Consider the following 72,089-nt stretch of genomic DNA (forward strand, 5'->3'; position numbering starts at 1 on the left):
TCAGACCCCTCTGTACCTTAGGTTGCACAAAAAAAAAAAAAGAGAAAAAAAAAATCATTAAAAAATGTATTTAACCCTTTCACGCATAGTGGTCACTACAGTGTACAGCTATTAAAAAAGCATTTTCTTGAATTTGCACGGGTTTTTATGGCAAAGTTGCACATCAAATCTCTTCATTGGACCCTGGTGCATCATCCTATAAATTGCAACCAAGTGGCAAGCCTTTGTGTTTCGATTTTTTTTCCCCCTCCAAACCAAGATGGCCAAGGGTCAGTCAGACATGCCAAGTTGCTCCAGAATATCCACCCATTCCTTCTATCCTAGGAGACTCTTGTAGGTAAAAAAAATATTGCAGCATAAAGCAATATCTAATGAGTCATATCACAGTAAAATTTTCCAAGTTTTGATTTTAGATTGAGAGAAACTCTGATTAATCACATGTCCACTGTAGTGGACGTCATGCATGCAATGGCTATATTTCAGCTACAATTCATAGTTATAATGTGAATATTGTTTTTGAAATTTAAAACTTAAAAACGTAATATGCATTGACTTTTTCTACTGTAAATAAATGTATTTGTATTATTAGAATGTAATTTTCATTGACATCGAAAAAAGTCATGTGATTACATAATGTATGACACTTGTAATGCATTACTTTACTTGTTAGATCAAAAAGTAATCTGATTTTATAATGCATGTTATTGTAATGCGTTTTTTTACTAATAACATCAAAAAGTAATCTGATTACGTAATGCATGTTACTTGTAATGCGTTTCTTTACTCGTTAGATCAAAAAGTAATCTGATTAGGTAATGCACATTACTTGTAGTTAATTACTTGTTAGATCAAAAAGTAATCTGATTAGGTAATGCATGTTACTTGTAATGCGTTACCCCCAACACTGATCATTTCAGATGAGATTGAAAAAACGTATCGCTAGGTTTTCTCAGAGGAGGGCTATGATAGAAATGTGCATGTCCATCTTGAACATAATCATAATTATCAGCTAATAAGGGTAAATCTCCATACTCTGGTGCACTGGAGGGAGCATCTGAGTGGTTTCCACAGTTGTACCTTGACAGGCTGTAGAAAATTCTGATGGAATCACGTCCTCATGTTCTGATATCATAGATACGCGAAGTGCAACTTGTATGAAGTTGTATGAAGCCATTGCAATATTTTGCATTTATATTTTTTGTATATATTTTATAGTTTTCACATTATTTGATATAATTGCATTGATTAGTTTGTTAAATTCACATACTTTATCTGTTTGCTTATTGTCTTGTATTTAATACGGTATATCTTCAGTTGAAACCAACCGCATGCTGTCCACTCAAGTGGACATCTGAAGATCTCTTTGAAAAATTTGTAAAAAAAATAAAATAAAAATTAATTCTTGTTTTTCATGCCCTAAGAACAATAAAAACACATAGGAAAAAAATCCTGACTGAGGTTATCATAATTCATGCATGAAAGGGTTAATAACCCAGAACTCCCAAACACAGAAAATGTAAAAAGAAATCAATAATTTAGAGCTTAGTTTTATGTAAAAAATGTTTGGTTTTTGTGCCATAAAAGCATGCAAAGTGCATGCATATTTAATTAGATATTAGATAATGCCTCATTTACATTAAGAAGTAACATTGTTTTCTTTATTTTATCTTTAATTTGGTTGTTCACGAAGCTTCAACTCTTATTTTTTCTTTCTTTCTTTGTTTTTGAAACTATTTTCAGAATGACAATTTCCAATATATTTTTCATGCATTATCAGCTGAAAAACACATTCATTGCTCATTGAGCCATATTTTTTGGTTTAAATTTTAAATAATTAATTTGCAATATTTGCTGGACAAAATACTTTGGAGAACCACAATACAAAAAAACAACAACAACAAAAAAATTCCCTAATATATATAATCTTATATATGTATATATGTATATATAACACATACATAAATATAAAATACAATATCTCTTCTAACAGGGAGTCCTGGTCAAGATGGACATCATTACAAAAAAAAATTTAAAAACACATTCAGAAAAATCCAAGAATACAGAGAAAAAAACAACGACCTTGAATTAACAAATATGTAATATATAGCAGATGGATACATGCACATGACATTGCGTTAAACAATATGATAATATCAGGAAGAGGATCTGGAAGGGTTGGATTTCAGAAATATATAATTAAATAATCTTAATGCAATGCATCTTGAGCAGGAAGAGTGGAAAGATGATCCTCTTCATATGCTGCTCTTTCCAGAGATGACCATTTCTGTCCGTTACATTATAAGATATAGCATTGTGGCTGGTGTTTTTGCCCACAGACTCATCTGAGAATGTAAATAGTAACATGAACAATGTCTAAAAGAATCGTTTGAGCTTTGTGCGACAACAGTAAAAGTAGATATATTAGTCTTGGAAAGCTTTCATTATTCTCCCCTACAGCACATCACTGAAGGGGATATTTCGTCCAAATTGTTGCACATTGAAAAATAAATACGACCTCACGTTGTGTCAATCATGTTTACACACTGCCTCCGAAACTTTAGTCCGTCATAAAATAAATTAGGATTTTCTGCGTTTTCACATCTGTTGCATGCATTCTAATAGGAAAGGATGGGGAATACAAAAAAACTGAAAAACGCATGCAAAGATTTCAGACTCGGTGTGCAAAGACCTTAACACGTCTGTCAAAGAGCTCTGCACATCACATGTCTTTAAATGAAGGGGAAAATATATCTGGCTACTTGTCTATTTTGAGATGAGCATTATTTTACACACTTACTGTGTCAATAGCAACAGCTACCAATAGATCAAGCACACTCTCTCTTTTCAGATAAGCCTACTTTTTTAAGGACATTTTAAGCAATAATGCATTAGAATAAATGAAACAATATTTCTTTGTTCAACACATTTGCTATTGATCTGTAATTAAACACATATATTGGCCACCCTGCTCTCTAGATATCGAAATCACCATCAGTCACAAGAAAAACTATATTCAACTATTTCAATTCACCAAAATAACATTGTTGGTGTTTTAATTTTGAAATGAAATATATACACTATTTAAAAGACTGGGGTCAGTAAGATCATTTAATGTTTTTAAAAAGTCTCTTTTGCTCATCGAGGCTGCATTTACTTGATTAAATTACAATATAAACAGTAAAAAAAGTGAAAGATTATTACAATTTAAAACATATGTTTTCTGTGTGAATCTCTGTTAAAATGTAATGTATTTCTGTGATGCTCCGCTGTATTTTCAGCATCATTCCTCCAGTCTTCAGTGTCACATGATCTTCAGAAATCAGAATAATATGATGATTTACTGCTCAAGAAACATTTCTGATTGTTATCAATGTTGAACACAGTTGTGCTGCTCAATATTTTTGTGGAAACTGATACATTTTATTTTTCAGGATTCACAGATGAACAGAAAGCTCAAAAGAACAGCATCTATTTGAAATAGAAATCTTTTGATCAACTGAATGCATCCTTGGTTAATTAAAATATAAAATCCTTTCAAAGATCCTACTGACCCCAAACTTTTGAACAGTAACATTTTGAAGTAAAAAGTACTGATTTATGAGTTACAAACCAAGTTTTGAATCTTAATTAAAAACATATTATCTTGTAGTAATCTAATGAACCTGCCACTGTATATTATGAATATTGCTGCTCTAACAAATTGCTTTTGTTCCTCTTTTGTAAGTCATTTTGAATAAAAGTGTCTTGATGAATTCTAAAGTGTAAAAGTGAATCCTCTCTGCAACAATGGTTGAACAAAAAAAAATAACAGTCTAAAAAATAACTGCATTTGTCTAAATATTCAACACAGAGGCTGATGAATTTTAGTTCGATCACTCACACACACACACACACACACACTCTCGAGGATTTGAGATCACTTTCTCCTCCTGGTCTTACGGACGCCACCTCGCTTCTTATAGCCTGGCCTGAATTCCCAGAATGCCATGGGGTAAGTCACCAGGCTTCACACACGACGGGTCTCTGTGATCAGCGCAGCGCCTTCATCTGTCAATTTCTCACCTTGGGCTGATTATGAGGCACCCAGTAACGAGCAGAGGGGCTGTTAACTATCTAGAGTGAGAGATCGACCGCCGTTAATGACTTTCAGCAGGAAACCAACTGCACCGAGCACCAGATCAAGCAGAGCGACCCACACGTCTCAGACCTTCATTTGTAATCCATCAATGCAGTTTGCAACATGTCGACAAATGTGTCGCTGAAACATTTCTGATCATATTATCATAAAACTATAGTTTCCTGTAGAATAATGTGTGCTAATGAATCTTGAGCATTACTGTAATACACTATGCTACTGTTCAAAACTTTTTTTGAAAGAGTGCAATTCTTTTATTTCATCAAGGTTGCATTAAATTGCTCAAAAGTAAAGACATTTTTGGTAGCACTTTATTTTACAGTCCTGTTCCCCCTGTACATTCTATGTACTTATTATAGTAATTACAATAACTATGTAATAACTAGGTACTAACCCTGAACCTACCCCTAAACCTAACCCTACCCCATGTAGTTACCTTGTATTACCAGAACAGATAAATACACTGTAAGTACACTATAAGCACACGTACTGTAAAATAAAGTGCAACCACATTTTTAAAGTTGCAAAAGATTTCAAATAAATGCTGTTCTTTTTAACCTTAATATTCATCAAAGAATCCTGGAAAAAAATCAAATGCATCACAGTTTCCACAAAAATATTCACCATAATAGAATTATTTCTGTAGATCATGTGACACTGAAGACTGGAGTAATGGTGCTGAAAATACAGCTGTGTATCACGAGAATAAATTAGAGTTTAACAGATATTCACATGGGTTCTACAAGTAATTTCATGTTAACCTTGCAGCAATGCAGCTGATTAGGAAAATAATACATGTTAATCAAATGTAATTGCTGTACCATCTCTAAACACAATGCCAGGAGACCATTAGATGCTCACTGTTATATTCTACACTGTGTGTGTGTGTTTAGAGATCACTGAACCCTCAAGCTTTCCATTTGCATTTCAGCTCTAATTGCCTTTTTCCAGATTTGTTTATGTAATTAGGCAATTACTAGGAATTGTTACTGAGAAATTAACCTCATGCTGCATTTTTATTCTATAAGTAGGATATACAGAAAGACACTAAATAATCTAGTGGTCGACCGATATATCGGCCGATAATTGACATTTTTCAAATATACGCATCGGGCGATACGTTTTTCTGCTTGGCCGATGTGTTCGAGGTGGGACTTTTATTTTGATGGTGCTGAAAGCAGCAACACCTGACCACACACAGTGCTCACACAGTCTCTCTTGTTCGTCGTTGTTGTTAACATATTTGTCTAATACGGATAGAAGTCTAACTAATAATCCGATAGAACGGTTTATCATTTATAATTTTAACAATTATAAGAATTGCTTTTATATTAGGCCTATTTAATACTTTCTCATTTGCCGACAGAATTAAGCAAATATGGATTTATATAATTTAAACAAATCTTTGAATGACTAATGAACCTTTAATTTCCCAAACCTTGCAAACTCAGTGGAATCCGGCTGTGAGATCTTGTGAAGTGTGTATTCAGCATGATCTCGTGTTCTCTGCGTGACGGTCAGTCTGTGTGAATTGAATGCTTTGGACTATTAAATCATGATTTCAAATTATGCTGCACTTTATGCATTCGCACACTGTCATATTCATGTCATTTTCTCCATGTGCTGTATGCAAAATGAGTGTTACTCTGGCTTTATTTGAAAAATATGATTCCCAATGCACACAAACTTCCCAGAATACTGAGGTGCCCTGTTGATTACAGTGTTTACTTTCTTTTTAATTATATTTGTATTAAATATTTATATAACTATATTTATATAATATAACTTTCCAAGATATCGGCAGTCAAAAAACACATATCGGTCGACCACTAATATAATCTTTCCCTGTGCTCACCAAACATAGCGATATGATTTTAAATATTGAAAATTAAAGGAATAGTTCACCTGTTTGGACTCTCATTCTGACGGCACCCATTTACTGCAGAGCATCCATTGATGAGGCACTGATGCAATGCTACATTTCTCCAAATCTGATGAAGAAACAAACTCATCCTAATCTTGGATGGCCTGAGGGTGAGCACATTTTCAGCAAATGTTCATTTTTGAGTGAACTGTTCCTTTAAATCAAAGTGGGATTGTTTGAAGGACAATCCAGCTAGAAAGAAGAAACTAGGCCAAGCGTGTTCTGACCCGACAACATCACACCTTACTGAACTAATTAACTGGACCATCACAACTGATTTAACCAGTGAAGGTCAAGACAGCTTTATGATCCTCTATAAAGCATCCAGCACACCGAGATGGACACTTGAGACACTGCAGAAAAAACATTGTACAGTCGTCAGGGCAACTGAAAAAAAAACAATACTGGCTGTTTTATAAGAAACATCCTATGACCTTTTTCATCTTCGGTGTCATTTCTCCAAGAGATTAATACAGCACGAGAAGAAACCTCTCTTTATCTATGCAGTCATCATTCCTGAATAATAAGCCCCACTAAGAGCAGGATAAATGGGTCATTCCATTAAAAACAGGTGCTTTGTCCATTTTACAAAGTGATTTTTGCATGTTCTTGCATTTCTCTATGTGCTGCTTTACAACAGTCTGTATTTTTTAATGCTCTACAAAATTAAAGATGACTTGGCTTGAAGTGCATTAGTGTTATTTTAGTATCACTGACATGCTTTTATAGTTTTTATTAGATTTTGAATAATTATTTTTTTCATTATTGTTTATGTCTATACAGTTTTTATTTCAGTTTTAGTTATTTTAGCAAATCAAGTCAAATTAAATTAAAATCAGTTTAAAGGAGTTTTAAATATATTTTATTCTATGTGTATTTTTATTTTAAGTACAGAAAGGTTTATTTATTTTGGTCATAGTTACTATAATAACCCCAAAATGCATTGTTTTATTTTTAATATACAGAAAGCAAGCTGTCTGATTTACACACTTAATGATGAACAATGAGACATACACAAAATGACATGTATATATTTTAAAAGCACACACTTTTAAAATTAATGGACACTATATTTAATTTGCAACATTGCAAAATAATAATAATAAACATTATTTTCTCTGTAGATTCTGTAAAATGATTGTTAGCAGTTGTCTTAAAAATAGATGAAATAATCATATTGGTTTATTAATTAAAAAAAATAACACCTTGAACAAGGGTCTCAGGATCTGATAAAGACATTATATCATGACGTACCTCTCTCTGTGCAACGGAAACATTGTTCTTACTGGACAGATGAGGGTCTTTTTCTGCCATTAGAAATGAGAAAAAGAAAATAATTAAACATAAACCTACCTAAACAGATATAATTTAAATAGTGAGAAAATTAATGACATATTTGGGTCAAGTTAGTGGACTCATTCCAATAATGCAAATGATTATTACACTTAAATATGAATTGCTTTTATTTAATTAAATGTATTTATGCATGCATTCTTATTTAATTAAATAAAGATACATACAAATAATTAAGAAATACGAAGAAATGTAGTATGTCCATGAGTCTGATTTTCTACATCGAGATTTAAATGTTAAAAGCGAGTTTAAATGCAAAGTGTGTGTTTCTGGTCACCATGCAGTTCAATCACCTTTTAGCTTTCTCGCAGGTCACTTTTTGTGTTTAAGTTGAAAAAAACTTCATGTGTATTGATATTTCACACAATTAAAGAACGTTGTCTAGATGTATCATAGCATGTTATACTGTGTCAAATCCACAAATATATGATGACTATCACCACTGTTTCTAAGGTAGTACTGTTCTAAATAAGTCAATATTTGCTTTGAGATATATAAACGGTTCATAACATGTGAAGTCTCTAACGCAGTTGCAGTAACTAAGCGCTCTGGTAAGTTCATCTGGCTTCAGTTTCGCTCAGTTAAGTTCCTATAAATGCGACTCTTACCCCATGTCGTTGTAAACACACAGGATGTCAAACTCTTGTTCCTGTTCTGGAGCAACTGTTCGCAGCCTGTAGGGTGTAATCCGCGTCTGGACTCTTTCTATGCGGCATATATGTGCATGGCAGCACGAGAATGCAACAGCCGCAGAAACTGAACGTGATGACCGAGAGCGCGCGTCAGTTCCTCTTTTCCTCGCGTTGGTCTTTGGTTTTAGTTCAGCAAGCACGCGGACTCGCGGGAAAGGCCCGCTGGCCGGCACGCTCCGCGTTCTATTGCTTCCCGCAGCGACTTTGATGACGAGCCGCGATTGTTACTTTGTATCCAGTTTGGCTTTGATGTCCCGCGCCTCCCGCCGCTCTGTGCTCGAGCGCTGCCGCGTATTATTTTAAGAGACTCGCGTTCCGCCGCCCAGCGGACAGAAGCGGAACTGCAGCATCATTGCGGCGCCTCTCGCCCTCTAGTGATTAGAGCGAGAAGATCCGTTCATCATTGCAGACATTTGTGCTGATGTAACCCTAATGAGACACCACAAACCTTCCTCGCCTACAAAATGCAGTAAAACAAGTTTTTTGGACATATTATGATGTATATATTATTTTGGTCACATATGTTTAAAGATGTGGCCACTGTTAAAAATGTGAATGCATGCATGTAAAAATTAATACAGACTGTTATATTCATGAAAAAGTAGCTTAAAAAATATCGGCACTGTTAGAAACACACACGCACATTTTTTTTCTAACAATGGCCAATTAACTTTTTCATGACTTCAATATTGCGGATTTTACATTTTCACATGCATATATTTATTAAGTGTGTGTGTGTGTGTGTGTGTATATATATATATATATATAATTATAACTATATTTATATAATTTATACCGTCTATGGTAATTACGATAATAGAAACAAAGCTGTTACGATAATAGAAACAAAGCATTTTAAAAAAAAAAAAATTCTTGATAAAGGTTATTTGTAGTGAAGGGACAGGCATGAATCCAAATATATGCACAATATATATATATATATATATATATATATATATATATATATATATATGTGTGTGTGAGTAGACCTTTCATTAGGTGTAACAGCAAGTAACATGTATTAAGAGTGTGTCAGTCAAATTCATTTTCGACGTCCAATAATTAAGTCTGACCTGAGAAAAAAAGCAGTAGGTTTAATGTGTGATTGATGAAAACGCCACATCAGACCTGCTCTATCACTACAGAGGATGACACATTACAGCAGGGAGTTTCTGCAATTAATACAAATGAATGTTACGTACTGTAATTATGGGATTTAACATTCCTTTATTAATTAAGGCTAGTACAACTAGTACACATCATTCTGGTACACATCAAGTCTAATATCTGAACGAATTTTGCATTGAGCAAAACCTTTTCTAATTTTCACTTCAACTAAATTGAGACCACAGAAATCAGTTTGTGAAAAAGTAAAGCAGTAAACCAGAAGTGAACTGTAATCTAGGACACAGCAGGTTAAATATGCAATGAATAAATATGCAGAATTGCGAGATAAAAAGTTGCAGTTTTATTTATATATTTTTTTATTCTGTGGCGGAAACTGGCATGCATATTCAATATTTAAGCTTCATAATAGATCATTCAAAAGACAATGAAGAACTGCATCTGGTGAAAGAAATCAACATTTATTCATAACGTTACAAGAAGTACATATTGTGGGGGTGAAAACTTTTTCCACAAAACAAAATCCTGAATTATACTTCATATCCTGATGTTTATCCAATGTTCCTCTTCACTGCAAGTTAAAGCATTTAAATGTATTGTAGATTTCAGTGAAATCTGAAGCAACCTTCGCAGCAGACCCTCAGAATATCCCAGTCTCTTCACACTCGATAATAACCAGAACGCATGGCTGTGGATCACCTTGGCCTTGTTGTGGATGTTAGGATCTCATTGTCATTGGCAACAATTTGGCTGAAGTCATATCAAATCCGAGCACTGACATTAACAAATGAAGTATGAAATGTGAAAACTAAACCTTTTCAAGGATTTTCAGAGAATGAGTTAATTCTAAAATCAGAGGTTAACATGGAAAAGTCTGAATATATCAGTCGCATCAACATTTTTTGTGACCTTGGTTATGAACGAATCATGATTGTCTTGTGAGCAAAGAAAAAAAAAAAGAGAACTTAAAATGAATCTGTGCTCAATGGTATAAAATGCGAGCGGTGGTACTTGGGTAATATTAAAGTCTAAAGGGTTGCAAGTGTGGAGTAACATCAAGGTACAAACACTTTAAAGTAAAAGTACAAAGTTGAGACGACTGGATCGGTCGGAAAAGATGTTAAAAGCTGCCGTAAAACTCTGAATGGGTCCGTCGAAACCAAATAAACTTGAGCAATTTCCATACTGAGAACTTCACGTCAGATTGCATACAAATAAAAATACGAGCTACTAAGAAGAGGGGGAAAAAGCAACTAGAATGGGGGAAATGCAAAACTACAATCTACCACAACACAAATAATAATGGAGGAGGAAACACACACACACATCTGTTGGGAGCGTAAAAACGCCCGCTCTCTCTGACATCATAATGCAAGAGTGCAAGACGAGCCTCTTACAGTCAGACACTAAAACAGTGAGAATCTCACCTGTCTGTGCAGCATTCTCCTTCTGCTTTCTCTGAGACGCAACAATACGACTGCGTCCTGATTGGACAGCATAGCAGTGGGAGGGGTCTACTGTGATTGACACATTTGTCTCGTACCAAATAGAAAAGATTCAGATAATCGAGTTTCATCTGATTGGACAGATTAGCAGTGGGAGGAGTTTGCTGTGATTGACATATTACATCGAACAGACCCAGATGAACAAGTTTCACCAGATTTTCGATGACGTTCACGACACACAGATCCGGGTGATCTGGATTGATTTTTAATCCACATTTAAATCAAGCAAAGCTAAATAGAGCGGTTCTACTTGACTGCTTTTATTCTAGTCGAACAAAAACCATTTTAAAACAGAGGGAAATAGGAAAGGATAGATCCCTTCGGCAGGGGACAAAAAGGTATTTAAAAGGAAAAAAAAAGAAACATCCCAAAGCCATTTCTAACCCAAATCACCTAGCGGAGAGCAGACGAGATGTGACAGGCCCTCCGTTTGTTACGCACCTCTACCCTCCCGGACTTCAGGCGGAAAACTTTCCTCAAAGTTGAATCGTCCTTCAGAGTGTCCTAGCACCTTGGTTGGAGACGAGAGGTGCTCCGAAGCGAATGAAACAAACCGTGAAAACTCTTCCCACAAGCGTCCGTTCTCTCAAAGATGTGCGGTGGTAGAACCTGAATGTCAGATGTCAACTTTGAGGGGCACTCTTTATTTTCCTGGAAATCAGCTGCTTGGAAAGCGTTTGTAATTACTTTAAATATGTCACCCCCTCTCTCAGCTCATGGAGACGACAGAGCAAGCGTGGTTTCTGCAGGTAGTTTTAAGAGAACTTCATCTTGGCTCCGTCTCTGTTGGCAGGGCAAGGCCTGAGGCTGACGTCGGCAGCCAGGCTCGAGAGAGAGAGAGAGAGAGAGGAGGCCGGGAAGGGTCCCTTGCGCTCCAGGAGCCTCCTCCACGCTGCGGAGTTGCAGATCGAAGATCTCGTGTTTGGTCTCCTCCTAACACTGCGTCTCCCCTCTCCTCCCCGTCCTCAACGAATGGTGGATGTAGTCCGCCACTCACACGATCTCATTCGTCCTGTCCAGCTTTACTCCCTCCTGTGATTGGTTTGATTCTCTCCTGTTGCTCTCACACCATGGTGCTTCAGTTGTAACAGTGGTAAACGGGCATCCATGTTTGTTCTTTTTTATATATTTACCCATATTTAAAATGCTGATGAACTAAGCACAGCACAGGCCTAGCTCCTGTTCCAACAACCTGTGGACACAGACGGAGAAACACAACAGCGTTAGCAATGGGGGACTTACACACATGAGGTGGTTCTCCATTCATAAATAGCTAGAAAAAAGCTAAATAAACAACCCTCTACATTGCGAGTAAATCATTCGTCCCTGTTTTGATTTCAGCAAATCAGTTCGAGCGAATGCACAAAACCTGATTAATATTCATGAATCCAGCAGCTCATTAATCCTCAGTAATCCTTAAAGTGTTTTTTAGTTCTCATTAGAATTCTTATCAATATTATCCTTTCAGTATTTTAGTTCGTTTTTTCCCAATAGTTTTTTTTTGTCCGAAAAATTGAATGACAGAAAAAACAACCACCTCTCAAGTTAAAATGATCAGTTAAAATGACTAATATGTATTCAAACATGGTTATCAAGTTTACTTCTAATTACTTAAGTTATATTAAATAATACTTGAGTATTATAAAGCTTGCCTGACAGATGTTAAAAGTGTATTTAAAAACTGCGGCATTTTACAAATATTATTATATATAATAAATATATATAATTTTATATAAAAATATATAATTTATATAGTAAATATATATAATATATATATATCAATCAGTCTGGTGAGTAAACTAAAATATTTACTAGCCAATGGCGATTCAATTGCCAAGGTGTCCGTAGAGGGTTGATAAGAAGAAAAACATACACACAAAGATGCTATTGTAAACTAATTAGCTACTGTTTTTAAATTGAACAAAAAAGCATCGGGTTTTAAAACTGGGCTTCACTGATGTCATTTTTTAGATTATAAAATTGGTGTTTTCTATTTAATTTAGGTTTTAGTAACTTTTTTGTGTTTTTCTTTAATTCGTATTAGTTTTAATTTATTATATTTATATAGTTTCTTTAATTTTTATATTTTGTTTTTAATTTTAGTTAGTTTAATAATTTTTATTATTTTTCTTTCATTTCTATAACCGTTATAAATTATTTTTTATGTAATAATTAATGTTATTTTAATCATTTTACTTATTTGTATTTTTTATGTCTATGTAGTATTTATTCAATTAGTTTTAGTTTTAATAATTCATGTGTGTATACAAAGGTTTTCTTCAGCATCATTCCTCCAGTCTTCAGTGTCACATGATCTTCAGAAATCAGAATAATATTCTGATTGTCTGGTCAAGAAACATTTTTGTGGAAACTGTGATGCATTAATTTTTCAGGATTCACAGATGAACAGAAAGTTCAAAAGAACAGCATTTATTTGAAATAGAATCTTTGTAACATTACAAATGTCTTAACTGTTACTTTTGATCTATTTAATGAGTAAAGGTTACATTGTTTCAAAAAGCCCACGACTCCAAACATTTGAACGGGAGTGCATGTGTGGTCTTTTAAGATGTGTGTGTGTGTCGTCTTACACTCTAGTACTGTGAGAGTCCCGTCACTCCTCCGTGTTGATATGCCCGTTCTCCTTGGTAGGTGGAATCCTGGGAAAGCGCCACGTCCATCTGGGATTTGAACTCATCACCCAGGTAGCTATCCTGTTTCACACAAAAGACCAAACACTGAATTTAAAACTTCAGGATTACCAAAACAAGGTAACTTCAACACAGACTCGAGAGGCTTATAGCATCCCACTCAAATGTGGCCATGTGCACCTGTGAGAGCTCGGGCTGGGACAGTCCAGGCTGGCTCATCTGTGACGGCTGGCTCATGGTGATGTAGCCCTGGGTCAGTGGACCCTGAGAGAAGGGCTGGGACACTAGATCCTGACTGGCCTGGCTGTTCGGCATGTTGGCCTGACCGCTGCCGTGATTACCGGTGCCACGGTTCCTCTGACGACCTCCACGACCCCCGGCCTTTCCTTTAGGAGCACCACGACCTGTAAACAGAGAGAGAGAACCGATTAATATTGTATTCCTGATTCCCGCCTCACCTTCACTGCAGCTTCTCTTTAAAATGTAGCTAAACTCATTAAAGGAGTCAAATAGAGTTCACTTCTAATCAGGGTTGGGGAAAGTAACTTTTGAAAGTGATGCATTACAATATTGCGTTATTCCCTGAAAAAAAAGCAACTAATTACGTTACTTAGTTACTTTTCATGGAACATAATGAGTTACGTTACTTTTGTGTTACTTCTTAAATATGAGCAGGGCTTGATCGTTAATATAAGAAGTTTTAATTATCGCAAATGTAAACGCCCTTTCACACCAAAACGTGTAATGAATAAACCTCAGGCTGAAGGAAAAGTAAATTCACGTCTGTACAGTAGAACACAGGAGAAGAAGGTTCAACACTCTTCAGCAATAAAAACAAAAACAATGAAGCACAATTGTTAGTTTATCTAAAGTCATTTTTGCTAAGTATGGTTGAACTGGATCATTAAAGGCCAGCAGCAAAGACATTAGTTAATTAAATGGGATTAGATAGATCTGTTTTATTTAACATATTTAATTATTGCTGGTTTGCATCATATACCGAGTTTGCATTTCAATGTTTTGTTCAATACTAAATCTGTTTTGTTTAATGCACATTCACATTAAGTCTAAAACTACATGTTCACACAGCACACGATAACCCCTCTGTACTTCTGATTTCTCCCAATATGGGAACAGGAGACTTAAAGTAATTAGCGTTACTTTTTTGAAAAAGTAACTCAGATATTTTCTTGTAAATTAAAAAGTAATGCATTACTTTACTAGTTACTTGAAAAAAGTAATCTGATTACGTAACTTGCGTTACTAGCTGCTACCCCCAACGCTGCTTCTAATGTTAGTCAAAGTGTCTTAATGGAGTGTTTTGGGCTTTTCTCTCACCGGCTGCAGGTCCGTTCACCTGGCCCAGGTACCCAGGCGGAGGCATGGGAGGCATCATCAGATTGAACGGGATGGGGATGTTCATGGAGCCCATGGGGTTCGGCCCCGTCCCGATCATACCGACCTGGTCATGAGTCTGGAAGTACATATTAGATGGACGCCCTGCAAAGACAAACAAGGAGTGACAAATTACATTACAATATTTTTCACAAATAAGCATTATTAAAGCAGGTTCATCATGAAATAACAGTGTTATATTATCATCGATACATTATTATAATTTTTGTTTCTATTTTGAATTGTGTTTTAGATTTTTCATATTTATTTTAGAATTTGTATATAAATTACAATTACATCATTTTTTTTTCTTTTATAGTATATTTTTTTAATATTATTTTGTGTTTTCGTTATTTCGTTTTCGTTATTCGTTATTATTTTTGCTTAAAATATTTTAGTTAAATTTGTTTTGTAAAAGTTTATTTCAATTATATTATATATTATTATATTATATTTCAATTTATGGTTTTAGTTTTAGTTAAAGATGACAGAATAACACTGGATTCATCTGGTTGATGCTTAAACTAACCAATTAAATTAATTTATACATTGAGCAATAGGAAAAATAAGAAACTAAATTAGAACTAATTAACTACAACTGCAGTGAGACATGAGCAAAGGTTATGTGATCATTTTCTCACCAGTGCTGCTGCGATCATACACAGATCCAGGAATCATGGCCTCTCTCGCGTCATACATGGCGGTACTCATGAAACGGGCTCCCTGAAACACACATTTACACTATTTTTGTTATATTGGTGGTGAATGTAATGTTACAGATGCATAAGAAAGCACTAATACAGAAGCACAAATAATGCATATTGTAATTGCTTATTTTTAAATGCAATTATAATTAGGCAGCTTTGCATGCATGTACAGCCATGCATGTGAATCAGCATGAAAAAGAGCCAGAAGAAGCCCTGACTGTGACTGTGTGTGTGTTACTCACAGGGTTGATGGTGTTGACCAGCTTGCGTGGTTTGCTGAACTGCATGAGGCTCTCTCTCAGGTTGTTGAGCGGTCCTTCCACCAGAACCTTCTGCTCCTTGTAGTAGTTGAGCAGGTGGTTCCACAGAGGCTGCTTGGACAGAGCCTTAGGGTTGCCCACAATGATCACACCATATCTGCACACACACACACACACACACACACACACACACACACATTTGAGCACATAACTTGAGCAATCAACCTTCATTTGTAATTTATACACAAATTTTCCTTAAAGGAAAACATATTATAAATCAGCTTTTTTTCCCAAAAATGCATAAAATATACATAAATATAAAACATACGCAATATACATTAAAAAAAATAAAATAGAACGAAATTTTTCTGGATTCCAGTTGAATATTTTAATACATGTTAATAATCAAAAAGCATGTCTAATCTATCAAATTCAGAATTAATTTAAATAATGGATTGTGCTTTATTTATTCAGAAATCCGGTGTTTACTTTTTCTGGATTCTGTGTTTTATGATTGAATGCAAATTTATTATCAAAAACCGTAGCAATCAAATTTACTTTTTAAAATATAATCAAATTTTAAAATTGCCATTTTATTTTTTGACATCGCACATCAGAGGTTTACGGTTTAAATTTAAACATTTTTTAAAAATGTTTTAATAAAATAAATTGTTTTTATCATTACTTTGAGAACATATACTCTACAAAATTAAGTAATTTAACTGTCGTAATTTCTTCAAATAAAACCAAAACTTTTTTTTTTGGTGGGTTATAGTGAAGAGCTTTGAGTTTCTGTGTGTATGTGATGACAGTTTTCTCTCAGAGCAGCTCTAGAGATGAAGTTTTTTCTCATGACCTCATATAGTGAGACGACTGAAAACAGCACTAATGTTTCACACACACTTGAATGTGCAGTAGACGAAACTAAAGCACGCAAAACACAGACATCATGTTAAACAGCAGTCTCTTTCTGGTTTAATATAAACAAACACTACCCTGCAATTTCATTATGTTGAGTCAAATTTTGAGACATTACAGGGTAATAAATTCCATTTTATGACTGGATTCTGTGATTTTCCTTCTAATGCATCTTTGTAGTGGAAACAGACTCTTGAATGATTCTGAATGGAAATTCCCTCCATTCTCTAAGAGTCTGCTATTGTTACCTGGCTCTGGTTAGCGCCACATTGAGTCGACGTGGGTCGTTCAGGAAGCCGATGCCCTGGTGCTCATTAGCTCTGACACAAGACAGGATGATGAAGTCCTTCTCTCTGCCCTGGAACGCATCCACGCTGGCGATCTCCACCTCCTGTAGACACACACAGGCATCAATACATTACTCTGACACGCTGCAGTGTGATACTGGATGTCAAACAGCCATTAAAAAGAGCCACTTCTACAGGAATAATGATCTTACAGCAAAATGCGATTTTCTTGACACCCTAAATTGCCACAATGGTTTAGAGTAAACGTATGTAACAGATCAGTCTGTTTGGACTCTGTACCTGGTATAGTTTGGTGTGCAGAGAGCCGCTGAACTGCATGTACTGCACCAGATAAGAGCGCTGGCCCTCGTAGGGTGTAATGATGCCGATCTGGTTGGGTTTGGCTCCAGCCTTCAGCAGACGGGTGGTGATCTTCTCCACATTAGACGCCTCAGTCCTGAACACAGAGATGATTGTATCAGACCGGCCCTTTGAATGAGCTTCATCTAATGCTGGTAAGGTGCATTTATTAATAAGCTTATGGATTTTCAAAGGTCTATGTTACGCAGACTTTTGACTATTGGCATAAAATCAGTTCTGCACAAAACAGCCAGCCTATCACAATGAGCCTTGCTGTTCTGAGAAAGCATTTTGTGTGCAATATGCATCTGATATTTGTGTTAAGAGTGGGATATCATGTTTAGATCTACCTGTTGAGATAGGAGGTGCCAGAGCTCGCGATCTCCTCTTGGCCCTGGGTCACGTAGAAAAACATGGGCTTATCGGGCTGAGGCCACTGAAAGTCAAAGCCTTTCTTGATGCGATCAGCTGGAGAACAACAGAACATCACCAGCGTGACACACAGAATATAGTCTCTATATAAAAAAAACAACTCTATCTAAACTGAACTTAAAGGCATAGTACACCCAAAAATAAAATTTACCCCATGATTTTCTCACCTTCAAGCCATTCTAGGTGTATTTGACTTTCTTTTTTCAGACAAATACCTATGGGATGTCCTGGATCTTCCAAATTTTATAATGGCAGTGAATGGGTGTTGAGATTTTGAACCAAAATAAACTGCATCCATTAATCATAAAGAGAGCTCCACATGGCTCTCGAGGGTTAATAAAGGTCTTCTGAAGCGAAGCGATGCATTGGTATAAGAAAATATCTATATTTACAACTTCATATAGTGTGATCTCTAGCTTTTTCGAACTGTTGTATGTGCGTTCACAAGAGAGTGGATCCCCATTCACCTTCATTATAAAGCCTGGAGGAGCCAGGACATTTTTTAAAGTAACTCTGATTGTGTTCGTCTGAAAGAAGAAAGTCATATAGATCTAGGATGGCTTGAAGAGGAGTAAATAATGGGGTAACTTTTATTTTTGAGTGAACTGTCCCTTTAAAGGAGTCATGAACTGAGAAATTTAAATTCCCTTGATCTTTTGACATATAAGAGCTCATTGTACTTTAATCATCCTGTAACCTGTAAATCATCCTGTAGGTTGTGGATTGTGCGCTCTAGAACACAATAGTGTGGCAAATCTACGCAGAAACCAAACAATAAAGATGCTCTGAAGAAAACAAGATGCTGTTTAGTCTCTACATCGTCTTCCTTCTGATCCCAACATTAAGAAAAAGTGGCTGAACTTTTAATGAAGATCAAGACCACATCACTAAGAACTCGGTCCTTTGTTTACTTAATTTCACCGCAGATTCATTTATAAAGAGGAACAATTAGACACCAAAAATATACTGCAACTAAAAGGTGATGCTGTGCTGAATATATCAGACCTGACAGTAATGTCGCGCCACACAAGCGTGAGGAACTGTTTTTATTAAGTGTTCACTATAACTGAGTATTTATGCGTTTTAACCTAAATCACAGCTCATCTGTGAAGGATGTAGGTGTCAAACACACAACTGTTAGCCAATCACAGCAGTGGATGTTTACTTCTGAGTCGACAATCAACCACACTATTCAAAACAGGACAGAAAATACCCTATTACTTCTGAATTATGATGTTTTTAATAACATTATAAGTAGACGTCAGAGAACAGCACAACATAATAAAAAAGTCAGTTCATGAGCCCTTTAATTCAATATCAACACAAGTGAATTTTATACAAACACTGAATATCTTGAGATGCCGTACCAGCGGTGACTCCGTTCTGCAGAGAGCCCTCGTAGAAGATGTTTGAAGGGAAAGCGCTGAGGGCCGGGTGCATGCGGTACTGCACCTGCAGACGGATGGGTCTGATGCCCAGGACCACCAGCCTCTCAAACAGAGACTGAGACAGACCTGCTTTAGCTGCTTTCTTGCACATGACCACAGGACCCAGCTGACAGTGGTCACCCACCAGAATCAGCTGTCAGACGACAGTACACTTACTAAACAGAACATTTACAGTCACACAGATTTAAAGTACTGTATTTTCTGGAATATAAGTCACTTTTTTTATCATATGAAATGTAAAGCGACTTGTATTCTTAAATACTCCAAAGCAACTTTTCGAACTGAAATTAACAACATTTATGTTCTTCCTTTCGCTCACTTTTAATCTCTATAATCACGTCATTTAAAGTGTTAAAGCAGAAAACACTGTAGTTGATATATTTTTACTAAAAATATCAGAAATCATTAGGGATCATTGTTTTTGAACTTAGTAAATATGTGTCATAAATATATGTGAATACAAGGATTGCATTAAATGCAGTGTTTTTAATATTTATATATATATATATATTTTTTTTTTTTACATTTTCTGTTTTCAATTTAATTGAGGTTAAAATTCTACTAATTTTGTTTTTATTATGTTAATATTTTTTAAATGTGAAAGATTCTTTGTGAAGTGAATGAAACTAAAACACATTTGAAGAATTTTGCATTATTTCTGAATGTAATCATAAAATGCGACTTTTTTCTCTCAACACTGCAATTTTGATCAGATGTGACTTATATTCAGGTACAACTTATCTAGAAATCATAGCATATTTAAATCATGTAATGTCTGTGTGCTAACATACACAATGTGCAAAATGTTTACAGATTAATAAACATCAGATAAAGGTGAGCGTGTCCTGTCACATACCTGTTTGGCCCCGAGCACCACTGGCACCATGCACTCGGGCTCCGTGGCCTGTGTGCTCTCATCGATGAGGATGGAGCGAAACTGCATCTTAGCCAGGCGAGGGTCACCCGCACCCACACATGTGCAGCAGATCACATCTGCATTCTGAGAGACAGAGAATATTAGAACTTTTTCCAATAGGGCTGTCAAAAACAATATAATTTCGAATATTCGTCAAATTTAAAATAAAAATCCACATTCAAATGCAAAAACATTGCATTTGAATTTTAGGTGTGCATTAAGGAGTCTGCTTATAAGCCCCGGGTAAACTTTATTTAACTAATAACAATTTCATTTAACTATGCATGCATACATGACGCTGTTTTGTTTATAGTTGTTTAAGCAACTTAATTAACTATAATTGGTTTATTAAGATTATTTTAAATCCTTTTTTTTTTCACAGTCATGTTTTCTTATGCTTTGAATAAACGTGCATTAGTAATGTTTAGCTTGAGGCGCCCTCTTGTGGCCTCAGGAGAGAAGCCAAAAGCTTTTCTTCATCCTAACTGAAATGATGCATTTTAAATTCGAATATAATTAGAATTTTGATATTTAAGTACAAAATTCGAATGTAGTTTTTCAGCTATTTTGACAGCCCTAATTTCCAGTGCCAAAGAAAACAGCTTAAGCATTATTGTGCTCCACCGCCTGCAGCATTTATATAAATAAACACACTGAAAACTCAACTTCAGACTCTAGAAAATCTTAATTTCGCTGTGTAATATTCCAGCATTTAGTGTCTATGGTGTACCATGAGCAGCTCTCTCTCAGCGGTTCGTTTGAGAGCTCGGTAGCGTTTCTCATCAGAAGACGACAGCTCGCCAGTTTCGTCCTTCAGCTGCTGCAGTTTCTGCAACTCTGGCATGCTGCAAAAAAGACAGACAGACATAAGTCCTCATAAGATCTCTGCCACACTGCAAAGCATTAATATCTCAACCCTAAATCTGACTGATAATAATGGTGATGCCAGCCTTAACAAAGCATTCATTCACAAACACAATGATCAAATAGTGCATTTTTAAGTAACGCATTAAGAACAGAAAAGTCTGCACCTGTCCATGTTGCGGATCTGATTGTGCAGAGCCAGGAAAGACACTGGGGAATCGATGGCCTCACGACTCTTAGCGCACAGACGAACCACCTTCAGCCCGGTCTGATGGATCTTCTCTGTCAGCTGATCCACTGCGATGTTACTCGGAGCACAAACCAGAACCGGACTAAACCATGAGATAGACACAAAAACAAATACTCAGTTATTATTTGGCCCTATTTTCCCCAAATTACATTTTTTTTGGTTTACAATTTTCTAGATTCTATTTTTTCCCCTTCTAATTTCTGAACGTAAAATGGATTCTGGATCCATTTTAATGCTAAAATTTAATTTTACAAATCAAAAGTCATAGGTAATTATTGAAATAATGAAATCTATAAAATTTTACAGCAATTTATATATATATATATATATATATAGTAAAAAAAAAAAAAAAAAAAAAACATTTTGGCTTTATGAAATAAGTATATCTTTCCCCAAGTTCAGTTTTATTTGAACAACATACAATTTTTACAATAATAGAAAAATGTGTGCTTGTTTTTATTTATGATTTAATTCATATCTATTATCAAAACAATCGGTTAACAAACGAAGGCATAAAACAAATCTTATAAAATTTAATCAAAGTAAAATTAAACATGGAGGACAGACTGCGACAATCCTCAAAAAATAAATGATTAAATGTATTATTATTACTCTTTGAGAAGTATTCAACTGTACAATAATAATATGCGTCACAATTTCTTCAACCTAATTTTTACCATAAACATCACTTCATATTTAAATAGTAATCTTTTCCGAGATTTTACAGAAAATTTTAATTTGAAGGGGACAGTTCTACTTTCGTTTTTTATTTATTATTTATTCAATTAGAATTTACCAAATTCCCAGACATTTTGCATGATTTTAAAACTGGATTGAGATTCCAATCTGCGTTTTCCATATTGTGGAAATCTTAGGACCCTAATATTACAAGATAACTATAAGATATTTATAAAATAACATGAGATAAAATATTCAATATAGTGGCCTGTTAACTAAATGAATGAACTTGAAATAGTATAATGCATTGTAGAATCAGGGAACGTGTCTCACCCGTTGCCCTGTCTGGCCAGATGGTAGACTATGGTGGCAGAAGTGACAGTCTTTCCGGTTCCCGGAGGCCCCTGGATCAGACTCAGGGGTCGCTGCAGCACCGTCTTCACAGCATAAACCTACATCATGCCAAAACAAGATGAGTTTCAGAAACCTGAAGACAAAGGGCTGAATCAGAGGAGGGGACAGTTCTGTACCTGCGAGTGGTTGAGGTCTGGCAAGCCCTGCGCAGTGAAGCGTTTGGGCAGCTGGCATTTAATGATAACGTCCTCCACCTCGTGACCCAGCAGTTTATGGTAGATGTAGCCGGACACCGAGGTCTCGTCCACCGCAAACGTCTTCAAGGCGCTCTGCATTCTACATAAGACAAACAAAAGCAGGTCCACAGATCATTAGACTATTTCAAGTAACAGTTAAACTGAAAATTAGAATTGCAACACAGAGATTCTTTTTATATACATTCACAAATAATCAGGACTGAAAAAAGAAAAAAAAAACCTGCAAAAGACAAATAGAAGAAGTCTGTGAGACTCATGCATGATATACTTTGGGAAGTCATATGACAGCTTTATGTGAAATTCTTGTTTATTATGCATGATTATGATGATATTTTTGGATTCGGAAAGCTCCATAGACTGTAATGGCATGGTTAATTGCGTAATTATTATAGTTAACTAAACTAAAAAAAAATAAATACATTTTTTATTTATCTCTTTATTTTTGGGTGAATTATACTGTATAAATGTAGCAAAGTAAATGGAAACAGTTTAAAGGACTAGTAAAAGATATAGCAGGACTAACCGGTCAAAAGATGTTGACTTCCAGACAAAGTCCACCTGGAAGTTATGTGGCACCTCCACAGGAGCACCAGCACTGCTGCGCAGCTCGATGGCGATTTCATCTCCATAATCTGCGAGGGTCTCGGTTAAGGAATCAACCATAGATACTTAGATACTAGAACATCAAAACAGCACTATGAGAATTCACTACTGTCTTTCTGCCGATATAAAGAGTGCTTCAAAACTCATGGTCACGATGCAAGCGTGTTGTATGAGTTTTGCTATGCAGAGGTTGCAATTATGTTGCTAAGGTGCTCTGGGTGTTTGCTTATCAAATCACAAATCCTAAGTATGAGCAATGCATGCCTAAGCACATTATCAATTGTGTGACAACAGCGAGTTTGATCTTTAGTGAAAGGATACTGTCCGGGACTTTGATGACGTGTCCGATCCCTTTCCACAGCGGAGCCAGGTCTCCTTTATAGCGCAGACAGATCTCGTCTCCTTGCATCAAACGCATGTCTGATAAACAACACCCACACGGAGAAAACACAGTCAGAGAGACCACATCCTGTGGATTTATGCTTGAATTACTCTAATTGAGCTATATATCCATCACATACACAGTACAGCACCACAAACACACATGAGTGCATACACACACTCAGGTCCGTGCACACATCGATGAGGGATGCATGGGACACGGTGTTAGGGATGGGATGGATATGAACCACTTGTAGACACAGAAGATGTTGAAAGTAATTATTACCACCTGAATCCGTCTTGGGCAGAGTGAAATAAGCTATCCGCTTTTTATTCAGTCCCAAATCCCACCTCACTGTTATATTGTCTTGAGTCTGAAGCAAAAAGACAGGAGACAAGCAAGCAGAATAAATGTCAAAGGTTTTAACATTCGCAGTAGGACACATTAAATTAAAAAGAATCTCAGGCACAAGAAAGTATCAGGACAAATATGTGAACGCCCATCTAATTAAATCGAATTTAAAATTAAACTAAAACAATGTGGATGCACAATTAATGGAAATAAAACATGAAATCACAATATAATTTATAAACACCCTTTTAGACACACAGATATGAAATTTCATCCCATATGAAAACTATATCACAGTTCAATTTGAAATCACAATATTTGATAAATTAATTGCACTTAAAATATTTTGTCATGAAGCCATATTTATAAAGAATTTTAAAATAAAACAAATTTTTTTTTTTTTGCTTGCATATTCCAGAAATAAAACTCCTATCCAGAGATATTTAGCAATAATGTTTCTAGACAGACCTATAAACGGTAATGTAAAGTGATAATATTTGCTTCTGTACTAACTATAAGTCATTGTGATTTTACCTTTATTATTATGAAATCATGTTTAATAGCCAAATTCCTGGCGAAAATTTGAGGCTGTTACAATAAAAAAACAGAAATCTGGTCTAAGAGTGACCACTCAATACCATGAAGCATTGTGAATAATTGAATCAGTTTTCTTAAACCTTTGTGTATATTTGAATAGTTTGTTATAAACCTTTAATACATCACATCATATACTTGGCAGTTGTTCTATATTGCAACACTATTATAGATTTCACAGTAGCTCATTTCCTCATAACAGACGTTACACCAGATGCAAGCTAGTTTGAATCAAATGTTGAATGCTGAGATTTATGCCAGAGCTGGTTGGTCTGGTTCATGGCTGAACTATTTACTGATTTTGCCTATGAAGAAACTGAATGGGAAAAGTACTTTGTTTTTAAAAAGTGGGCGGCCACTGTTGCACTCCATAGTTCAAGCAGCAGGTTAACCAAAAAATAAATAATTACTAAAACAGCATAATGTCTTCCGCAGCATAATTTTTCACTAGTTTAACCATGGAAATTGCTGAAAGGCAGAAAGGCTTTCATACTTGGGACTCTTTGAGTTTCTTGTCATAGTCAGCCTCTAGTTTGACCAGTGGCCCAAAGATGTTCTGGTACTGATAGGCATCTTCGTAGCGTAGAAGAACGTGCTGAGGTTCCTCATCCACTCCAGGTTTCTCCAAATCTTCCAGGGTCGCTGTTGGGTTTTCCTGCATGACAGAATGTAGAGTCATGCAGACAACAATAGGATGCTCAAAACTGCGTTCATATGCATAAGAAAGTTCACGATACCTTCCAGAGTTCCTCGAGTTTATTGATCTGCTGTGCCGTGATCTGACGTGCCCTCAGCTGCTCCTGCTCGGACGGGATCTTCACCAGCCAGGACAGGAAGCAGCGGTCCTGGATGAGGGGCTGCCACTGAGAACTGTCCCAATTAATGTCCTTCAGACTGCTCTGACTGGCACACGGCTGCCTGAACACACACACACACACACACCCATGAGACAAAGGGAGAGCACACGCTTGATGAGCAAGGGTTGACAGCTTCTGATTAACCAGAGCAAAAAAATATTGTTGTGCCTTCTGTGCTTCAAGTGGTGTGATTAAATTTACACAAAACATTTAAAATAAAATATTACAAAAACAATCATTCTCCTGGAAAATTTGCATTTATATCATGTCACTAGAAGGAGATTAATATATACAATAATTACTTTTAATGACTTGAAATTTAATAGAATTTAAAATAATGGAATTTAATTAGGCCTCAAGTTCTCTCCCTGGATGTACATAGTTGCTATTTCTACCTTTCTTTTTATTTTAAGATATATATATATATATATATATATATATATATATATATATATATATATATATTTATATAATTTAAAAAACATTTTTTGGTAAAATGTAAAAAAAACATTATGCAACTGTTCTTGTTTATACTGTAAAATATGCTTTATTGCATGACTGCATTGAGTACTATATGTAAACTGAATTATGGTATGTTTGTACACTCATGAATGCTCAAATTAAACAAAATAAAATTCATCCAGTCAATATGAGGGACAATCTCTATAGAAAAAAAGAGAAAAGAATTGAATGCATTGTTTTTATTAAGGCCTAAAAAAAAAAATTGTTTGGTTCCGGTTTCCGACCGACCCTGTCAATTTATGTGCGACCCAAATTTATTTTATGAGACTGGGGAAGAACGGTCTTTCACACATCGTTAATTAAATTACAGTTTCCTTTAAATGCTGTTTTACACTTAAGTAATCCGTTAAAAACCATTAAGTATTGCATCAAACCCCTTTAACTGTCAATTCCTAAAGTGAGCTATAACTTAAGGTTTGGAAATCGTAACATTAAGAGAAACACGGGGGGGAGTAAACAATATATCGCGGAACAGAGAGGGCACTGACAACATGCTGACAGACAGGACATTAACATTACCAGCTTACTTTTAATATGAAACAAAGTCTCATTTGGTTATTTCACCTTTCAAATGTGGTCATTTTTTAAAGAAATGTAAACAATAAATACCGTTTTGTGGCTCTTGAATGTGTCGAACAGATCGCTGTAAGTTAGATCATCAGTTAAAACTAACTGATCGTCTCTTGCTTCTAGTTAATTTATGGCATCAAAATCAAATAAACCACATAAATGAACATAACAAAGAATGTTGTTTGACTACAAAAAGATGTCTGTACACTCCGTTTTTCAAGTTCAAATCCTCCATGTTAATCTACTATGAGATCGCCTGTCAAACTCCCGCGAAGGCTTTTTGTGTGTGTGTGTGCGTTTTGCGTGTCTATGGCAACAACAGACTTTAAACGGGAATACAGAATCACTGTCGTAAAAGTACCGGTACACACATTTAAAATCAGCGCGCGCGTGTGTGTGTAAAACTGCCACTGGAGAAAAAAATAATAATAAATCCCTACCGACCAATGACCTCAACTGACAACCAACCGGAACCAAACTTTTTTTTTTTTTAGGCCTAATGCATTTATTAATACATAATATTTATCGAAATTATATAAGGAAAATAAAATATTTATAAAAACATTCATTTATAAACATGCTATTATAAACATATTAAAAGCAATTATTCTAGCGCACGAGGCACGTCAAGTACAAACCTGGTTTCTTCTTACCCTTATGCCCAGTCTCATTATGTAAAAATCTAAATACGGGTAACATTAGGGACTTTCCCATTTCACATTTTCAGTAAGCCTGTACCATCACACATGCAATAATTCAATATTAAGTTTAAAAGCATACAAGCCATAAAGGGGAAATCTATCTGGTACAAAAAGCTATTTTTATCGTTATTATTTAAACCAATGACTAATGCCTAAAAGACATCGATTTAGATTTGGGTCATCCTAATCAAAACAACCTTTTCCATAATTACTGAATTTGAGTCGGTGAATCGGAATGAAATAAACGGTTTGCAAATGAGATGATGAATTGTACCTGCAGAGGAGCACCACAACAGAGTCTGCTTTAGCCGGGATGAAGCCGAGCAGAAAGACATTACGGCAGCCGCAGTTATAGCACTCCAGAACCGTCTCTCCCAGCGGCCCGTCCTTATGCAGCGTCACCTCCTTACATTTGGCCCTCACCAAGTGGTTCACAATATGACTGAGAAAACAAACGTGACCAAAACCATCAGCTTTTGCGCCTTAACAACACAGTAGCTTGAATTTAACAGCACAAACTTGGTGGACTCACCTGCCAGAGGTGTTTCCACGGCCGTTGCAGAACCATTTCTTGCTGGTGTTGCAATAGACCACACATGCTGGATCATGGATGCCACAGTAGCTGCAAACATACAAAACAAAAACCAGCCCACAGAATAATTACTGAAGCATTCTTATAGTCACACTGATTCTGCTTATACTTATATACAGTACATTTACCACTTAAAAGTTCAGAGTTGGTATGATTAATTAAAGCTTCCTTGTCTCTTCTACTCACCAAGGCTGAATTTATTTGATTACAAATACAGTAAATACAGTAATATTGTGAAATATTATTACAATTTCAAATAACTGCTTTTCATGTTAATACATTTTTATATGCAATTTATTTCTGCGATCAAAGCTGTATTTTCAGCATCATTCCTCCAGTCTTCAGTGTCACGTGATCTTCAGAAATCTTTCTAATATACTGATTTCCTGCGCAAGAAACATTTCTGATTATTATCAATGTTGAGCTGTTGAGCTGCTTCATAGCTTTTTTTTTTTAGGATTCTTTCATGAACACAAAATTCAAAACATTTGATTATAACCAGAAATAAAAATGTAAACATAATATTTCAGTATATTTCTTCTATAAAATTATTTGAAAAGCCTGTAATGTCAATTACAGTCCTTTTGATCAATTTAATGCACCCTCACTGAATAAAAACAAATTTCTTTAAAATAAAAACTCAAACATTTGACAGGTAGTGTATGTACATACAAAATATCTACATTTTCATATATATTAAAATGTTTTCATTTCAATGCATAATTTCCATATTAATTAGAACCTAAAATCTGGCTAATAAATATCTAGTTCAAAAACAAAAGACCTACATCAAGCATAATGTACAATCAGAGGAGTGATGCATAATCTTTTGTATAAATAAGTTGCCTGGGGAAAATCTCAATTAGACAACACAGTGTAATTAAACAGAATTGTGTAAGTGACCAATCAGATGCAAGTATTTCAGAGAACTGTGCATTACTCTATAGCTCTCACAGCTGCAGACACATGATTATGGTGCATGCGATCAGGGCAGGTGTGTCATCAGTACCTGCAGGCGTGCACTGGCAAGTCTTTAGTGTAGTAAGTATCTTCCTCATCCTCCTCAAAGTTCAGCTCGGCCAGAAGTTGGCTAGTCTTCACCACTGCGTCCTCTCCGTTGGGCAGAATACCATCAGGCCCGTTCACCTGAATGCAAAACATTTAACCTTTAAGGCTACCATTTCTACAAACAAATATCAAATTGTACACATTTGAAAGCTGCAGCTCATGCACAAAAACCAGATAAAGCATTATTAAAACAAACAATTTAATCAAATAATTTCCATTTAAAACACACCTGTAAATAATAGATACCATACAAAAGTAACCTCTCTAATCAAACATGCTCTTATAAAACAGGTGCAGTTCATAAAAGTCCTTCTGAAACAGAGATGTGAGATAAACTACTGCAATAAACAATATACCATGTGTTTCAAACATCACATAAGATGTTATTTTAACACCAAAATAGGGCTGCAACTAACGATTATTTTGATAATCGATTAATCTGTCGATTATTTTTACGATTAATCGATTAATCGGTTCATGTACTTATATTTTAGTTTTTTCCATTTTTCCCCAAGTAAATTATTAATAAATGGTCTTTATCCTTCAGCATAGATTTTTAAGAGATTTTAACCTTTTTGTAATATCCTCATCAAAAATATACCTGGAGTTGTTTTATTGTGTTAGTAATCCTTTGTCGAACTCTTCTGGAATCAAAACACTGACCCATACTCTAGCAAATTTCACAAGGAGATTTCAAATAATGTTTTCACCATGGCAGTCCTTAGAGCTACTAAAGTAGTTTAACATCCCGAACAAAGCTTATTAAGGAATCTTTCAGAACATATTTTCACGAAGAATAAGGATAAAACAGAATAAAATTGCAGTGCATTGTATTTTTTATTTACTGGGAAACAGCTTTATAGCTTTTGCTGTGAAATTGTAAACAATCCTTCGAAAAAAGTGCCAATGGCATGAAACCTGAATGGAACTCACAATTTAAAGTAAAATCCATCAGAAGGTTGTCCAGAAAAAAAAATTGGACACACACAAAAAAAACCTGCTGTGTGAAAAAGAGCAGTGAATACTTAGAAAAAAAAGTGCATTTCAAATATCTTTAAACATTTACCTCTCTCATTCAGTCATAATTAGGCTGCACGACTGAATTTTGAACTGGTAAACGACAAACTTATCACAGAACGTGTTTGTAAAGCTTTAAATGTTAACTGTTAAAAAGCAATGTTATCAGCTTTTACGACTAAACATTTGCAAACAACATTGTACTGGAGAATCTGCACAAAGGAAAGTCTTAGGGGCCGTTCACAAATCGCGCCTAAAAACACGTGGAAAACGCTAGGCGCACAGCTTTCTCCTTCTTTCCAAAGCGCTCGGGCAGAAGCGCCCCTGAGGCATCTGCCTTTGCTAAGCAACCATGACGTGCTCTCTCCTTGAAGACGCGGAAATTTCAGCAAAGGATAAATGGATTTGCAGCTCAAAAAACCGCTTGCAGTAGCTCTGCTACTAAATTTATTTCAAAATGGAAATCCATATACAACTATGATCAGCTGTTCCTTTCATCTTGACTGAGCTTTTAACGTTAAGGGAAAGGATGAAGCTGATTGGTTAGTTCTTGTCACATGACCCGCGGTGCGCTTGCTGCATTCTGAAAAGTTGAAATGTTTTTAACTCGATGCGGTGCGGTGTTGGAAATAGCGAACTTGAGCACGCAAAAGACGCGATATGTGAACGTCCCCTTAAACAGTTCAGTAGTGCAGAGTTTACAGGTTACTCTGATGACTAAATTAGTTGACAACTATTTTAATAATCGATTTTAATCGATTAAATCGATTCGTTGTTTCAGCTCTACACCAAAATAGTTCATAAACATCTACAGTGCATCACATCATTATTATAACATCAATATACAGTGCTGTTCAAATGTTTGGGATCAGTAAGATTTTTTAATGTTTTTTAAAGAAGTCTATTCTGCTCATCAAGGGTGCATTTATTTGATCAGAAAAAAGAAAAACATTAATATTGTGAAATATTATTGCAGTATATATTTTAAATAAAGGCTGTTTTCTTTTTCATCAAAGAATCCTGTAAAACATATCAAATGTTCCAAAAAAAATTAAGAGGCAAAACATCAGCATATTACAATGATTTCTGAAGATCATGTGACTGAAGACTTGAGGAATGTTGCTGAAAATACAGATTTGCACCATATAAATAAATTACATTTTAAAGGTATATTAAAATAGAAAAGCATTATTTTAACGTCCAATAATATTTCACAATATTCATCTTTTTTTCTGTATTTCTGATAAAAAAAATGCAGCCTTGATCAGCAGAAAAGACTTCTTTTAAAAAAAGAAAAAAAAAGAAAAAAAAAAGAAAATCTGACAGATTCCAAACTATTGAACAGCAGTGTAAATGTGAGATAAACTACTGCAATAAACAAAACACCGTGTGTGTCGAAGATCAAATAATAATGCACGTTATCATAACACCAAAACAGTAAATAAACCTCTGCATCACATCATTATTATAACATCAACACAGTAAACAAACACACACCTGTCAGCTGTAGCTAACTCAAGCAATCTGTAAAGAACACCCCATCTCTGAGAATAAGCTGCTGTTAAATATTTTAAGTAAATTAGTTTAACACCAACGTAGTCCCTCAAAGAGTACACAAACACACACCTGAGATCTGCAGCTAATTAAGTTAACCAACCGAAACAACGACCTGACGTAACAGATTTCATCACTACAATCAACAACATAAGAGCTAATAGTTTTGGTTTAATTAGCAAATTACAAATTAAAGCACTACTGAAATTCACTCAATACACACACACACACACTCTCTCTCTCTCTCAGGCGGCCTGCTCTCTCGTTGCTAACGCTACCGCGCGGCTAACGCCTGCTAGCTCGCCATATTTGGACTCAAACGCGCACCGTTCCTCCTGAAAGAACGCTTTATTCTGTGTTTTGTACGTTTATACCTGGTTGTCGAGTTGGCTCTGGGTCTGGCCTTGAGTTTGGGTCTGGCTGGGCAGCGTAAAGTCGGTAAACTCGAACTCGGAGCCCTGCGTGTCGGCCCCGAGCAGCTCCGCTTCCTCCGTGTCCAGGAAGGTGAGCGTCTGCGAGCTCGGCCCGTACGCCTCCACACTCATCTCTTCTATAGCTTTACTGGCTGCCTTTTCGCAGAAAACACAAATAATCCCTCAGTGATGCGAGCGACCAAGGAGCGTCGGGCGACGTTTGTTTTGATTCGAAGTGAAGCGAAGGAAACGGCGCGCGCGCGCGACGAGCTCGTGCAGAAATGAAATCGAGCGATTCCGGAGAAGATTCGACTCCCACTCGAGTGACGTCACGGAAGAGCGCAACCGACGTAGAGCGCACGGCAGCCCTGACGTCTACACACATTCGCTGTTTTGCAGGAAAAGAGCTGTTTTGTTTTGTAAACAAATTGCTATCATGAAAATACAGACCATAATAGAGCTTCTATTGATGATAAATTCTTTAAAATAAAGGTTTAGCTTTTCTGAAATATTATATGCATTTTATGAAAAATATTTTGCCCACTTTGACCGACTTTGGTTTAGCAAAAGTCCAAACAAAGACAATATAATATACTATGTGTAGTGTAATGTGGTAAAGTGACAAGATCCGCTCCATCTAAAACTGTTGTATAATTTTAAAACATAAAACTATTCACTAGTGATTTAATACTTTCTGTGTAATAAAAAGAAGTGTAAATTATTATAATTAGAAATTATTATATATTGGCAAATGGAAATCATTATACATTTGATTATGAATTCTAAATTATTATATTTGTATTACATACACTGCCGTTGAAAAGTTTGGGATCAGTAAGATTTATTTTATTTTATTTTTTTATTAATTTCTTTGAACTGCAGTGTAAATAAATGTATAATATAAATTAATATTATAAATGTGAGATTTTGGAATAAAAAACAACTACTAAAAATAAGGCAGAATTTTTTTATGGAGAACTATAGTTTGTAAAAACAGTGTCAACAGTGGGAATAATAATGAATACATAATAAATCACCACTGTAATAGATGTCAGAACATTTAATACAATAAAATGGGTCAATGGAAACAAAGTAATGCTTTGTGTTTAAGGCAAGATTTAAAAAAAGTTTCTCAGCATAATCAGTTTGGTCCACTGGGTTTGTGATTGATAAGATCCCAGTAAAAATCTCAGAAAAACAAGCGAAAAAAGTCATAAGCAATTCAAATTACATTTTATAATATCAAATAATGGACTGAGAAATTATGGTGTAATATAATACGATATGATATATGATATGCAGCATTTTGCAAAGAGTATGAAAGAAATGTCATGATAAAATCATGAATATCGTCCACTGAGAGAAGACAAACATCTTCTTACAATCAGCTCATGATTTCACATTTCATTGAATTCATGTAAATAAAAACCACACAGTTAATGTCTTAACAGTGCTGATAGAATGTAACCTTACATTACTCAAAAGGCATCAGGTTCATGTGTCTTTGTGTTTTCCCTGTACATAATCGGCTCGAAATGAGGAAAAACATTTTGATTCGATGCTCGTATCCTAAAGTCTGTGTTCACATTGGCATTTTAATGACCAGACCGACATGGTTATTATCTCTTTTATCACGCTCCAGAAGGCAGACCATAGCTTTTATTTTGTCATAATTTTAGGTCTCCTCTATAAAAGCACCCTTTGCATCTGCTCTTCACTCTGTGATTAAAGAAACTTTCTGTTCAGAGTGTGTTTGTGGTATAACTGAAAACTGCAGATGATCGAGACCAGTCTGAAACAGTTTTATTTAACATATCATTGAAATATTATTAGTTTTAATTAACACTTTGAATTAGTTTTGTGTATTTGTTTCCTTTTTTTAAAGTTTTAGTAATTTACATGTTTTCTATTATTGTTAATATTTCTTAAATATATTTAATATCCATGTAGTTTTCATTCGTTTTTATTTTTTATATATTTTATAACATTTTTAGTTAACTTTTAAGTAATTTATTTGTTGGTTTTATAAACATTTTTTTATGTATATATAGATTTGATTAATATTATAATATTAATTTAATAAATTACATTTTGTCCATTTTTATTTTAGAGCTAGTTTAAAGGGATAATTCACCCAAAAATCATTAATTATGTTATTAATGGAGTTATGTTATTAACTCGTGAACGAGTCATTTTCTGTCTCGGCTCGGTGTTCATCTTCAGTTCTCTCTTCACAGCAGTTCAGTCAGTGTACTGTTTGAGTAAATGAATTACTCCAGGATATTGGTTTGTTTTAACTCAGAGGGAGTGTCAGCCACATTAAACAAGTTAACAGCTTAAAGGGATAGTTCACTCTCAAATTAAATTTTGATATGTTTTAGCTTACCTCAAGGACATCCAAGATGTAGGTTTCTTTGTTTCCTCAGTATTTCCCATTTTGATATTTTTAGGTCCAACCGTTCTTGTCTGTGACTCACATAATGGATGTCTATGGTCACCACCTCAAAGAGCATGCACAGAGGAGTCAAAATTAAACAATTCCCCATCGTAAGTACACATTGATGACCTAATACAAGAAACGAGCGGATTGTGTAAGAAAACAAACAGTATTTATATCGTTTTTACCTCTTGTACACAACCACGTACAACTGATCTGAGTGCGCGAGTGCTTCCCGATGTGACGTGCGCGCGCGCTCTGGCTTAAAGTCTGCGCAAGCGCGGAAAGCGCCAGAAGCGATCTCTCGCGCGTGTACATCACTCATTGTTTACACTTACTGCCTATGGTTTACACAGATTTCGGAAGTATTACCTTTCACTGTGAAGATCTAAACATATTTAGACGTACAGCAAATTGCAATGGAAGACGATTTCAATATATCCATAGACAACGTTGAATTTTTTCACAACCATATTTATTTGAAACAGAATACACAGACCAAGTACTCAGGAGCGATCCGCTGCAGCAGCACGTCTTCAAGCCTCAGAGACAGAGATCTCTTCACAATTGGTGGTGTTTTAGTAGCAGGTCTTGTGAGATGCCAACAGAAGTGGAGAGCATATGTTGTCACGAATGGAACAACTACAAGACGACGACGAGGACATTAACAGTATCACATCACACGCCTGCCTGACTGAAGATCCTGAGTTTTCTCCGCTGTTGAGACGCAGCGTTTTGCACGTTGTGTTTAGTTTGCTACATATAAACTGGAGGCGACGTCCAATGCCAGAGGGACCCAATGGCACGCTGTCAATAGAGTGAGTAATGTGTTGTATTTTTATTATAAACGCTTGCGCTGACTTTAAGCCAGAGCGCGCGCGCACGTCACATCGGGAAGCACTCACGCACTCAGATCAGTTGGACGTGGTTGTGTACAAAAGGTAAAAAAGATATAAATACTGTTCGTTTTCTTACACAATCCGCTCGTTTCTTGTATTAGGTCATCAATGTGTACTTATGATGGGGAATTGTTTAATTTTGACTCCTCTGTGCATGCTCTTTGAGGTGGTGACCATAGACATCCATTATGTGAGTCACAGACAAGAACGGTTGGACCTAAAAATATCAAAATGGGAAATACTGAGGAAACAAAGAAACCTACATCTTGGATGTCCTTGAGGTAAGCTAAAACATATCAAAATTTAATTTGAGAGTGAACTATCCCTTTAAGTCATTTGTGGATTAATGCGTATTAGAGATGTGAACCATTTAAAACGATTCAGTTCGATTTGGTGAACTGGTTCAAGAAGATCTGGTTACATCGAGTGATTCGGTCATGAACCGGATATGACAAACTGCTTTGTTTTGAACTCTCTCACAACAGACACGGAAGAGAAGACAATGCTGAATAAAGTCGTAGTTTTTGCTATTTTTGGACCAAAATGTATTTTTGATGCTTCAGAATATTCTAACTGACCCTCTGATGTCACATGGACTACTTTGATGATGTTTTTCTTCCCTTTCTGGACATGGACAGTAGACCGTTCACACAGCTTCAATGGAGGGACTGAGAGCTCTCGGACTAAATCTAAAATATCTTAAACTGTGTTCAGAAGATGAATCTCACGGGTTTGGAACGTCATAAGGGTGAGTTATTAATGACATAATTACGATTTTTGGGTGAACTATCCCTTTAAGTAATTTAATCAGTATGAGCTATTTTCATATTTTCTTTTTTAAATATGACTATAGTTTTTAATATTTTGAACAAGTTGTTTTATTATTTTTTTAATTTGATTTCAATTTTAGTTAAAGTTATAGTAGTTGTTTTTTGTAATATATATATTTTTTAAACATTTAAAAAAATGTTATCTATTTAGTTTTATCATTTTTATTAATTTTTAGTTATTTTAGTGCATTAAGTTCACCTAAATTAAAATTAAAATGTTGCTGTGCATCACTTCAAGTAACAATTTTTAATTGTTTAAAATTTGAATTATTCTGATTGTGATTAATTATATTAACCCTGGTTTAATTGGCTTAATATTTAATCTGGTGAACAATGAAATAAGACGGCAAGAGAAATACGCTAGTTTTGCCTCAACTATTTCAAAAAGTCATTTTTGAATTATGGTTCAAAGATCTACATGTATACGTAGTGTCTTCACATTAAAACAACATTTCCAAGTCATTTTTGTGCATAATACCAAATCTCTGCATGTTTCAAGTGTACCCCATTAAAGTGCTTTCTTGACTCTTTGAACGCAGCCGTAGGATTGAGTTCATCTCAAACCAGCTGACTGACCCTAGTATGCAGCACACAAATTAAGACACGGATGTCTTCAAATGTGCATGAACTCTCGAGTCCAAGGCGAGGCTACATAACTGCGTATGAGACTCAGCTTGTGCTTTCATTGGTCGTGCAGGCAGTGTTTCTTTCCCTTGTTGTGCTCCATCAGTTCGAGCATCTCCAGGATGAGGGCCCTGAGGGCTCGAGCGAGCTGCTCCGCGCTGTAGGGCTTCCCAAGAGGAGGAACATGCACAAACGCAGACCTGCCCTCGCCCAGAAACAGAGACGTGTAGTAGGTGTAATCACACAGATACCTGCGGAGAGAGGACGGAGTGTTTGTCAAGAAATACACCAGTGCTCTGTACCCAAATAAACATTTGCTAGAAATCTACTCATCCAAGATTAGGATGAGTTTGTTTCTTCATCAGGAGAAATAATCCACAAGAAATCCACACCACTCCAGTCCATCAGTTAATGTCTTGAGAAGCGAAAAACTGTGTGATTGTATGAAACACATCCATCAAGACATTTTTTACTTCAAGCCATTGCTTCCAGCTAAAATATGAGTCTATAATCCATAATAATGCTTCCTCCAGTGGACAGAGTCCATCTACAACAGTCACTCACATCAAAATCCAGCCACATATTTGCTTAGAGCTGTTTAAACGGTCCTTGATTTGTGCAGATTTCTCTACTGATTCAGATTAGACTACTTTTTCACTGGAGGAAGCATTATTATGGACTCATATTTTAGCTAGTGTGAAGTAAAAAATGTCTTAATAATGGATTTTTTTTGCAGAAACGCAGCTTTTGTCTTCTCCAGATGTTAACTGATGGACTGGAGTGCTGTGGATTATTGTGATGTTTTTATCAGCTCTCATTCTGACGGCACCCATTCACTGCAGAGCACCCATTGATGAGACACTGATGCAATGCTCCATTTCTTCAAACCTGATGAAGAAACAAACTCATCCTAGTCTTGGATGGACTGAGGGTGATGACATTTTTAGCAAAATTTCACTTTTGAGTGAACTATTCCTTTAAGAGTCAATCAGCATTTTAATACAGACTGTATTCAGGGTGCGCAAGTTCTCAGACTCACTCACTTTCAATTGGATTACAGCATTTAGGACTGATATAAACAGAAGATTTTGATATTTAAAACAGGTTGTTAATTCAAATAAATAGAAACTTTTTACTAAATTCAACATTAAAAAAAAAATCTATAAAACTCTATAAAAAAAGAATCTTTAAACGTAGTTGTGATCAAATTTTTACTAAATAGATCTGTCAAAGCTCAGCTGTCAAAATAATTTGTGTCTCATGACATTAAAAATCATCAGACAGATAAAAACATGTTTTACAGATGACTTAGTGCGTCAAAATTGACATTTTGGTGGTTCATTGCCCTAAAGTAAATCCTTATTAGACTATATGCAAACATCTGTTATGTGAAATTTTTGGCAGTACCCAACAAAACAACTTTTTATGATTATTTTCTTATTTATTTTGCAGATTCTGCAAGGTGTATGTAAACATATGACCATGAGCGTACATTAAAGAGCTTTTTGCTGCATGTCAGAGAAACGTCCATACCTTCCAGCATCCTTTGATACAGACACAGAGACACAGAGCCCGGCCGAGTCGACTCTCTTACAGACCGTGTCCATGTCGATGACAGAGTGAATGCAGTCCGGTCCTCCTTCCAGACAGCAGCGGGATTCAGGACAGAAACTGCAGTTGTCGAGACACATGTAACCCTGATTATGCCCACACTGCTCGAGCGTTACTGTAGTGGCCATCCCAGACACTCCCACGTGGACCACTAGCTTCGAAAAAACAGGAATAAAATGTACAAAAAAATTATTATTGATGAAATGAACTCCTAAATTGGAAAGATTAATCATTAGTTCTATTATATACACTGGTGGCCAAACCTTGTGAATTATTAAGATTTTTTAAAGATGTTTTTCATGAAGTCTCTGCTGCTCACCAAGACTATTTTTTTTTTGTAAAAAAAAAAAAAAAAAGCAAAAGCAGTAATATTGTGAAATATTATTATAAACTAATTTGGTTGAAAAAATATTGTGCAGCACAACTGTTTTCAACATTGATGATAATCAGAAATGTTTCTTGAGCAGTAAATCAGAATATTATTCTGATTTTTGAAGATCATGTGACACTGAAGACTGGAGGAATGATGCTGAAAATACAGCGGAGCATCACAGAAATAAATTACATTTTAAAATATATTCACACAGAAAACAGCTGTTTTGATTTGTAATAATATTCCATTATATTACTGTATTTATATATATATATAAATACTGAACACCTAAATTGGCACATTAATACATTAATATTATTATTTCTACATTGCATATATATATAAATATATATATATATATACATTATAATATATAAAGAACTTTACTTATGGTATATAACACTCTGCAAACATTTAGCATCACTAAACAAAAAAAACACAAGCATGATCTCATTATTCTACTTGAGGAAGATGCTGTTTCCATAGAGCAGGCAGGAGAGTCTGGACCGCCTGATACTCCACAGGAACTTCTGCGACTTGAAGCTTTACATCGTGACCCAGACCCAGTTTCTCCAGCTCCTGACCAGAGGAAATGTTTATGTTAAAGTCATGCAGATGCATGTGAACAAATAGGAAGTACAGCTCACAGATGATTATACCTGTACTGCCACCCAGCTGGCATTGACAGCATGCTCCCCGAACGGCTCAAAACCTACAGAAACACAGAGAAACACAATCATACGACAGAAAACCCCTTCAGAGGGACTCGAGACCCCTCATCATACGTCTTTTATAACGGACTGTTACACCTTTTACACTCACTAGGGCTTCAGGACACTGAAGTCAGCTAAATCTAAACCCAGCAGTCCAGAGTCCAAGACCTGATCCTGCTTTAATCAGTAACTCAAACAAATCTGTGGTTAAATACTAAAATTACTTACTAAAAATAAACAAAAACTAAATCTAAATCCGAAATTAAATAAACTAAACCAACAGCAAAAACGAGTAAGAATGAGAAAGGCACATAAAAATAACTAAAAAAATTATCTGGAATTAAAACTCAAGATATAAAATAAATGCCCATCATAAAATTCAAGATATGACTTAAAAAAAATAACAGTAATACAAAAAAAAAAAGCTGACTCCAAAATTCTTCAAAGAATATAAAAACAACAACAACAACAAAAAACAATTCAAACGAACACAGTCAAAAATTTAATTAAAGATGCCCCAAAAAACCACTATGGTAAATATAAAAATATAAATATAACTATATAAATATAAAACTATTTATTAATATAAAAAATGAATAAATAAATAAAAATTGCAGTATTACCATGGTAAAAATTAAAACTAATAAATAAATAAATAAAAATTGCAGCATTACTATAGTAAATGTAAATAAATAAATAAAAAACTAGAATCATGGTCATTTTAAAAGAATAAAAAAAACATGAGCACAAAACTACATATGCAGAAAAATAAATTAAATAAATAAAATGAATAAAATAAAATAATAAAACACAAAACGGTGTTAATTTTTTTTATTAAATTTCTTTTTTTACCAACAGCATGGTACTTCCCGATAGTTTTGTGCAGTGGTAGTACTTCGATATAAATAGATGTTTTTATGCATTTTAGTCTTGTATTTAGTGCTTTAATCTTCATCATTTGAATGGCATGAAATCGAAATAACATCATGCAGCTGTCACTAGAAAAACTCTTTAAACTGACACAAGAATCACACGAGCCATCAAAACAGCCCGTTTTTCGCTCCAACACTGCCATCAGAGTTTACCTGTCACGATAACCGTCTTCTTCTGCTCCATCGCTGAGAAATGAGAGAGTTTCGATCAAGAACAGAACAAAGATCATCAGACGAGATCTTCACAAACTGACATAAACACATCACGCTCCTGCTCTTCCTCTCGCTGTCTGAACTGAGACTAGGGACAACAGCGCCATCTGCTGCCCCGGATGTGTCTGCCCTCGGCAATAATTCAGTCAATAAATAAAGTGACGTGACATTCAGCCAAGTATGGTGACCCATACTCAGAATTCGTGCTCTGCATTTAACCCATCCAAAGTGCACACACACAGCAGTGAACACACACACACACACACACACACTGTGAAGACACACCCGGAGCAGTGGGCAGCCATTTATTCAGTATCTCAGAAAATTAGAATATTGTGAAAAGGTTCAATATTGAAGACACCTGGTGCCACACTCTAATCAATTATTTAACTCAAAACACCTGGAAAGCGTTTAAATGGTCTCTCAGTCTAATTCTGTAGGCTACACAATCATGGGGAAACTGCTGACTTGACAGTTGTCCAAAAGATGACCATTGACACCTTGCACAAGGAGGCAAAGCCACAAAAGGTCCTTGCAAAAGAGACTGGCTGTTCACAGAGCTCTGTGTCCAAGCACATTAATAGAGAGGCGAAGGGAAGGAAAAGATGTGATAGAAAAAAGTGTACAAGCAATAGGGATAACTGCACCCTGGAGAGGATCGTGAAACAAAACCCATTCAAAAATGTGGGGGAGATTCACAAAAAGTGGACTGCAGTTGGAGTCAGTGCTTCAAGAACCACTACACACAGACGTATGCAAGACATGTGTTTCAGCTGTCGCATTCCTTGTGTCAAGCCACTCTTAAACAACAGACAGCGTCAAAAGCGTCTAAAAGACAAAAAGGACTGGACTGCTGCTGAGTGGTCCACAGTTATGTTCTCTGATGAAAGTAAATTTTGCATTTACTTTGGATATCAGGGTCCCAGAGTCTGAAGGAAGAGAGGAGAGGCACACAATCCACATTTCTTGAGGTCCAGTGTAAAGTTTCCACAGTTAGCGATGGTTTGGAGTGCCATGTCGTCTGCTGGTGTTGGTCCATTGTGTTTTCTGAGGTCCAAGGTCAACGCAGCCGTATACCAGGAAGTTTTAGAGCACTTCATGCTTCCTGCTGCTGACCGACTTTATGGAGATGCAGATTTCATTTTCCAACAGGACTTTGCACCTGCACACAGTGCCAAAGCTACCAGTACCTGGTTTAAGGACCATGGTATCCCTGTTCTTAATTTGCCAGCAAACTTCCCTGACCTTAACCCCATAGAAAATCTATGGGGTATTGGGAAGAGGAAGATGCGATATGCCAGACCCAAGAATGCAGAAGAGCTCAAGGCCACTATCAGAGCAACCTGTGCTCTCATAACACCTGAGCAGTGCCACAGACTGATCGACTCCATGCCACGCCGCATTGCTGCAGTAATTCAGACAAAAGAGCCCCGACTAAGTATTGAGTGCTGTACATGCTCATACTTTTCATTTTTATACTTTTTAGTTGGCCAAGATTTCTAAAAATCCTTTCTTTGTATTGGTCTTAAGTTATATTCTAATTTTCTGAGATACTGAATTTGGGATTTTTCTATAAGTTGTCAGTTATAATCATCAAAATTAAAAGAAATAAACATCTGAAATATATCAGTCTGTGTGTAATGAATGAATATAATATACAAGTTTCACTTTTTGAATGGAATTTATGAAATAAATCAACTTTTGGATGATATTCTAATTATATGACCAGCACCTGTAAATAAAATAAAATAAAAACAGGGAACACAAGTGTTAGAGGGTCATTTTTTTTTCTAATAAAAAAAAGATAATAGAATAGAAAAGGAAGAGAGACTGCAAGTGTTAGAGGGTTAAATGAAGATGGAAGAGATGTGTTTTTAGCAGTTTTTTGAAGATAAAGACTCAAATGCTTGGATTGAGTTGTGCAGGTCACTCCACCAGGAGGGAACAGTTAATTTAAAAGTCAGGGAAAGTGATTTTGTGACTCTTTGGGAGGCACTAAATATAAAACATAATTCTGAAGAAGTGAATTTAGGTAAAGTGGTGCAAAGTCAGTGGTTTTGTACGCAAACATCAATGCCTTGAATTTTATGCGAACAGCTATTGGTAGCCACTGCAAATTGATAAACAGATGTGTGACGTGCCCTTTTTAGCTAGTTAAAGACTTCTCTTGCTGCCACATTCTGGATTAGTTGTAGAGTTTGACAGAATTGGCTGGAAGACATGCTAAGAGAGCATTGGAATAGTCCAGCCTTGATATAACATATATAGTTTGAACTAATATATGTATAAAGCAAGTCTGCAAAACCAGGCAATTTTATCAGTGTGGTCTGAAAAATTCAGCTGATCATCAATCACAATCCCAAGGTTTCTGGCTGTTTCTGAATGAGTTATGATTGATGTGCCTAGATGGATGGTAAAATTGGGATGAAGCGATGGATTTGTTGAAACCACAAGCAGTTCTGTCTTGGCAAGGTTGAGTTGAAGGGGATGGTCCTTCATCCAGTAAGAAATGTCTGTTAGACAAGCTGAGATGCAAGCAGCTACCATCGGATCATCAGGATGGAATGAGAAGTAGAGTTGAGTTTAATCAGCATAGCAGTGAAAAAAAAGTGGTCCAAGAACCGAGCCCTGAGGCACCCCAGTAGTTAGATGATGTTACTTGGACACCTCACCTTTCAAAGATACTTTGGACGTATCTGAGAGATAAGACTCAAACCACTGGAGTGCGGTTCCTGAGATGCCCTTTCCCAATTGACAGGAGGATCTGCTGGTTAACCGTGAAGTATTTAAGATTTGGAAGCCGCTCTTGCCAGTCTTAGGGGCTTCAACCACTGAGAGCAAGGCGGTTGAATTTCCGCCAAAAACACCAGGGTTGTGTTAATAATGTGAGTGAGTGCATGTACAACTGCAGGAGAAATGGCTTGAAGGGGATTAGATGGAATACGATCAAGCTTAATAACTTTTATTAATAAATCATTAACAAACATTATGTAATGCTTAGATTGTTAGTTAATATATATTCACATATCTAGAAACGTGAAATAATGTGCTTGTTAATATTTACTAATAAATGTATTAAACATTACCTAATAACTAACATTTCATGTAAATTAAAAAGCTTACAAATGTCATTAAACACATAATTCATATGATTATGCACATCTTAAAAATCTACAAATGATTTTATATAAAAGCTTTTGTTAATGCACAACACCTTTGCTTCTGTTGAGGTGAAATATGGGTAAGGTATATCTGTTTATAACGCATTGTTTTGATAAATGATCAATTAAGTAGTTTATCAAAAATTTGTTGTTGTTGTTTTCCCCTTCTGTTCATGTATGAATCAAGGAATATTCTGTTAAACGATTCACAATAGTATACTAATTTAAGTGTTGAGGTGATAAAAACAGGGAAGTCGTGGCCTAATGGTTAGAGAGTTGGACTCCCAATCGAAAGGTTGTGAGTTTGAGTCTCGGGCCGGCAGGAATTGTGGGTGGGGTGAGTGCATGTACAGTTCTCTCTCCACCTTCAATACCACGACTTAGGTGCCCTTGAGCAAGGCATCGAACCCCCAACTGCTCCCTGGGCGCCGCAGCATAAATGGCTGCCCACTGCTCCGGGTGTGTGCTCACAGTGTGTGTGTGTGTGTTCACTGCTCTGTGTGTGTGCATTTCGGATGGGTTAAATGCAGAGCACAAATTCTGAGTATGGGTCACCATACTTGGCTGAATGTCACTTCACATGTTTTACACCCAAATTACAATGTGTGTAATATCTTTACCAAACATTTAACTAACCACCCTTTACACAACACGCTTTGTTACAGCTAAAAGTCCAGTGCCTATAAAGATAGTAAAAAATGAGTTAATGTTTATAGACATTTACAAATTAAGAATAGTCTCAACTTTAGATTGGCTACTGCAAAAACATGAACAAATGATTTATAAATGATTTTTAAAGATGTGAAAATAGGGTAAATTTGGACACTTTTTGCCATCAAAATGACTGCTCATGAACGTACTAATGATTAGTAAATGTTTAAAAACATTTACAACTGATGAATAGTTTCCACTTTAGATTGGGAACTGCAAAAAAAATTAACAAATAATTAATAAATGATTTAAGAAATAATTATAGAGTTCTACAAAACAAACAAAGACCAATGACCTTTAAAGGCTGTGATTATGAGTAAATGAATATATTAACATGAATACTTTGTGAAGTGCTTAAACTTAATAATTAAGCTATTTTTTCACATTTGTAAATGTAAAAATGAGCATTAGCTAATATGTGAACTGAAGTTTAAGGACACGTGTAAGCATTTAACAGAACATTAACAAATACATTTTTAATCATTGTGTAATTTATGTTAATTTTAATCACATTTGTAACCATTAGCTAATGACCAGTTAAGCACTGTATAATGTTTGTTAATGATTTATTAATGAAGCTTTTAATCATTGTAAACCATTTGTCAAAATCATTTGAAGATTTTTCTTTAATGTGTGATCGAATTGAAAGTTTAATGACATTTGTAAGCATTTTAGTTTACATTAAATAAGTATCTGTTAATCATCTGGTAATGTTTAATAAGTTCATTAGTTAACATCTCACATTTCTAGATATGTGACTATATATTAAGTAATGATTACGTAATGTTTGTTAATGATTTATTAATGAAAAAAGTTATAAAGTGTTACCCCTTAACATGCACTTTATGTTGACATCAAATAAAGCTGGCATGATCAAATATGCCACATCAATGTCATTTTTATTGCCAGTTTTAATCTTTGATCTTCGAAGTGATCTTTGCTTAAACAAAAAATCACTCAAACATGCATGGACCTGGTTTATGAGGCGTGTTTGGTGATTTTGACATGTGTGCCAACACCCATAGCTGAGGTCTGGTTCAAATCTGTCTGCACGAGCAGGTTTCTGAGGAAAGAAGGACTTTTCATTGTGGTGTTTATAGTTAATTAGCAGTGTTCCTTCATGAGTCACGCTTAACATGGAGGCAGACACCTTCAGCTTTGAAAAAATATTTTTTTACAGTGTAATTATAAAAAATGAGAATTTAAGAATAATATTATTTTTTTATTAAAATTTTAAAGACAATTTTCATTTAGCAGTCAAGAATCAATCTGCTAAAATGAATAATAAATTACTGAATTATATATATTTATTACACATTGAATTAAACCTGAAATTTTTAAGTAGAAAGAATAAAAGACTAAAATAGTATTTTGCTGTAAAACACACTCCAATAATGTTTTATTTACATGAATCAGTTACAGCATATATATATAGGTTGAAGTCAGCTAAAATGGGCCATGTTTTGGTAAATGACTTATAATACCATCAAATAAGCTATGCATGAGATCTAATGATATTTTTATTAATTACCGTGGGTCTCTTAAATATTTATGTATTTTTTTAAAGGTCAAAAAGTATAACTGTTTTCAAGTTATGAGAGTTAGAGTATCAGCAGGTACCTTCATGAGATACGGCACAACATTCAGGTAAAATGTGCCAACTGTTCAGTTAAAATGGGCCAATATAAAAACAGAACAACACAGGTCATTTCAGCTGAAATCATTTTATTTTTAACAGTAAATTGACACTATTTTCAGTAAAATGTGAAATATGTTTACTATTTAATATCGACTCCAAGCTTTTGAATGGTATAGTGTATAATGTTACAAAAGCTTTTTTGCTGATGCTGATCTTTCTATTAAAAATATTTTAACATTTACATTTTTTTTTAAATCTCACTGTTCAAAAACTTTTGACTCATAGTTTATGTGTGTTTGTATTTTTTTAAGTCTAGATTTATATTCCCCTCCTTGAACTGCCACCTTAACGTGGTGGAGGGGTTTGAGTACCCGAATGACCCTAGGAGCTATGTTGTCCGGGGCTATTTGCCCCTGGTAGGGTCTCCCAAGGCAAACAGGTCCTAGGCGACGGGTCAGACTAAGAGCGGTTCAGAACCCCCTTATGAGAAGACTAAATCTAAGGACCGTGACGTCGCCCGGTATGGCGCAGCCGGGGCCCCACCCTGGAGCCAGGCCCGGGGTTGGGGCTCGTATGCGAGCGCCTGGTGGCCGGGCCTCTCCCCACGGGGTCCGGCCGGGCTCAGCTTGAAGGAGCGACGTGGGGCCGCCTTCCCGTGGGCTCACCACCTACAGGAGGGACCGTAAGGGGCTGGTGCTTAGACAATCGGGCGGCAGTCGAAGGCGGGGGCCTCGACAGCCCGATCCCTGGACACGGAAACTAGCTCTAGGGACGTGGAACGTCACCTCACTGGTGGGGAAGGAGCCCGAGATTGTGCGTGAGGTTGAGAGGTTCCGACTAGCGATAGTCGGGCTCACCTCTACGCACAGCTTGGGCTCTGGAACCACACTCCTCGAGAGAGGATGGACTCTTCACCACTCTGGAGTTGCCCATGGTGAGAGGCGGCGGGCTGGTGTGGGTTTGCTTATAGCCCCCCAGCTCAGCTGCCATGTGTTGGAGTTTACCCCGGTGAACGAGAGGGTCGCTTCCCTGCGCCTTCGGGTCGGGGATAGGTCTCTCACTGTCGTTTGTGCCTACGGGCCGAACGAGAGTGCAGAGTACCCGGCCTTCTTGGAGTCTCTGGGAGGGGTGCTGGAAAGTGCTCCGACTGGGGACTCCGTCGTTTTACTGGGGGACTTCAACGCCCACGTGGGCAACGACAGTGACACCTGGAGGGGCGTGATTGGGAGGAACGGACCCCCTGATCTGAACCCGAGCGGTGTTCAGTTATTGGACTTCTGTGCTAGTTACAGCTTGTCCATAACGAACACCATGTTCAAGCATAAGGGTGTCCATCAGTACACGTGGCACCAGGACACCCTAGGCCGTAGGTCGATGATCGACTTTGTGGTCGTTTCATCCGACCTCCGGCCGTATGTCTTGGACACTCGGGTGAAGAGAGGGGCGGAGCTGTCAACCGATCACCACCTGGTGGTGAGTTGGATCCGATGGCGGGGGAGGAAGCTGGACAGACTCGGCAGACCCAAACGTACTGTGAGGGTCTGCTGGGAACGTTTGGCCGAGTCTCCTGTCAGAGAGATCTTCAACTCCCACCTCCGGCAGAGCTTCGACCAGATCCCGAGGGAGGCTGGAGATATTGAGTCCGAGTGGACCATGTTCTCCACCTCCATTGTCGAAGCGGCCGCTCGGAGCTGTGGCCGTAAGGTTTCCGGTGCCTGTCGAGGTGGCAATCCCCGAACCCGGTGGTGGACACCGGAAGTAAGGGATGCCGTCAAGCTGAAGAAGGAGTCCTATCGGGCCTGGTTGGCTTGTGGGACTCCTGAGGCAGCTGACAGGTACCGGCAGGCCAAGCGGACTACAGCCCGGGTGGTTGTGGAGGCAAAAACTCGGGCCTGGGAGGAGTTCGGTGAGGCCATGGAGAAGGACTATCGGTCAGCCTCGAAGAGATTCTGGCAAACCGTCCGGCGCCTCAGGAGAGGGAAGCAGTGCCCTACCAACGCTGTTTACAGTAAAGGTGGGGAGCTGTTGACCTCAACTGGGGATGTCGTTGGACGGTGGAAGGAATACTTCGAGGATCTCCTCAATCCCGCTGTCACGTCTTCCATTGAGGAAGCAGAGGCTGAGGGCTCAGATGTGGACTCGTCCATCACCCAAGCTGAAGTCACCGAGGTAGTCAAGAAACTCCTCGGTGGCAAGGCACCGGGGGTGGATGAGATCCGCCCTGAGTACCTCAAGTCTCTGGATGTTGTGGGGCTGTCTTGGCTGACACGCCTCTGCAGCATCGCGTGGCAGTCGGGGACGGTGCCTCTGGGATGGCAGACCGGGGTGGTGGTCCCTCTTTTTAAGAAGGGGGACCGGAGGGTGTGTTCCAACTACAGGGGGATCACACTTCTCAGCCTCCCTGGGAAAGTCTATGCCAGGGTACTGGAGAGGAGAATCCGGCCGATAGTAGAACCTCGGATTCAGGAGGAACAGTGTGGTTTTCGTCCAGGCCGTGGAACACTGGACCAGCTCTATACCCTCTACAGGGTGCTGGAGGGTTCATGGGAGTTTGCCCAACCAGTCCACATGTGCTTTGTGGATTTGGAGAAGGCATTCGACTGTGTCCCTCGCGGCGGCCTGTGGAGGGTGCTCCGGGAGTATGGGGTCCGGGGCCCTTTGCTAAGGGCTATCCGGTCCCTGTACGACCGGAGCAGGAGCTTGGTTCGTATTGCCAGCAGTAAGTCAGACTTGTTCCCGGTGCGTGTTGGACTCCGGCAGGGCTGCCCTTTGTCGCCGGTTCTGTTCATGATTTTTATGGACAGAATTTCTAGGCGCAGCCAGGGGCCGGAGGGGGTCAGGTTTGGTGACAACACGATTTCGTCTCTGCTCTTTGCGGATGATGTTGTCGTGTTGGCCTCATCAAGCCAGGACCTTCAGCATGCACTGGGACGGTTTGCAGCCGAGTGTGAAGCGGCTGGGATGAGAATCAGCACCTCCAAATCCGAGGCCATGGTCCTCAGTCGGAAAAGGGTGGCTTGCCCACTTCAGGTTGGTGGAGAGTTCCTGCCTCAAGTGGAGGAGTTTAAGTATCTTGGGGTCTTGTTCACGAGTGAGGGAAGGATGGAACGGGAGATTGACAGACGGATCGGTGCAGCTTCTGCAGTAATGCGGTCGATGTACCGGTCTGTCGTGGTGAAGAAAGAGCTGAGCCGCAAGGCGAAGCTCTCGATTTACCGGTCAATCTACGTTCCTACTCTCACCTATGGTCATGAGCTTTGGGTCATGACCGAAAGGACAAGATCCCGGATACAGGTGGCCGAAATGAGCTTTCTCCGCAGGGTGGCTGGGCGATCCCTTAGAGATAGGGTGAGAAGCTCAGTCACCCGGGAGGAGCTCAGAGTAGAGCCGCTGCTCCTCCACATCGAGAGGGGTCAGCTGAGGTGGCTCGGGCATCTGTTCCGGATGCCTCCTGGACGCCTTCCCGGGAAGGTGTTCCGGGCGCGTCCCACTGGGAGGAGACCCCGGGGAAGACCTAGGACACGCTGGAGAGACTATGTCTCCCGGCTGGCCTGGGAACGCCTCGGTGTCCTCCCAGAAGAGCTGGAGGAAGTGTCTAGGGAGAGGGAAGTCTGGGGTTCTCTGCTTAGACTGCTGCCCCCGCGACCCGGCCCCGGATAAGCGGAAGAAGATGGATGGATGGATGGATTTATATTCATATCTCGGCCTATAAACCTATTTTCAATCTCAATTTCTGTGTAAAAATGTGTGTGTACATGCAGCCCATTATAGTTTAACCAGCCATTTCAAACTAAAATGCAGTTTTTCACAAAAACCAAAGATTCTTTTTTAAATTAAACTTTTTTTATTTGAAAAAGCATGTCATAACATTGTTCATAAACCTTTGCTTTGCTGGTAAGCTTACGTATAACTGCGTTAGTACCCTTATTGGTGAAGAATTACATTTACTATGTCATGCTCACTTTACAATTTCTCTGACAAGCTTCATGTAACACTCTGCCCTGCCTGCCTTAAGGAACTCAGACTGATCAAAATGATTGTTACATGTCAACAAGTGTTGAAGCAACAATGCACGATCAGTTATTGTGACTGACTATAAAAAATGTAAGAGATATGATGTTACAACCTCATTTGGCCAATTTAATCTGACCCTATATAAATTCAATCTTGTCAAATGAATAATAAATGACTGAATATTTCCTTAAACTGTTATAGATTTGTATTATCAATATACACATCGATATATTAATGCAATTAAATTTTATGTAGAGAACTGCATCATTCTAAGGATTTTATTTTCAAATAAACACAATGAAGTGTCATATCTTTCTGTGTAATAACTGTCTGTTGTACTCTCTTATTTTCCCTCTTCCTTCAGTAAGCTGTAATTTCTAAAGCTAAAAATGCTTAAACGGTTGTGTTCTTCCACCCACTCGAGGAGCATCCACTGCAGCACTGCACATCTTCACCCTCGCAATCCACCTGCCTATGCGTCACTGCTGTCATGGCAACGGATGATGATGCTGCTATTCTCTGATGCAGACGTCCACAGACGTCATCACATCCCATTCAGATCTCCCCCTCTCTTTCTCAGACTCACATCCTGCAGTGATATTTATAGAAACCCTACGGCTCGCCAACGCAGCTAATTCAATTCATAAATTCAATTTAACTTCTAAGCATCATCACATCCCTCAATATCAAGATTTCTGAGTAAATTTATCAAGTTCCCTTCAAAGATTTTATGACAGGTCAATCAAATTAAATGAGTTTTGAGGTATTTAAGAGAAACAACCATAGTAGATATAGAATTAATTTTTTTATTTTGCATACAACATGCTCAAAACATATATATATATATATACATAAAACATTTATATTTTAATAAAATATGTTAAATATTTAATAGTTAATATATAGCATATAACATGCTCATAACATTTGGCAGAGAAAAAAAACTTTAAATATTTAAAATAATAGATTTTAATAAAATATTTTAAATTCTAATGGATAGAAGCAAAAATGGATGGGGCAAAATTTGACTCGACAAATTATTATTATTATTATTTTCCTGACATGTTGGTGTTATATCTTTTACTTGGATGTTATAAGTTGTAAGTTGATTTTTAAATTTGTAAAAACTAAAAATTGTGTCTGTCTTCATTTCAGGCTGCAAAGCAACAAATGTGATTATTTTAAAGGAGGCTAGTTCTTTTCTATACCCTCTGTACACACACACACACACACACACACACACACACACACACTTGTACATATTTAAATGTATCCTGAGGGCTTTAACGCGTTAAAAAAGAAGGAACATTTTCTCCCAGACTGCCTCTTTTCTCCACCCTCGCTATGACGTCAACCCACAATGCACCGCACTGTTTACCGTTTACTGCCCGTCTCCGCGGCGACAGCGACGAGCGCGGCCCCTTTATGCAAACCAAACCGGAAGAGGACGTCATCGTTGGCCAATCTCAGCGCTCTAAAGTGACATAATGGAATTTTTAGGGATAGAAAACTTGCAAATGCGTACCGACGCCCACAGATAACACCTCACGAGGAGAGAGAGAGACGACAATATCACAAAACAACATCATAAAGCGATTCAAAACAAACGAAGAATCAAGAATACGCAAGAATATCATCTAAATGACTCGTTTGGAGAACAGAAGCAGGGTGTAGGATGGGAACAAGTCTCTACCCAGACGAGGAACATCACGCATCATGATGAAGAAAGACATGAGTTTGAACCTAAACGACCAGAACAGCTCCAGCCTGAAGCCGGATCTGAGGGATGCTGAAGGGATCCTCAGTTCCCCCGAGCTGGGGCTCCTGAAGCTGGCTTCTCCGGAGCTGGAGAGGCTCATCATCCAGGCCAACGGGATGGTGACCACCTCGCCGAACTCCCAGTTCGTCTACCCGAGGACGGTGAGCGACGAGCAGGAGTTCGCGGAGGGATTCGTCAAAGCCCTGGAGGACCTTCACAAGCAGAACCAGCTGAGCGGAGGCGCGTGCGTCCCTCCGGCGCCCAACAGACTCGCGAGTGGCACGGATCTGCCCGTGTACACGAACCTGAGCACGTACGGGAGCACCACAGTGAACTATTCCACGGACACCATTCCGTTCCCTCCTCCTCCGCCGCCGCCCGCGCAGCCGTCTCTTAAGGACGAGCCGCAGACAGTTCCAGATATGCAGAGCTTCGGCGACAGTCCTCCGCTGTCCCCCATCAACATGGACACACAGGAACGCATCAAGGCCGAGCGGAAGAAGCTGCGGAACCGCATCGCCGCCTCCAAATGCCGCAAGCGGAAACTGGAGCGGATATCCCGGCTGGAAGACAAAGTGAAGAACCTGAAGAGCCAGAACACGGAGCTCGCGTCCACCGCGAGCGTGCTGAGAGAACAAGTGGCGCAGTTAAAACAGAGAGTGATGAACCACGTTAACAACGGGTGCCAGTTACTGCCTAACCAAGTTCAAGCTTATTAGAAAAAAGCCTTTATCTATCAGTGTTTGGGTGGTTTACAAACAACATGCTCTGGTTTGATTAAACGTCACATTTCCACAGCAGTGCACGGGAGGTTGTCGCGAGATATTGTGTAGGCCACCACAGTTTAAAATATTAAGGAAACACAGTATTTATGAAGCTGATCTACTTCCGCGAGAAAATATAGTCTCTGACTTGACTGTCAATCGCGCGCAGTGATTCGGTGAACGCTGTTTCGCATAATAGCCTAAGACTGGAACTATATTTCTTATTTATGGTTAACTATTATATGTTTGATTGGATAAGCAGCGTTCCTAACATTTTCCTAAAACGTTCAAGTATTAGTTCGCGTGTGTGTATGACAGCTGTCATTCTGTTTTGGTATAGTTTAGAACTATTTTGGTTGCTTTAATTGTAATAATGGACTTTTTAAATTAAATAATAGTATTAAGTACTATCAGCATTGCTATGCAGCACAACTAGAAATCGGTGATGACGTAAAAGGACCGCAACTATATCTGTTTTATGTCATCTATTTTTTTGTGTGACAAAAAGCGTTCCTAAAGTTTCCTAAACCATCACTGGAAAGCTCTCTCTTTGTATCATTCCGCTGTGTGTCGTTTGGCGACACGACCGTGTTTTGGTTTCTTTAGGAACTACTTTCGTTGGAAGTGCTTTTATTTTAATATGTTCATTAAATTATTATATTACTTGCAATCATTCCGATAGAAAATACAGTCCCTGAGTCGACTAAATGCTATGCAACAAAACTAAAGTTTTTGATATTCTAAAAGGTTTTTTGCCTTATAGCTGGTTCTTGTATTTTAGCACTACTGGAACTCTGCATTTACCAACCATCATGCATTTATATATACACACACACACACACACACACATATAGTAAACTAATTTGATGGTGCAAGCAGTATTTCAGAAGCACTGCATTCACTGTATCACTAACTTGTTGACAGCTTCCTCTGGAACTATTTTCTTTGGCAGAGCAACACCAAAATGATTGACTATATAATATCAGTTACTCAATATAAATGGCTGTATGAAAGCAATATCACATTGCATATCATATTGCTTAAATACACACAGGAGTGCATCAAAACCCTCAGTGTTAGTTATGAAGTATATTAAAACTAATGAATTCATATCCTTGGTGCCAGTCAGCTGTCTGTGTGCTGAAACATTATTCTGAGCTGGACATGTCAAGTCAACGACCCATTCACTGAAGCAGAACGTCACAGACTGAACTGACCGTCCGTTCTGGTTGGACTGTTGAAATGGACACTACAGGTGCTGGTGTATTATATGTTTACAATATTTTGTAGCAAACGGACTGTGTGCTACATGGTTTGATCTCATGAGAGAAGCAGCGGTATTTCTGCATGCTCCGGACAAACTCTAAATGAGTGCAACCAAACACAACAAAGATGTCATGCATGTATGCTTCATGTCTAAGGCCTTATTAATCACACACTGTATTGATTTTATATTCAACTACTCCCACATTGTCTTATTTTATGCTCTTTTGGATTTATGCGTGTTGTGATGTACATGTAAACGTTTCTCCTGTCACATGTCCTGTACTACCTTGTGTGTACATTAATCCTGTTCAATTCATTTGTTAAATTATATATTTGTGACATTTTATACCCATTTGTTCATGCATACATGTATAAACCTTAAATATCTGTATGAATGGGTGCCGTCAGATTGAGAGCCGATAAAAACATCAGAAGTAATCCAAACTTCTCCAGTCCATCAGTTATTGTGTTGTGAAGTCAAAAGCTGCATTTTGTACGAAATAAATCCATCATTAAGATGTTTTAACTTCAAACTCTTGCTTCTGACTAAAATACAAAGAAACAAACTCATCTGCATCAATTCAGCAAATTTACATTTTTGGGTGATCTATTCCCTTTAACATTATACTGTCTGTCACTGTGGAAATTGAAACAGCGTCATCTAGTGGTTTAATTTGGGATAGTACACCAAATACTCAAAAGTATACAGTACCACAAATAAATGCATGAATGGAATAAAAAGAATCACAATATGTGCATTTTAATCACAAAGCACAACTCACAACCAACATTTTATTTCAAATTATTTGTCTTTATTCAGCTTAGTTAAGGTCACAATCTCAAGTACATTGCTCCATTCTATTTTAATGTCCGTTAATGTTGATAAAATATTTGTAAAGCCTAAAAAAGCAGGTTGCAGGAATAAACCGAGCAGAAGCCTTTAGATTAAAACCAATATCTTTAAAAGAACAAAAATACAGTCAGATTTAACTAACAAGCATTTGGTAATACATGAGGGAAATTGTTCAAATGTATTGGTAATAATATTTCACAGTATTACTGTTTTTAGTGTATTGTTATAGTGTACAGCTGGACTCAAATCACTCAAATCAGGTCATGTGTCATTTCAACCAGAAACAGCACTTTCTATTTGTTTCCATGACAATGTGTGTCTTTTGTCTGCATTCGGACGTGAACTTTATGGTGTTTATTTGCCGGAGGCTTACAGTTAATGCATCCGAGCAAAAAACAGGCATTTGGGATGTTCAGTGGAGCTCCATCATCAGATTGTGTTTACTGCAGTTATTCTTGAAACGGCCTCCTGTCAAAACCACATACACAGACGAATTCATTTAAAACAATGAAAGACCCTCGCTAGACAATACAATGTTAAAGAATAGGAAACGACTTGCCAAAAAAAAGATAAACAAAGATTAATTCACTGACATTGTTATACTTTATATTTCTTTATTGAATGAAAATTAAATTAACATTTGACTTAAGTCAGTCAAAAGTCTAGACATCCTGAAGTCCACTTAAAATACCAAAATGAAATATATAACAAAAATAAAATTAAAATAAGAATTTTTTCTTTATTTAAAATGCAAAAATAAAATATATAAAGCAAAATGAAACAATAAAATCCAGAAAATAAAATGCCAAAAAAGTTAAATACAACAATAAAAATTCAAAATTAAATGATTTTTTATTATTTAAGAAATTTTATAAAATATGTAAAATTCAATTAAATGCCAAAATGTAATTAAAAGAAATCAAAACTAAAAAGAAAAGAAAAAAAAAAGGAAAATAATAGGGAAAATATTTAAAATATAGACAAATCTAACACATATTTCTTATTAGATATTAGAACTTTTGCTTTCATTTTATTTTCAAACTAAATAAAACAATATCTGTACATTTATATTCTATGGCCTTGTTGGGGCTGTTATAAATCGCATAATGAAAATGATGTTTGAAAATAATGTAAGGTCCGAAAGCATCAGGTGAGTTATTTTGGGGTTAAATCAGACTAATTTTTGGTTTCTATTTCAGACAGTCTATTTCAGATCAAATAATAAATGCTATTTTCATGACAGCTCTTTGGACGTCCTGCTCCTCTTACAGTCACTTCCAGTATTTCAGCAGCTTCTCTTATAAATCAGAGAATCATCCCATCAGACGCTGATCTAGATTAAGTCTGTCTCTCTAATGATGAATTGAGTGAGACAGGTCAGTTATATATTTAAAAGCAACCCACTGTTTTTGCAGAGTCTCATGTCACACCCAACAAAGCGAATCCATCTGACACAAACTTTATTCTCACTTAAACTCAACTCCTGTGTCCAAAACTGAATACTATCATATGGTTTTACCCATTTTTATCCCTGAAATAAATCATTTAGCATCTTAACTATAATTAAATAAACATAATGGAAACAGTATTTCACAAACTTTAGCTGGCTATTTATGTCTAATGCATTATAAAAATATTCACAATGTATGTTGTAATCATAGATTTTCAGAAATAACTGTAACGCATTATAATACGTGAAAATACATTTTTAGATTTGAAATTGGTGTTTTAATGTGCAGAGCATTAGGTGCATTACAGGGCATAATTAATGTATTAAAATACGTCTAATGCATTATATACAGGCTTCAATTAAAGTTTTAAATAAATAAATAAAAGTATTTATGCACAAGGTTTTATACTTCAAAATAACCTGCTCCATTAAATTGGAGGAGAAAAAAAAACAACCTAGGATGTACTACACAACTGAATGAGAAAATTAATTACTCAATTTGTCATGTTTCAGTTAAAAAAAATGTACGCCATTATATATATATATATATATATATATATATATATATATATATATATATATATATATATATTCGTTTTTTTTAATATAGTCTAAAAATACGCCATAAATATACGCATGTATGTTTTTTAATAGTCTAAAAATATATGAGACTGAAAAACATAAAATGTATTCATTTAGCAGATGTGACTTTCAAATGAGGAATACAGAAGCAATTCTTCTTGAGGAAAAAGACTAGAATAAAGTGTAAAGATACTCATTTTCAGAACATTATGCATCTCGTCAAGGGTTAACGCTCACAGTGCATTACAGTGTTTTTGTCATTTCATTTGCTTCAGTGAATTCGCTCTCTTAATTTTTTCCGTCTCCACTGGTTTTATTCAAACATTTAGTGTTGTTTGTGTGCTCTGGATCAGATGCAATGGAAATGAAAGAATATAAAATCACATAATTATGAATAATATGAAGTTAATATTATATATCTATATGACACACACACACACACACACACATATATATATATATAAACATGCACACACATACACATCTTTTCTCTTAGGACAGAAACGAACAGAGAAAAATATCAACATGCCATAACTACACTGTTTTTAACCTATTTTATTTTTTTAATCTTCTTAATTTATTTTATCGATGTCTGAAGAATGCGTTGAAGTGTGGACCCAAGCTTGAGAGTATATCAAGAAGCATTGGATTGTGATTATTTTTATTTTGGTGTTCTTAATTGGAACTCTGGGGACAGTTTCAGAAGCACCAAACTTTAGCTCCATCGTTTATTCAAAAGAACAACTATTAGCATTTCAACATACAGCGATGTCATCTGTACTTAGAATGGAGATTCCTATGGACCTAAAGAGGAGGAGAAGAGGATGTAGAGCTGGAGTAAAGCACTGAATGAAGGAAAGGAGACATAAACCATTTTTACCTGTGATTATCATGGGAAATGTCCAGGCGCTTGGGAACAAAATGGAAGAGCTTACGGCACTAACAAAGATGCAACGGGAGTATCGTGAGTGCAGTTTTATGTGTTTTACAGAGACTTGGTTGAATGAGAGAACGCCGGATTCTGTTGCAAAACTGGATTGTTTTCATCTTGTGCGAGCGGACAGGTGTGCTTTGGAGACGGGTAAGAGGAAGGGAGGAGGGCTGGCGCTGTTTGTTTATGAACGCTAGTGCAATCCGAGTCATATCACGGTCAAAGAAAAACTGTGCAATAAGGATATTGAACTACTTGTGGTGGGTCTGAGGCCGTATTACTTGCCAAGAGAATTCTCTTACGTGATAGCAATAATGGTGTATATCCCTCCTTCGGCCAATGTAACGAATGCTTGTGAACATATTAATACTGTTATAGCCAGGATGCAGCTAAAATATCCTCAATCATTGCTTACTATCTCTGGTGATTTTAACAAAGCATCTCTACAAAATATTCTCCCCACGTTTACCCAGTACGTGGACTGTGATACGAGAGACAATAAAATATTGGACTTGTTTTATGCAAATGTGAAAGAAGCCTATAAATCCTCACCGCTTCCTCCATTGGGACGATCGGATCATAACCTTGTTAACATTAGGTCTGTTTATGTGCCGGTTGTGAGGAAGCAACCACCAGCGATAAGAACAGTTCAGAAATGGTCTGATTCATCTTATGAAGTTTTGAAACAACTGATTGGGAGGTTCTGTGCAAATCACATGAGGAGGATATTGATAGTCTAACTGAATGTATTACAGACTATATCAACTTCTGTGTTGAAAACACAGTACCTACTAAAAAGATTAAATGTTATTTCTTGGGTAACCTCTGAGTTAAAAGTATTATTAAACAAGAAAAAGAGGGCCTTTCTAGTGGGTGATAAGGATGAGCAAAAGAGAGTACAGAGGTTATTGAAAGTTAAGGTTAGAGAGGGGAAAGAGAGTTATAAGTTAAAAATGGAACAGAAACTACAACAAAAGAATGTGAGAGGGGTTTGGAAAGATCTAAATATGATGTCTGGACATGAAAATAAAGTAAGAAGGTATATTGTCCCAGGTGGTCAGAAATTGGGTAGATGGATTAAATTTATTTTTTAATAGATTTGATGCTGGGTCTAATGATGATCTTGAACATCTCCCGCAAAGTAGTTTACCACAGAGCTCTCCAATCTTTCTATCCCAAGCTATTAGCTCATCAATTTCTCCCATTTCTCCAATTTGTGAGTGTATTCCTGGCTTTTCTATGTCAGTTGAACAAGTAAGAAATGGGTTAAGGAGAATTAAGATAAATAAATCTCAAGGTCCGGATGGCATTAATCCGAAAGTCCTTAAAGTCTGTGCTGATCAGATTTGTAGGGTGGTATATTATATTTTTAATTTGAGTCTGCGCTTGGAGAAATTACTTGTTTTATGGAAGACATCATGCATAGTACCAGTACCCAAGTTAATAAATCCCAAGGAGTTCTCACATTATAGACCAATAGCTTTAACGTCACAGTTAATGAAGGTGTTTGAGAGATTAGTACTAGATTACTTAAAGTCAGTATTGTGTGGTGCTGTGGATAAACTTCAGTTTGCTTATAAAACTGGTGTTGGGGTTGACGATGCACTTATATACCTCTTGCATAAATCGTTTAATACTATTCAGCCCTCATTATTGCAAGATGGAAAATGCTGGAGTACATCATGGTATGGTAAATTGGATAATTGACTATCTTTCAAATAGACCACAGTATGTGAGGATGCAGGACTGTGTCTCTCAAGTAGTGAGGTGCAGCACTGGAGTCCCTCAAGGAACGGTTTTAGCTCCATTTTTGTTCACATTTTATATGTCAGATTTTCAGTACAATTCTAAATCATGTCACCTTCAGAAATTTTCTGACGACTCGGCAATTGTTGGCTGTATAACGGACCATGATGACAGTGAATATAGGGAACTACTAAAGAGACGTACAAGTATTTGAGTGTATATTTGAATAATAAGCTCAATTGGTCTGACAACACGATGCAGGTTTATAAGAAAGGTCAAAGTCGTATTCATTTGTTAAGGCGACTGAGGTCCTTTGGTGTTAGTCATGTACTACTTAAGACCTTCTATGATTCTGTGGTCTCATCTGTGATATTGTACTCTGCCACAAATTGGGGAGGGGGACTGCTAGAAAAGGAGAAGAATAATTTAAATAAACTAATAAAGAGGGCAGGTTCTGTCGTAGGGAGTGTGTTACCCACCTTTGAGGTGATAATGCAGGATAGAATGATTGGGAAACTCTATTCGATGATGAATCATGATTGTCATACTCTAAATTAAATAGTTTGTGACTTTATGAGTACCCACAGCTCAAGATTGATCCATCCACGCTGTTACAGGGAGCGTTATAGGAAGTCTTTTTTCCCAATGGCAATTAGGTTGTATAATCAGTGTTATTTAAGATGACATACTTGTTAGGATTTATGTTTTTGTATATAATTACAATGCTTTGCAACTTGATACTGGAGAACAAGTTTTTATGTTGTTTGTGAATGTTTTAATTTTTTTATTGTATGGTTGTGCTGCTGTGACATCTAAATTTCCCTTTGGGGATTAATAAAGTTAAAGTCAAGTCAAGTCATATCTTATTATTTTACCCAAAAGATGGTTTCCATAGGAACATAATTCTGTGAAAATAACACAGTAACACTCAAGAAATCATAATGGCAGATCAAAAATAGCCACATATGCAGATCTAATTCTGAGTACGTGAAGAGAGTCTGACAAAAGCCTCTGACTCGTTCTCATTCAGACCTCAAGGTGAAACAAATGGCCACAGCCACGTTTGCCGTAACCATACATAAATTATACATGCTCTCTTGTGTTGGGACATGCTTTTATTTTAGCTAGAAAGGAAATATGACAGGAAAAAGCAGATATTTGGATTAGAGTTTGATTATAGTTCAGTCATGCAGAAGATGCAAAGCTACAAGACGCAAGAAAAGCCTTCAGGGAAACCTTTTAGACTTAGACACAAAATGCACACGCCGTTGCTTTCCAAACACAAATAGACACACAGCTTTACACAAAGTTCACTTTAGTTTCCATTAAGTCAGAGAAAATACACCTTTTGATATTTTAGGATTAGAAAACTCATCATTCAAAATTCGCATGTGGTTTATATGAACTTTAGCAGACAGAGAGAGCGGATGGTGATGCTTCAAAAAGAATAAAACAATGACGTTTGATGACAATATGATAGTGAGCTTAAATTTGAGTTTGTGACTTCTGATGACTCTAAAACTGTAATGCTGTCTTCACACCCTTGACATGCAACTATACTTTTGTAGTACAGATAAAGAACATTATGAACAATTATAAAAAAAAAAATTAACATGAGAAAGAAAACAAAATGAGGGTGAATTATGACACAGGGTTATTATAGTAACCTAAAACTAGAAAAACATACATTCTCCAAACCAATGTTCGCAAAATGTTATATTTAGTTGAAGAAATAAATATAATATTTAGTTTATTATATTTAACTAGAACAAATTCTAAAACCATTTCTTTTAAAGTGTTACTTATAAAATAAAAATAAAAATTATAATAACTAGAACTAGTTAACCAAATCTAAAAGAAAAATGTATTTTCTCCAAAACAACATCAGTAAAATGTTATATTTAATAATAAAAAAAGTTTAATATTTAGTTTATTATAGTTTACTAAACCTAATTATAAAACCCATAACTACTTATAAAGCAATAAATTAAATGTTAACTGAAATAAAATATCCAAAATGTTATTTTATTTTATTTTATGTAGTTTCACTTGATGTGCTAAAATAACTGAAATTAAAATGAATAAAAACTATATATTTAAAAAAAAAAATTATTAAGAAAGTAATTACATTAAAAAATAATAATAATATTAACAAAAAAAACTATTTAAAATAATATCTCGAAGCTAAATTAATATTAAAATTAAAAAATCATTAACTTTTGGGTGGACTGTTTGTTTAAGATGTTATTTTTAGTCTTTTTATAAGATATTTTTTTTCAGGTTTTGCCATTCTTTTGGGTATATTTTTGGAAATTTTACCAACACAATATTACTGTAAGCTGCCCAACACACACACACACACACACACACCAACCCACACACACACACACCTGTCAGGTCCGATATGTGTTTCTACAAGCACCCTTGAGTTCCCTACAGGGCTCTTAAAGCAATGTGCACAGGATTCCCATCAGAATTCCACCTCGGAAACCATTTAAAATGATCGTAATTGGATCAAATGAGATCCTGCTGCCTGGAGGATTTTTTTCATCTTCGATTCCTATCGGATGTTTTACCTTTATCAGATCTGTTGTACTGTATAGGAAATATGTCCTGCTACTCGAAAGTTGAAATTAATCACGTGGAGTTGACAGAACTGCTTTCAAAATGCATTCTGATATCCTACAACAGATTTTATGATAGCTTTCGTTTTGGTTTAGAGTGTAAGTTTTGTAAAAAAAAAAAAAAAAAAAAGATTAAATTCCAATAGGAGACATGTGCACGTTTTGACTGGGGTTGGCAGTTATTCTGATTGATTTTTCGCAACATCTTATACTGAGCTTTTTCAAGTTTAGACAATGATCGTGACAAGGTCCGGGAATGGGAATAAATGCTGACGCGGATTCATCTCTGTGGCTCTGTATCACAGTTTATGGTCTCCAAACCAGCGTTAGCAAAAAGGATTCTGCTCCTTTCTGAGGAGAACTGATACCTGGATGCAGGTCTCAGAGTGAAATCTCATTTCTCAGACCTGATGCTGTCGTTTCATAACTCAGGAGATGTCGAGTTTCTTAATTTGTCTACAGATGTTTCTCCTTTTTAAAAAAAATAATAATGTGGAGAGCAAGTCAGATCATTTGGACGAGTTACACACTGATGTTTAATACTTATTATGGCTTTTTACAGATCACTAACCTTAAATATGAACAAAAGTAATAATGATTCTTGACATAGGAAACACCACTTATAATTTACACTTAAATTGTATTATAAAGCAATAAGCCCCATGTAGCTGTGATTTACAGTGAATTTATAACAGCTAGTTGGCGTTATTAGGCACGACGCGAAGCAGCTTAGCTGTTATAAATTCACTGTAATCCACAACTTCACAGGGATTATGGGTTTTATTTAAACGGTTATTCCATATTTTTATTTATTTTTTTATTTTAGTATATCAGGTTGAAATTAAGAAATAAAAAAATTATTGTAATAATCAAAACTCCATAATCATCGGGAAGAAGGAGGCGGGAACCGGCGGACAATCAAAATGAAACTTTAATAATCAAAATAAACACAAAACAGCGCATCAGCCCCTCACGGACGACTGACGCGCACAAATAAAAATCAAAACACAAACTAAAGCCCAGGCCTGGTCCTCTCTCGTCCTTCACTGTCATCGCTCCAGTTTTATATCCTTCCATCTCCTCCGTGGGACTCGAGACCGGTGGCTCGAACAGGTGTCGTTCATCTCCAATCACTCCACCGGCCTCGCTTTGTTCCCACGTCTCTCGGCCCCGCACCACTCGTCACATACCCTCGAGATTGCGCTCTACCCCCGCCCCCCCCCCCTCCGGGGGGACCGCTCACGGTGAGTCTCCTCCGCGGTGCCTGGCGGTGGCACTGGATGGCCCTCGGTGGACGGCACGACACTCCTCTGCCGCCCGGAGCACAGCGACGGCTCCTCCGATTTAAGCATATTTTATTTCATTTTAATTAGCATTAATTTTACATCAATCCATTTGGTTGTGTGCATCTGAGCATAGTTTGAGACATTTCTTGAGATCTCTCTTAAACCTATAGAGGAGACACATGTGAAATCACTGGGCTTTTTCTCTCAGGAGAAACATCTGAGAAGCAGGAGACGTCGAACATAGTCTCTGTTTTCTCTCAGTTACTGCCTGTGGGAATGACCATTATAAAGGAGGTGTCATTTGCCGTTCATGTTTTCAGTGGGAACTTCAGAGGAAGAACTAAAACCGAAAGTGTTTACTTCAAAATAAACGAGGATAATTTAGCAATATGTGAGCACTCTATAAACAGTGTGCAGTGTGTTTTTCATTAAACGTGTCACAAGATGTGAATCATGACAAACAGTGCCAGTATCTCAGCTGACTAACATAAACAAACAGGACGGCGAAAGCACATTCAGTCTTCTGTCTCACATGGGCTTGTGGGAATCGAGTTATGCTGAAAATCCCCTTTTCTGGGGCCGAGCGTCTCTCTCTCTCTCTCTCTCTCTGTTTCTGGCTCATGTTAGATCCTGTCTGCTTCATCAACGTCTGAAACCCCACCTCCTCCTGTCTCTCTCTCCACTTCGTCTCAGGCGGCGTGGAATCCTGGCTGTGTTTAATTGCTGAGTGGTAAGATCTGAGGGAAAGATCAGGAGCCGCTGCGTCTGTCAACGCTTTACGAGCCCCAACCTCGGGAGAGAGAGACAGGGAATGTGTAGGAAGGAGTTTGGGAATGGGAATTCTTACGCAGTGGGGAGGTGAAGAAAGAGGTGAAACGCTGAAGTAAGAATTCAGTGTTGGAGGAAGAAAAAGAGGGAGGGAAGAAAAGAGGCCCACCGTTGGAGAAATCGCAACAAGAGGGAAAAGTGGGAAAACAAGAGTAAGTTAGAAAAAGGAGGAAGGACGGAAGGAAGGAAGGAAGGAAGGAAGGAAGGGGGAGGTGAGCGAAAAGTTAGAGAGGGAGAGAGAGAGAGAGAGAGTAAAACGCAGTGAACGAGAGGAGACGCAGATGAGAAAAACAGATGCTGTGGATGGCCTGGGTGGAGAGAGAACCAGTTGTTTTCTAAGTCGCCTTTCAGACTGGAATGCACTCTGAGAATTTGAGATTCCCAACGCCTTACTGCCAACTTTGCTTGCGACGCATGCCGGGCCCTGCCGACGGATCATGGCTGCGTATGGAGTCCAGCGTAGCCCCGTTCCCGAAGGAGTTGGGGATGGAGCAAGCGGAGAGGACTGGACCATCCCCGGCATGGCAGGTTTACGCCGAGGAGATCCGGAATCCGTGCTACAGGTGGGACTCTCCATGCATTCAGCGGGAGTGTGGATGCATCCAGCGGTGGTATCACCCAGAGCTGTTGCATCCCTTCAACGGTGACCATGTTATTAAGGTCAGACATCACCGGTGTCACTCATCCTACATCCAGGAGTGGGATAACATTCATCAGTCTGAATACAACGGATATTGCGAGAGGAGACGGAGAGTGTCGTTCCGGCATCACAAGGAACGATCCGAGACTGGTGGACAATCACACCGTAATGGGCCGAACTCTGGACAGGTGGCTTTTTTCCCAACCGAGGTGCCCTCTAGCAAGTTGGGATGCTCCAGGGCACTCGGGAACGGGCTGCAGGTGAACGGACCACAGCGGGAATTAAGGACGTCTCGGGGGAATGCAGGTCTCGAGAAACATGGCAAGCAAAGGACGAGCCAGGGAGCAGTACGGGAACAGATCAAACAAGTGGTCACGGAGCTCGAGGAAGTGCTGGGTGGTCTCAAACAGGTCCAGTTGGAGATGAAAGAGGTGAGGATAGAATAATAAATAGAGAGAGTTATGTTGATTGTGTAATGAAAGATCAAAAATTAGGTCTTGAAAGTTTTAAAGGTAGGCTAGTCTGTTATAATTATGTCCTTATTTATGAATGCATTAGGAAAAGCACAGACATTTGACAGTTTTTTCTTAAAGGGATAGTTCACCCAAGAATTCTTCATCTTTTGCACATGAATGCATGAAGGGATCATCTAGCCAGAAAATTTAATTGTGTCACAATTTACTCACGAATGCAGAAAGAAAATTCAGAAATGTTATTATTTTGCTTAAAGGGATAGTTTAACTAAAAATGAAAAAATGGCCACCATTTAGTCATGAACGTATGAGGAAAGCACATACATTTTATTTTGGGAATAAAAAGGAATAGTTCACAAAAAAAATTTTAATTCAGTAATTTACTTATGAATGCATGAAAAATACTTAGAAATTTGATTACTTTTCTTAAAAGCATAGTTCACCCAACACTGAAACTTGTCATCATTTATAAATGAATGCATGGAGAAGAATAACGCTATTTAAAGTTTTTAAATGAATATTTCATTCAATAAATAAAAAGTATAAAAGAAGACATGAAGTAAGTTGGTGTCTAAACAACACTGGACCCCACTAACTTACATAATATATGAACAAAAATTAGACATTTCACAGAATATCTTGTGTTTCACAGAAGTCACACTGGTTTGGAATGACAAATGGCCAAATGAAATGCTGTGAGTGACAGGCTAGACAGTTTTCTTCATGCATTCATGTATAGTAAACATTCATATAATGAGATTTGTAACTGATTTTGGGTTCAACATATTTGAGATGGAATTTTAATAAGCACGGAGACTGGATAAGATCAAAACCTCATCCTACTTAGCCAGTGGAAATATAATATTTGTGTTCTTAGCAAACATCTTGCGATGTATCTATTTCGAAAACATTGTCTGAAAGCCTTCAAAACCCAAAATACACATCTGCCAGAAATGCACTGACAATTATATTCAGAGCTGGAAATATTCCATTGGAAGCTTTATTGTGAAGAGGAATATTGTATTTTCTGGAAGGGAAGGGGCCGGTCCTTAAATCCATCACAAAGGCTTGTTAATAGAGAACTGAATCTTAAAATCAATACCTAAAGATAGCTCAATATGTGCAGACTGACATTAGCAATAATGGACTGTGCAGGACGTAAGACATTAATTGAATTATTTAGATACGTTTCAATGGATGCATCAAGACTCCCATTAGACGTAAATGACTGCAGCAGGAAATAAAGGCAGTAGATTAATGCATCACAGTGAAGGAAGTCAAGAAAAAGTTATTTGTTTGCTATATTTAAGCATAATGTTGATTCACTACTGGTCAGTCATTAGCAGTTTGACTTCTTAAGGTGATTTTTGACATGTCAACTTCTGACTCAGTCAATGGTGTGAGTTTAGGGGCGGGACTATTATTAATTATTATCAGACAGCTTTGGATATATTCATGCTGGTTTTTTCATACAATTCTTTTAAATCATACTCATTACTTGCTGAAAATCTTCCTTAATGTTTAAATAACAAAATAACAGGGTTTCTTAAGGTTTTAAATATTATAATAATACAGTGCACCGAAAACGAAAATGATTTCATGGCTGGAAGCATGAAAACATACCTTAGTTTAGTTTCAGTTTTTCCAGTTATGTTAGTTTTTATTTTAGTTTACAAAAATGCTTCATTTAGTTTCAGTTAACTCAATGTGATTGCAAAAATCATTGGTGACAAATATGGTGTGACACATCTGAATGCATCACGTTTGAATATGGGAATGGTAATGTGAATGCAGAGGCAGAAAGAAAGAGTTATGTTTATAAAAATTAGTGCATGACTTTTTGGAGTTGACAACTTCTGGTATGCAAAAAAGTGTTTTAAAGCATCTCCTTTAATGTTCTGCAAAATAAATAGATGAAAGTTTAGAATGACATGAAGATGTGTAAATAATAACAGAATTTGTCTTTTTTTTTCTGTCTGTGAAGGTTGTCCAAAAGATCGACATTCTAACGTCCAACATTGACCTTGGTGAAGACGAACCAAGTCTATCCAATGGACTCTCCCAAGATAACACCAAAAGCAGTCGAACTGGTGTTGTTGCATTGATTCACAATTCAAACGGCGAGGAGGACATGTCAACTTCCAATTCCTCTCTTGAACACAGCCCTGTCACTTTGGATTTAGTTCACATTAACAGTCCATCCCCAATGAGAAACTGCATAAGCCCGTCCCCTCCTGAGCAACGATCCGTTACTGTTGTGGATAAAGGCAAACGAGTTGTGAAACAGAGCTCAGAGACTCAAAGGACTCAAAGGATGGCAAATGGAAACTGCCTACTGCATCAAACAGCAAGGAAAGGCCTATTGGAGAACCACAGACCCACTGTAGCTCCAGAAGTGTGCACTAACTCAAATAAAACCCACAGGCCTCCACCTTACCCTCAGAACGGACAGGTGAAGATGAGAACCCCTCCCTATTCTGGAAAACATAAGATGCTCTCCTCCACCATAGTGTAAGAACACAAAACTCGCTATCACAGAAACCCAATCATCAGCAAAGAAGAAAACACATGCAAACACATCACGCATATACTCACAGATACATTGAACACATGCTTAACCGATTACCAAGTAACTCGTCCAAATGTATCTTGGTGACAAAACTTGGGGTAAGTGGACACTACACATTTCTTAGATAAATGGTCAGCATGTGCTCGCTGTGTTTATGTTCATGCATGTGTGCATCTGCACTTCTAATCTCAAATTATCAGGTATTTATACTCTACTGTTCAAAAGTTTGGGGGAATACTTTTAATGCTTTTGAAAGAAGTCTCTTGTGCTCACCAAGGCTGCATATACTTAATTACAAGAACAGTAAAAACAGCAAAATTTAGAAATATTATTACAATTTAAAATAACAGCTTTCTATTTGAATAAATTGTAAAATGTAATTTATTTGTGATGCAAAGCTGAATTTTCAGCATCATTACTCCAGTCTTAATTCAGTGTAACATGATCCTTCAGAAATTATTCTAATATGCTTATTTGCTGATCGAGAAACATTTCTGATTATTATCAATGTTGGAAACAATAGTGCTCCATCCCCAGAGGATTTCTATATTTTTTGACATTAGGAATACCTTTACTGTCACTATTGATCAATTCAATGAATCAACGCTGAATAAAAGTATTAATTTCTTTACAAATAATTGTACTGACCCCAAATTTTTCAACAGAAGTGCTTAGCGTCGAGGTCCTGATCATCCTCGGGGGTTATTCTGCAATAACAACCGGCTGGATGTACATTATCCCCTACTAATTTTATATGTTGTCAATAATTATCTAATTCATTTCGAATTCCTATCCTTTATTATTCCTAAAAGAGCAACTTCCAATGGGTGTATTTCCCCAAAGTGCTGAAACATGTGCCACATCCATGTGCCTTTCAGGAAAAAAACTCACTCTCTAGTACAACAGACATTATAACCATGTTTTTTCTTAGATATTATTTCCCAGAAAAGAAAAGCATGGTGGGGTCTGTCGGCATTGAAACATTTCCTTAGAAATAGAGACTGGGCCATTTGTGATGAAGACAGTCTACACAATGACTCAGTGTTAACAAGGCTAACTATGCGTCATGAAAGATGTCTTCCATCTGTTCCACAGGCTAACAGAGTGTCAGTACACTGAACTTGTTTCCTCAGATTACGGCGAGCTTTGTTGTTCGCCCTGCAGGCAGAGGAATGGTGTTGAACGCTGTGCAATTCAAAAACTGATCTCACATGGCATTATCTCAGATCTGAGGCCGTACATGACTTTGGGACAACTGTACAGCTCTGTGTTGCTTAATCACACAGGAATTTAGGATACAATCAGGAAAGTTTGATAAACATTCTATAAATGAAACTTCTATCCATGGTTGATTATATCGGGTCTTCTTTGGTTGTTGTTGAGGCACGTTAAAAGTTTACACATGCATCTTCAAGGCAGGGTTTTCTTGGAAAATCATCTTACTGTAGACTAAATGCAGATAATATTATGATGTCCATCAATTCATTATCTAGATTTAAAGATGTCCTTAAGAAAACTTGAGAAATGCTTGCCTGTGCAAAACCAGCGAATGCCAGGGCATTGTTTTGTGGTTGCTAGGGTGTTTTCCTGTGTGGATGGTTACAGGTTTAAATCCGCCCACCTACAAGTCTCTGAGATATTATCATCATCATCCCTAAATATGCAACTTAGGCTCACTAGAAAAAGATACCTATCCAATTCACTGTAGTTTCCAGCTGATATTGAAAAATAGTGGCAATAAAACACTAACAACATTTAAGCATTTTTGCATAAATTATCCATTACAGGGACAGATTTTTAATTAATAAAGACTTATTTTTGTTAATTTCTTGCATAATATAATGTTATGAGCTCAAAACACTTTTGACATGGTGCATGGTTTGTAAACAAATAAGTTTTAATGTTTGCATCAAAAAAATCTGCTTTATATGTATATCTTTTTTTTCATAGCTCACCAGGTACAATATTGCACTTTGGATGTGAAGTGCTCAGGTACGAGTCACAAGAAACAGCTCAAAGACTTGTAAAGACAAGCTAAAATGCAAGCAAATGCACTTTTAATCACACGTTTGCTTTTGTTAAATCTATTGGTTAGGGTTTAGTATAAGGTTTGGTTTAGGTTGTATGTTATTTTTAAATATGATACAACATTGACCTAGCATCCCTCGCCGGAAACTTCATTTACATACAACAAACAATACAATAAACAATTGCCAGATTGTTCATGTGTTTTGGAGAAAACTGAATGCACATTTGGTGCCACTCACTAGACATTTCACTTTGAATGTGTCACGAAATAAGCAAGAACTTTCATAATAGATCCATTTTGCAGGCATGCTTTTCCAGTAAGCTTAGGTTGGAAATATGCATTGCTCACATCGGTCCTTCAGTGTAAGTCTAAGTAATTTTTTCACCATGTTATCAGGTGAAAATCCTATTTCTAATCAATGATGCAACAGCACACAACAAGAAGACAAGCTTTTGATGTCTGGAGCATGCTCACATTGAGCTTTAATACTAGTAAGCCATTTAGCTGGGAGAGCTTAAATTTGACACTATTCCCTGACGTATTCAGCATTCCTCTGGGGTTAAAGTTAAAATGGCAGATGTGATCTTTGTGTGCGCGGCTGAGAACAAAAGGGAACTGATTTCTGCCTGTCGGGATGTAAAAGCAGTAGTTACGGTTTGGCAGTAGAGGGTCATTGTCCTCTAGTGGAGGGTATGCATCGCTGCACCGTTGTTGTTTTTTTATAGTTTTCAGGTCGGCCCTTCCGTCTGGTTTTCATTAGAAACCACTTGGCTTAAGGCCTCACCAAATGAGGCAAGCTCGTACAATATTTGTGACGGTCAAATAAACAGGCATTTTCAGACATCGTTTACAATGATGGCCACCCACTAGCTGGGAGGGCAACAACAGCTGGGCTCAACACAAACTAGGAAGTAGGGACATAATAGACAGGGTCACCCAAACACAGTGGATGCTTTCATAGACATGTGTTTACAGAGAACGCCCACCGTTTGGTGCCCGTCATGTCATTCCAGACCTGACTGGCTTTCTTTATTCTGTGGAACAAGATGATTTACGATGATTTTGAAGAACATTTGGGTCCAAATAACATTGGACCTCATTTACTTTCAGTTCATTGACAAAAAAAACCTTAGAATTAAAAAAATCTTTTTATGGCAGGAAAATTACAGAATTTTCATTTTTGGGTAAATTATCCCATTAAGTCTCCTGTTTCTCATACTGTATGTTTCTCTTAAGAAAATCATCAAGTTTTTATTAATTCTCGTCACTTTTATAGCTCTACAGTATATACTGTACTCTTACTTTATGGCAACTATTCACTCAATGCTGTCTATTTTTTTCTAAGGAATTTTACGAGAAATGTGAGACAAAGTTGATACTTAAACCTTCCTGAAAGCTCTATTAAGTCACTTTAGGGATTTGAAAACACCTTTAAGACTGCACTGAACACAAGTATGATGACCTATTGTGTATTAATCAAATACATTTAATTTTTCTAACTGGACCGGATACATTAAATTTCAATAATAGTTACATCAGCTTTAATATACTGTTCAAGCAAAAGCTATTTTAAGAACAAACATAAAATATAAATGTGAAGAAGACAGTTTTACTTTTGGTTAGGTGGATAATTACATCTGTCTGTGAGCAATAAGACTTTGGCTTGAACTTTCTGGGGTGGCAGACAATTTGGACAAATGAGGGATGGAGCAATCATACAGTATGACCGCATTAAGTCTGCTCCATTGCAGCTTACTCTGGCTACCAATTAAACGCCTCCTTATTCAGGAAGAAAACGTCTGACATGTAAAATGAACAACCACAGTTTTTTTTTTGTTTGTTTGTTTGTTTTATGTACTGTTTAGGGGCGGGATTATAAGAAAATGGCTGCACCATATTAGTCCAGAGTACAATATAAATAAATAAATAAATAAACAAACAAACAATGGTACTGCAGTCAGGTTGAAAGATGTATAAGATTGACATTTTTAATAATTGTTTAAAGATGACTTATTTTCAACCTTGAGCTAGACATTAACTAAAATAATAATAATAATAATAATAAAACAAAAAATAGAATTTTATATTGTTTGACCCAACTCCAATATTTGCCAGAATACAATATTAGAAAAAATACAATCATAGGAGAAACAACCAAGAAATTAACGGATCTTATGAATGTGATTTATCTTTCCTTTGACATGTAATTTACTTTAAAAATCTAGAAGCTGATTTAAGAACCTTACAGAAAAATGCCAAAAACTAGTTCTTGTTTAGAAGGGATTCATGCTGAACCCCATATATTTTCATTTGCTTAAAAATATAACACCTTTAGCAACCACACAGCAACGATCCAGAACACTAGAAACCATAATGGAAAATAAAAGATGTTAAAAT

At 36.9% G+C, this 72,089-nt stretch overlaps 4 protein-coding genes, 1 long non-coding RNA gene and 1 pseudogene across 8 annotated transcripts in view; 3 read left to right on the forward strand and 3 right to left on the reverse strand.

The window, feature by feature from the left end:
* LOC132154433 (homer protein homolog 3) overlaps positions 1–8,448 on the reverse strand; it is a 34,233-nt gene extending 25,785 nt beyond the window's left edge. Inside the window, exons 1-2 of one of the 2 annotated variants that reach the window (XM_059562982.1) lie at positions 8,021–8,448; positions 7,314–7,366 (exon numbers count right to left, since the gene is read on the reverse strand). In XM_059562982.1, coding sequence (XP_059418965.1) covers positions 7,314–7,336 — 23 coding nt within the window. In that variant the 5' untranslated portion in view covers positions 7,337–7,366; positions 8,021–8,448. The remainder of the gene's footprint in view (positions 1–7,313; positions 7,367–8,020) is intronic. The other variant, XM_059562983.1, reaches the window with a different exon arrangement.
* A 1,223-nt stretch (positions 8,449–9,671) lies between these two features.
* Positions 9,672–32,113, reverse strand: upf1 (UPF1 RNA helicase and ATPase). Of its 2 annotated transcripts, none has more exons than XM_059562985.1 (24): positions 31,697–32,113; positions 28,693–28,829; positions 27,624–27,713; positions 27,366–27,533; positions 25,179–25,359; positions 24,935–25,096; positions 23,785–23,869; positions 23,436–23,534; positions 23,035–23,143; positions 22,431–22,590; positions 22,234–22,352; positions 21,140–21,304; positions 20,839–20,953; positions 20,049–20,192; positions 19,112–19,325; positions 17,663–17,780; positions 17,253–17,409; positions 16,914–17,056; positions 15,730–15,904; positions 15,422–15,503; positions 14,724–14,885; positions 13,566–13,789; positions 13,326–13,448; positions 9,672–11,926 (listed from the first exon to the last, which is right to left on the reverse strand). In XM_059562985.1, the coding sequence occupies exons 1-23, from the start codon at positions 31,865–31,867 to the stop codon at positions 13,329–13,331; spliced, it is 3,300 nt and encodes a 1,099-aa protein (XP_059418968.1). In that variant the 5' UTR covers positions 31,868–32,113; the 3' UTR covers positions 9,672–11,926; positions 13,326–13,328. The 2 variants fall into 2 exon arrangements, with proteins under 2 accessions (XP_059418968.1, XP_059418967.1); XM_059562984.1 differs by having other exon boundaries at positions 23,782–23,869; positions 31,697–32,112.
* A 1,226-nt stretch (positions 32,114–33,339) lies between these two features.
* LOC132154103 (uncharacterized) lies at positions 33,340–33,710 on the forward strand. The gene is made up of 2 exons (XR_009437064.1): positions 33,340–33,482; positions 33,527–33,710. It is a non-coding gene; the product is annotated as an uncharacterized LOC132154103 (long non-coding RNA).
* Positions 33,711–36,065: 2,355 nt separating this feature from the next.
* On the reverse strand, positions 36,066–40,482 carry LOC132154104 (pyroglutamyl-peptidase 1-like). 2 transcript variants are annotated; one of them, XM_059562729.1, is made up of 5 exons: positions 40,308–40,482; positions 39,169–39,221; positions 38,972–39,088; positions 38,059–38,291; positions 36,066–36,776 (listed from the first exon to the last, which is right to left on the reverse strand). In XM_059562729.1, the coding sequence occupies exons 1-5, from the start codon at positions 40,336–40,338 to the stop codon at positions 36,584–36,586; spliced, it is 627 nt and encodes a 208-aa protein (XP_059418712.1). In that variant the 5' UTR covers positions 40,339–40,482; the 3' UTR covers positions 36,066–36,583. The 2 variants fall into 2 exon arrangements, with proteins under 2 accessions (XP_059418712.1, XP_059418713.1); XM_059562730.1 differs by lacking the exon at positions 40,308–40,482 and having other exon boundaries at positions 38,059–38,287.
* Positions 40,483–51,337: 10,855 nt separating this feature from the next.
* On the forward strand, positions 51,338–52,443 carry LOC132154435 (transcription factor JunD-like; annotated as a pseudogene).
* An 11,577-nt stretch (positions 52,444–64,020) lies between these two features.
* The window catches only part of LOC132154436 (uncharacterized), an 11,709-nt gene continuing 3,640 nt past the window's right edge, over positions 64,021–72,089 (forward strand). Inside the window, exons 1-2 of the mRNA XM_059562986.1 lie at positions 64,021–65,052; positions 67,079–67,761. Coding sequence (XP_059418969.1) covers positions 64,339–65,052; positions 67,079–67,609 — 1,245 coding nt within the window. The 5' untranslated portion in view covers positions 64,021–64,338 and the 3' untranslated portion in view covers positions 67,610–67,761. The remainder of the gene's footprint in view (positions 65,053–67,078; positions 67,762–72,089) is intronic.

Source organism: Carassius carassius, chromosome 12 (assembly GCF_963082965.1).
Source record: "Carassius carassius chromosome 12, fCarCar2.1, whole genome shotgun sequence".
NCBI classification, from domain to species: Eukaryota; Metazoa; Chordata; class Actinopteri; order Cypriniformes; family Cyprinidae; genus Carassius; species Carassius carassius.

What these genes read in the sequence shown, in the direction of transcription:
- upf1 (XM_059562984.1), bottom strand. Translation starts at nt 31,867, where the DNA reads ATGAGTGTGGAGGCGTACGGGCCGAGCTCGCAGACGCTCACCTTCCTG. An exon ending in CTGGCCAGACAGGGCAACGG is followed by an intron (nt 21,305 to 22,233) that starts GTGAGACACGTT and finishes CTCATGGTTTAG; the next exon opens with TCCGGTTCTGGTTTGTGCTC. An exon ending in CAGATCCGCAACATGGACAG is followed by an intron (nt 20,954 to 21,139) that starts GTGCAGACTTTT and finishes TCTTTTTTGCAG; the next exon opens with CATGCCAGAGTTGCAGAAAC.
- LOC132154104 (XM_059562729.1), bottom strand. Translation starts at nt 40,338, where the DNA reads ATGGAGCAGAAGAAGACGGTTATCGTGACAG. An exon ending in GAAGACGGTTATCGTGACAG is followed by an intron (nt 39,222 to 40,307) that starts GTAAACTCTGAT and finishes GTGTTTCTGTAG; the next exon opens with GTTTTGAGCCGTTCGGGGAG. An exon ending in GTATCAAAGGATGCTGGAAG is followed by an intron (nt 36,777 to 38,058) that starts GTATGGACGTTT and finishes CTCTCTCCGCAG; the next exon opens with GTATCTGTGTGATTACACCT.